Genomic DNA, 66,858 nt, shown 5'->3' with positions numbered 1-66,858 from the left:
CTGTTTCCCAGTTTTCATTTAAAATTGATACTGTTTTCTTTCCCAGCATGTTTTGAAATGGATACATCAGTTATTGTGCTCCTCGCAGAATGTGTGCGAGGAGGCAATCATTATTTCAAAGAGCCTGGAAGTTGTAAAAGGATTACAATGGAAGGGTATCATTTAAGAACAGTTTTCCAAAGGCAAAGAATAGTTCTCAAAGAATATTTTTTTGAAAAATCAGAAAGAATTTGCTCTCGAATAATAAGAACACTTTTATACAAGACAGTAATTTTAGCTTTGTTTAGGTATAGGTTTGTGTTTAAATCAACTGTGAATCTCTGAGCTATCAGCTTTCCTCCTTCCTTTCTCCTGCCTTTACATTCTGTAGGAAAAGTATGAAAGATGTCATTAAACTGCTTCAGTCAGTTGTCATTTCTTTCTCATTCTCCGCTAATGTTTGGACAATGAAATCCAGAGCACAGAGTCGGAGTCTTTTCCCAACAAATTTTCAAGATGCAGTATAGGAAAAGGGTTGGGACATAAGGATGTGTGTGTCCTCATGCCTGAGGGGGGGTTCATTCCACTCCATCTCCCAATCCCTTTCCCTGTGCAGAGGCAGACACTGCAAGCCAGGTTTGTTCAGTTTATTCTGCACTGAGCAGCGCAGTAAGTGCTTTTACCTTCCTAAACAGGAGTCAAATAGGAGACAAATAAAAGATCTTATAAGGGGTTTTTTTGTTGGATTTTTTTTAGTGCTCCATTATTATAGCAGAATTGTATTCATTTTAATTGTAGTAATTTTCTACTTCAAGAACTTGAAAAGTGTCTCCCTTTCTGTTCCTTGGACACTCGTGCCTGACAATTTTAAAGGCAGTGAAGAACGTGCAGTGAAAGATGTTGATCCCCTCAGCAGCACCTGCATGTGGGGAGTCTCAGCACAGGTCACCCACCCCAGGGGCACGACTCCAGACCCCTGAGGAAAATGACCAGTCATAATGAATGCCAGTCCTGCAGGAGGGAAAAAGGAAAATCCAAAACCTGCTCTACAGTGGTCCAGTGTAGGAAAGGGAAATGGAGAGAAAATTCTGCCTTCTTACATATCCCGGTCTCCAGGGAAACAGAGAACCACTTTGTGTTTGAAATGAGGGAGTTTAAATAAAAGCTGACTTTCACAGTAATTTATTCCTCAAACATCTTTGTCTGTAGCTCTGACTGCACCTCTAAGGGGCAAACGTGCAATCTGGGTGGCCAAAGGGGTCACGGGGAACAGGCTGTCCTTGAAAACAAGGAGAGTTCATTACTCCTTTTTTCAGTTTTTCAGTTTTTCCTCCTTGTTTTCCAGCCTTGTTTTAGAGGCTTGTATTTTATGAAGAGACAATCAGGCATTTTAGCAGTGGAAGTCCTGGGGATAGGCTGTGTGTGTCTGCCAGTCCTGCCAGCCACGGCAGATCGGATGGTTTGCTTAGATCACAAAAGACAAATCAGCTGCGAGAAGGTTCTGTTCCTCCTGGGGAAAGCAGGAGAAAGCCTTGGGGACACCAGGGCTGCTGTGGTGGGCAGCGTGCAGTGCCCAGCCCCGCTGCCTGGGGGCACTGCCCGTGCCAGGAGTGCCCCGTGCCCGGGAGGGGCCGGATCCTCCCGCCGAGGCTCACGGTGCTGCGGATCGCTGGCCAGGAGCCCTGGGCAGCCCCGGGCAGTGCTGGGCTGCAGCCCCGGGACAGGAGCTGGGCTGCAGCCCCGGGCAGTGCTGGGCTGCAGCCCCGGGCAGTGCTGGGCTGCAGCCCCGGGCAGGAGCTGAGCTGCAGCCCCGGGCAGGGGAGCTGGGCTGCAGCCCCGGGCAGGAGCTGAGCTGCAGCCCCGGGCAATGCTGGGCTGCAGCCCCGGGCAGTGCTGAGCTGCAGCCCCGGGCAGTGCTGGGCTGCAGCCCCGGGCAGTGCTGGGCTGCAGCCCCGGGCAGTGCTGGGCTGCAGCCCCGGGCAGGAGCTGAGCTGCAGCCCCGGGCAGGGTCTGGGCTGCGGCCCCGGGCAGGAGCTGAGCTGCAGCCCCGGGCAGTGCTGGGCTGCGGCCCCGGGCAGGGGAGCTGAGCTGCAGCCCCGGGACAGGAGCTGGGCTGCGGCCCCGGGACAGGAGCTGGGCTGCAGCCCCGGGCAGGGTCTGGGCTGCAGCCCCGGGCAGTGCTGGGCTGTGGCCCCGGGCAGGGGAGCTGAGCTGCAGCCCCGGGACAGGAGCTGGGCTGCGGCCCCGGGCAGGGGAGCTGGGCTGCAGCCCCGGGCAGGAGCTGAGCTGCAGCCCCGGGCAATGCTGGGCTGCAGCCCCGGGCAGGAGCTGAGCTGCAGCCCCGGGCAGTGCTGGGCTGCGGCCCCGGGCAGGAGCTGAGCTGCAGCCCCGGGCAGTGCTGGGCTGCAGCCCCGGGCAGGAGCTGAGCTGCAGCCCCGGGCAGTGCTGGGCTGCAGCCCCGGGACAGGAGCTGGGCTGCGGCCCCGGGCAGTGCTGGGCTGCAGCCCCGGGCAGTGCTGGGCTGCAGCCCCGGGGCAATGCTGGGCTGCAGCCCCGGGCAGTGCTGGGCTGCACCGCAGGGCTTCACCCGGCCCGGAGCAGAGCCTGCCAAAGGGCACAACCACCACCCAGACTTTTGAGAGAGTCTATCCTTTCCCATCCACGTTTACTTTTGTGTATTCACTCTTCCCAGAGACTGGAAGAGATGAGAGTTTTCTTTCACTTCACCAGCCATGAAATCATCTCCAGCCTTAGAGAACTGCATATGCTGAGCCAAACTCGCTCTCTGTCCACACAGAACCACCATCAAAATCCACTGACATTCAGTGAGAAAAGTCAATGTGCATTCATTTAACTGGAAGACACAATAAAACCAAATAAATTCTTTATTAAACTCCTGGATTATTGTTTTAATCACATGTTTGTACCAGTTATTATTTCATCCCACTTTTCTCAAATGCCTCAGTTCTGCAAGTGAATGAGTCTTTGTGAGGAATGACTGATCGTTCTCATTCCCGAGCATCACGAGCTGTGGATTTTAGATTGTGTCAAAATTAGTATGAGGGAAACTGAAGATAATATTTAAACTTCTACTGTTAATCTCACATTTCAATTAAGCAGCACGGATCCTGGAGTTTACCTTGTTATGCTGAACCCTACTGGGAGCTATTACAGTTCCCATTCTGTCGTGTTTCTGGTGGCACAAAATTATTACAATTTTCACCTTTCATTGCTGTAAACCAGGATCGGGTTCCTTGGTATCAGTGAAGTTATCCTGAATAAAACCAGTGTAAATAGAAATAGAACTGCCTGAAGCAGCATTATGTTCTTCATGGTTATCTGGTCTCAGGGAGCTGATGAAGCTCTTTCTAAACAACAAATACCACCAATTATCACAAAACTGCAAAAGGGGCTAATATTGTGAGAAACTCCTAATTTGGGCATAGAAACAAGGGGGGGCAAGACACCATGATATTAAATTCCTTAAAAAGCCCCATCCTGAATATAATGGCTGTAATTGCAACATGCTTAAGAGGGTGAAAGGAATATTACTGTGATTCCCAAAATTCTGCCTTCTTCATCAAGAAGAAAGCCTACAGAGAAAAGCCTGTGTTTATTTTTAAAAGCCCCTCTAACAGAACACGTAATTCTTTCAATAAACATTACATAAGAGGGAAATTTCACATATTTTCCTATCATTAGAGTTTCTGTAAATACTGCCAATTCTATTTTTAAAGATGCTAATAGTAATGACTCTGAGCCAGCTGTTCAAAGCCTTTTAACACCATCACAGTTAACTAATAAATTGTGTTGGAAGGCAGGGATGTGCTGGACCTCCCAGTGGATATGGAATTGGCTGGAAGGGCACACACAGACGCTGTGATGAAGGCCCCTGTGCCCAAAGGAACCCAGAGAGGAGTGGGGTTCCCCTCGGGGCTGGGCTGGCACTGCTGGGTGTCTCAGACACGGGGCTGGCAGTGGGGCTGGCAGTGGCACTGAGCTCGGGGTGGGCACACTGCCGGGGAGGGCTGGGCCCTGCAGAGCCCCGGGCAGCCGGGCTGTGGGAGCCCCCTGAGCCCCACCAGACCAAGCCCAGAGCCCGGACCCGGCCCCAAGGCCAGACTCTGCTGACAGGAGCAGTCCTGAGAGGCAGGGCTGGCACAGCCCAAGCGTGCCCTGGCACACACAGCCATGCCCTGTGCCCTGTGCCCTGTCCCCTGTGCTGTGCCCTGTGCCCTGTGCCCTGTGCCCTGTGCCCTGTGCCCTGTGCCCTGTGCCCTGTGCCCTGTGCCCTGTCCTGTGTCCTGTCCCCTTTGCTGTGCCCTGTGCCCTGTGCCCTGTGCCCTGTGCCCTGTGCCCTGTGCCCTGTGCCCTGTGCTGTGCCCTGTGCCCTGTGTCCTGTCCCCTGTGCCGTGCCCTGTGCCCTGTGCCGTGTGCCCTGTGCCCTGTGGGCAGCAGGACGGGCCATCCTGCCCCTGAGAGCCCCCGCAGAGCCACCCCAGCCCTGGGCAGCTGCACAGGGACCTGGAGCTGCTCAGAGAGCCCAGAGGAGCCCCGGGGCTGCTGCAGGGCTGGAGCCCCTCTGGAGCCAGCCTGGGACACCTGGGGGGGGTCACCTGGAGAGGAGAAGGATCCAGGGAGAGCTCAGAGCCCCTGCCAGGGCCTGAAGGGGCTCCAGGAGAGCTGCAGAGGGACTGGGGACAAGGCAGGGAGGGACAGGACACAGGGAATGGCTCCCACTGCCAGAGGGCAGGGCTGGATGGGATCTCGGGAATCAGGAATTGTTCCCTGGCAGGGTGGGCAGGCCCTGGCACAGGGTGCCCAGAGCAGCTGTGGCTGCCCCTGGATCCCTGGCAGTGCCCAAGGCCAGGCTGGACACTGGGGCTGGAGCAGCCTGGGACAGTGGGAGGTGTCCCTGCCATGGCAGGGGTGAACTGGGCGGATTTGGGATCCCTTCCCACCCAAACCACTCCGTGGTTCTGTGCTCACCTGCAGCGGCCCAGAGGAGGCAGGAGCAGAGCTGATGCAGCCTTGAAGTCAAGGCTTGAACGCCCTGGCAGGGGCAGGCTGGCACCTCCAGAGCAGCTCCAGGTCCTGCAGGGCCTTTCCAGCAGGTGCTGAGGGCAAAGTGATGGAAGTGCTGCCTCCCTCCTGCCAAACCCCTCCTCCCACGCTGCTCAGCTACGTGCAGCCACTGCAGTTGCTTGTTTTGGTTTAGCCTTTTGCAGTATCAAATATGCATCCTGCTTAATTTTCTCTCTGCTGTAATGCTTTCTCTTGCCTAATCGTGTGAGAGAGTGATTTTATTTCTGGCACTATCTGAGCAATTTAGCCCTTTAGGTTTTTTTGTGACTTCTGCTCCTTTAAGTTCTTGTTTTTCTTTCCATTTACATGTCTGCTTTTCTCCTTGTGTCACTCATTTATTTAGATTAACCAAATGTTTTACTAAGAAATTAAGGACATATGCTGCTATGCTTTAATAAGATGCATTCTGAGAATTCAGTCATTTAGTTCTGGCTGCTGCTTTGGAGCTCGTGACTCTGGCTTGCTGAAAGTCAAATGAAGCTATGGAGGGACGTATTTATTGACTTTTGCTCTACTGTTTCTTTCTGCCTCATTAGGATAAAATCTTCTTAGACAGTGCCATGTTAAAGAAATGGTATTGTGTTACTGTGCTGATGCTGCAGAGAACTTGGGCTTCAGTGAGGAGCTTGAACTGGACAACCAGATTTGAAAAAGGAACACTGGAAGTCCTGCTTTAAGATGATTGACCTGTTATAGATCTTTCCCAATCCACTTTCTCTCCCTGAAAGTCAGTGAATTTATTTTTCCATTACTATTTTGTTATAAAATTCTAAACACAATGCTGAGATCAAAACTAGCTGAAATAATCCCTGCTGTAATTAATGGAATGATGTAATTGCTTTCAATCTTAATGTATTTTCTTATGTAACATTAAATAAAATTACCCTCAAATATTTTTTATTGTGAGTAAATAAATGCAAAGCAATACTTCTTCCAGTACTTCCTTGCCATTAACCCATCTGTATTTTCCATGAATGCTGCCCTCTGATTTACAAATGCTGCTTGTAATTAGGATTTAATTAGCTAAGTAGCCTCAAAGAAAATCTATTCCAGGAAAAGCATGATACAAGGACTTGTCATACCTGCTTTTTCCTAAAATCAGGTAATAGCCTGTGTGGTAGCATCTGTCCATTCAAAGCAGAGATGCATCTGTGCTGAGGAACAGGTGCTTTGCCTCATTCAGTGCAGGTAAGGGGGTTTTTCAAGAGCTTGTGCCCCACAAAAAAAAAACCAAAAAAACAAAACCCCATAAAAAACCCATGAAGATTTATGCAAAATTAGTTGTGCGTTGCAGCCAAGAGCCCCTGTGAAGCAGCAGCATGGTTTGGCACTGCAGGACAACACGGCAGGTTTTTAAGGATTCCGAGGTTTCCTATAAAATGCTTTCAAGGCCCAGCCTGCTCCAAGGCACAGCAGCTCCTGTCCGGGCAGCCCTGCAGGCCGGGAGCTCCCAAAGGAGGGGACGGATCCAGGGAGCCACGGTGGGAGCAGCAGGGAGCTCTGAGAGGGGCTCAGTTCCCAGCTGGATGTACGGCATCCAGCAGTGGTTACTGTTCACCCAAAAGTGAATGTCCTGGGCTGTCTGTGCTGCTGTGGGATGGTCCTTACACCTCCAGGTGTGCCCTGTGTGAGGGTGTGAACTGTGCACAGGGGACAGGTCTCAGGGAGCAGAGACTCGGGTGTGACCCTGCTTGACAGTGTCAGACTGAGCTGCACCCTTGTATTCAGTGTTTCATGGAGTCACAGGGTGGGCTGGGTGGACATCAAAGCTCATCCCGTCCCACCCCTGCCCCAGGCAGGGTTACCTTCCACTCTCTCAGGTTGCTCCAAGCCCCCGTCCTTGGACACTTCCAGGGATGGGGCAGCCACAGCTTCTCTGGGCAACCTACAGATTCTTACTATGGTCTTTCATTCCTGGATTTATTATTTTTTAAGAAAGAAATCCTTGAGTAAATCACTTCCATAGGCAGTTGATGTAGTTGTGCACTCTTTAATGCACATTCTTTAGGGGTTCTCCCCACAGAAACGTGGAGCCCCTTACAGCGTTCACACGTGACATATTTCACACCAAAGAATACCAGCCCCTCCCTCTGGGTTTAAAATCTGTTTATGTTTTTCTCTCTCAGAACTGGCATCTGGAAGAAAATGTCCTGTCAACAATTCCTGACAATTTGTTTCAGAAGCTGCCAGATCTGCTTTGGCTGGTTCTCCAGTCTAAAAGGATTAAAGCTTCCCCACGCAATTGGTTACCACACGTAAGATCACTGGTCACACAGGCAATGTAATAACAATTGTATTTATTTTCCACTTGCCTGACTGTAATTTCATTGCAACAGTCAGACTCGGGGATGCTTTTTTTGGTGCTGACTTTGGCGTAGGGGAATGGTAGATAAGCTTAATGTTGTTTGCTGAAGCTCAGGTGAACTGAAAGGTCCAACCGATATCACAGGGTGAATCTCTCAACTCCTTTAACTTCAGAAATGTTAGAGTTGTTGCTTTTTTCATGTGAGATTTGTACCATTTTCATTTGGTGACTATTCTGACGGTGTTGTAGGGCAAGTGGAGATGCAGACCCACAGTCACACACCCCGTGTCTCCTGGGGACAGTGAAGGACAGCCCCGGCAGAGAGTGACACATTAATCTGCTGTTGATGGATTTCTCACCTCGTGGGAGGATTGATTGTCTGGCTTTGTTCAGATGAAGTGTTCCAGGAGGGAGGTTCACCACAGTGAGAAGTGACTCTTGCTCTCACCTTGCCGTGACCACCAAAACCAACTTCTCACCAGGTCTGTCCATGTCCTTGGACAACTCCTTGCTTCTCCCTCCAGAAGTGGAAGTCAAGAAGTCCCAATATGTGCTAATTAACTGGAACAAAGAAATTATTTTTTTTACTCGAAGAAAAGACCAGAACATACCAGTTTGTTTGCAGTAGTGGTACTAAAATAAACATTTTTGTGAGAATGTTGAGGAGAAAAAGGAGGCAGCCATCGGTCAGTAGTTGCTAAAGCATTATCCAAAGTAAAAACAAAAAACAAAAACCACACCAAAACCCAAACAACAACATGCTGGTACCTCTGGGGAAATTCAGGTATTCCTCCCTGGCAGGGTGGGCAGGCCCTGGCACAGGTGCCCAGAGCAGCTGTGGCTGCCCCTGGATCCCTGGCAGTGCCCAAGGCCAGGCTGGACACTGGGGCTGGAGCAGCCTGGGACAGTGGGAGGTGTCCCTGCCATGGCAGGGGGACACTGGGGATCTCTAATGTCCCTCCAACCCAAACCTTTCTATTCCACGATTCTATCTTGTGACTGAAACAAGGTGCTTAAAGGTATTTTAGGATCTCTTGTTGGTGAATCATTATGTACTCTGCTCGTGATTAGACAAATGCAGCAAATGAAGGTTATGTCTCCAAGAATAGCTGGAAAATATCAAGGTTTTGCCATGCAGCTCTCATGTCCAATTTGTAAATTGGACAAGACTGATATTACTTTGATGTGGTTTGTGTGTTCATCATTGTAGGAGGGGTTCCTCAAATCTAGTGTCAGTTATTAGTCCTTCATGCATTGTACTTTGTCTTGTTTGTGTTTTTCCACTGACTTCAACCAGCAGCTCAGCTTTAGGAAATGCCCATCAGAAATATCCACTGAACATTCCTTAGTTGCATCTTGTCCTTATTCCATGTTGGTCCACAAGCTGTATTCTAAGCTATTTGGAAATTCTGTGGGTATCCTTTACCTCCTTTTTCTGCTTTAAAAGCCATTGAACATTCCCCACTTCAAAATGTGAATGTGAACACAGTGCTTTCAGGCTTTGACTGAATTGAAATGTCTTAAAATATTGCCACAAATGTTAATGTGGTGTTGAACAGCTGCCAAAATGTTTGTTTCTCCTTCCTAGAGGTAATGAAATATTATGACTGAAACCACCAAGCTTCCTTAGTGTTTGTTTTGTTGAGTTTTAACAGCAAACAAGTCAATTTGCAGTGCTAGGAAATAAAACCAGCCCTTTGTCTGGAGAGTTTCATTCGAGCTGATCTGCTGCTGGATATAAAAGCTGTTTAAGGGAATGGTATTGAAATGGTAAAATGGAAGCAGTGAAAAATCAGGACCAGTTAGAGCTGGTTTGTGTTTGGGCTGTGTTTGGGGACTGTGGGCCCGGGCCAGCCGCCCTCCCTGTGTGGGATGAAATGTTCCTGCACCCCAAGCACTGGGGCCATGGGGAGATGCTCCAGAGAGAAGCACAAACAGCAACCCCGAGCATTTTACTGCTCAACAACAGCGGTTTCCTGAGCCTAGACATGCTGACATTTTTCAGAAGCCTAGAGTTTGACTAAATGTTAACAGATTTTCAGATAGATAAAAAAATATTATTTGTGACATGAATGTCTTTTGTGTCCTGTGCAAAGCTTCCAGGCTGCCTCCCAGAACAGGAGCACCCATTTTTCAAAAAGGAAAGTTGATGAAATTAAATGAAAACAGGGCATATTTCTTTCTAATCTTATTATCAAAAATGGCTGAGCAGCTTTAGCTCAGATTTAGCCGGAGGAAGGCACCCAGCAACCCAAAGAGCTGAATCTCAGCAAAGTTATAAACAACAGCAAATGATGTGTTTATAAGGAGGACAGTCAGTATCAGACTTTAAAGTGATAAGCAGGATTTGCAAAGATCAAATACTAAATATTGGAGCAGTGTATAATGAATGGGCATAAATACAAACCTGAGAGTGTCATGCTGGAAAGCTTTGGGGTGTGTTGTTTTCCAGCACTGATGTTCATGATGTGTGTCTTTCCTACCTTTCTGCTGAAGGAAGCAAAGGCAGGAAAAAATTAAGGAGGGAAAAATATTCTTGTGTTTCTATTTAATTCAGTGAACTTTGCTTGCTCTTTTCAGTTTTTTTGAAATGGCAATTGAAAACTGCTTTTGGAAAGGAATCCTATAAATGAGCTCCCACAGACCTGGGCAAGTCCTCACTTCTGGTTTGAAGATGTCAAACACTTTTTTGCCTCTCAGTGTTGAATTCTGTGGTTAGACCTTAAAATACTTGAATATTTATCTAACGAATAGGATAAATTTATTGCAAAAACATGTGTTATGAGAGGGGGGAAATTATTTATGTTATTTATAATGACAGAATCCCAGATTCATTTGGGCTGGAAAGGACCTCAAAGCCCACCCAGTGCCCCCCTGCCATGGCAGGGACACCTCCCACTGTCCCAGGCTGCTCCAGCCCCAGTGTCCAGCCTGGCCTTGGGCACTGCCAGGGATGCAGGGGCAGCCACAGCTGCTCTGGGCACCCTGTGCCAGGGCCTGCCCACCCTGCCAGGGAACAATTCCTGATTCCCAGGATCCCATCCAGCCCTGCCCTCTGGCAGTGGGAGCCATTCCCGTTCTGGTCCCCCTGAGTTGTGTGCAGAGGGTGCAGAGAGCTGTGAGGTGACCGGGGGTGTGTGGCACTTGTGGGGCACTGTGTCACCTGAGGGTCAATGTGTGGTACCTGTGGTCAGTGTGTGGTACCTGTGGTCAGTGTGTGGTACCTGTGGTCAGTGTGTGGCACTTGGTGGTGCCCATCCTGGCCAGCCCACACTGCCAGCGGGGTTTGCCCCATCCCTCCCGCACCCCCTCTGGGTTCTGGGCAGTCACAGGAGCCGGGCCAGGCTGGCAGGATGGCCAGGCCAGGCTGGCAGGATGGATGGGCCAGGCTGGCAGGATGGATGGGCCAGGCTGGCAGGATGGCTGGGGGAGGATGGCAGGATGGCCGGGCCAGGCTGGCAGGATGGCCAGGCCAGGCTGGCAGGATGGCCGGGCCAGGCTGGCAGGATGGCCAGGCCAGGCTGGCAGGATGGTTGGTCCAGGCTGGCAGGATGGTTGGGCCAGGCTGGCAGGATGGCTGGGGAAGGATGGCAGGATGGCCGGGGGAGGCTGGCAGGATGGTTGGTCCAGGCTGGCAGGATGGTTGGTCCAGGCTGGCAGGATGGCCAGGCCAGGATGGCAGGATGGCTGGGCCAGGCTGGCAGGATGGCTGGGCCAGGCTGGCAGGATGGCTGGGCCAGGCTGGCAGGATGGCTGGGCCAGGCTGGCGCTGTGCTGCCAACAGCCCTGCCCTGGCAGAGCTGCGGGTGCGGCAGGGTCGGGCAGTGACAGGGCACGGCCACCCCGCCACACGCACGGGCTGTGCCCACAGCCCTGTCCCTGTGCCCCGCAGCTGTGCCAGCCTCAGCTCCTCCCGGGCGGGCACAGTGAGCCCCGGACCAGCACAGTGCTCTGAACCCTGCCTAAAGGAGATGGAGTGCCAGGATTTCTTTAACCCTCATCACTAAAGGCATTTCCTTGAGTGCAGCTGTGCCTGTCAGGGCTCCTGAGGAGCCCACACCACGTCCTGCAGTCACAGGGACCTGGCACTGCCAGGCAGTCCAGCTGGTACCTGGGAGAACACCTGGAACTGTGTCTGGCATGCAGGGAGGCATTGGCAAAATCCAGTGTATTTTTACAAACCACTCCTGTTTTCACAAGACAGCTTTTTCTGAAAAAGATACATTTCATCAGCTGATTTCCAGCCCACTCCTCCTCTGTTCCACGGTGTCCCCAGGCTGCACACCTGCCAGCAGAACCACCTGGATGCAGGGACAGAACAGCAGATAAAGGTGCAGTGGCAGCTCTAGCTCAGAGGAACTGCCCTGCACTGCTGTCTTCTCTTCTAGTGAGCAGAACCCGTTTTATGACACTGGTACCAGCAATACCAATCCAAAACCTGTAAAGTCATCTGAGGCCAGTTTGGAGGCTGATCCATGATAATTCTGCCTCAGCTGTTAGTCTTGGGCTTGTTTTCATCTAGACCTGGAACGAATTCTCAGTGTTCAGCTTGGCTGATTGAACTTTCACTTCCTGTTGTTGTTAAAAGTCACCTGTGCAATGAATGTGACACCTTTGGAAGGGGGGCAGAAGTCTGAAAAGTGACAAAGCACTTTTGTCATTTACCTGTGGCTGTTCCTAAATCTGGTTCACCTGATTGATGCAGAACTGTCATGAAATAGCAAAGATGAAAAGTTCACTGCCCAGGCCTCAGTCTCCTCTGCTGTAAAAGGAAGTGAGAACACAGTCATCAACTCTTCAGCCCTCTAAAGAAAGCCCAGGCACTGCAGAATTGGGTGGCTGCTTCTACCCAGGAGTTCTTTAAAGTGACTGAGGAACAATTCTGGAGTGAAGTTTCTCAGGAGGGACTGTGGTCTGACACAGGAGTGACTGAGTTTATAAGGGATGCTGAAAGTGCAGTGCCAGTTTGCTCCCCAGGCGTGCCAGTGCAGCCAGAGCTGCAGCTGCTGGCCTGGGCAACCTCCCCTGCATTCAGATCAGAGTGTTCAAACCTCCATGGCTGCCTGCAAGATAAAAAGAGACCGCATTTTTCCAATAGTGAAGTCATCTGTGACTCATTTTGATGGTTTCTGTTTAAAAATAGATTCAGTTTCTTCGTAATAAACTATTTTAAATCTAATTGTATTCCCAAATAGTCCTTTACAAGGTGCATTTTCAAAACCATTTCTGCTTGTTAATAGCACAACTCTTCCATTTCTGCGTTTGTAATTTCTGATTATTTTAAGTAATTTTCTAATTTGTGACTCATGGCATTATGAAAAGGTGTTCTGGTAATTGCATCTTGCTTAGCAAACTTCTGGGTTTAGACTGTGGGAATACATTCAGTTTGCCAAACCCCCAAATCCGAGCGCTCCTGTCACCGCTGACAGCAGCCGGAGGGGTGGGTCAGGGCACGGGGGATGCTGCTGCTCTGGCAGTGACAGCCTGACACAGTCTAGGAGCTCTCTAGACATCTTCATTCACAAAACCAGCAGCAGGAGTTACACAGCAGTACATGTAGTCTGTGCAATGAACACGCATTTTCAATTTTATCCACTTTTGTTACTCTGTACCCTAATTACACATATGGCACTTCTGGGCTGGATTTTTGCTTTGTAGGCAAATTCTTCCTTTATGTGGCTTTTCTAGGCCATTCTGCCTGCCTGGAATATTTCCCCTGTTCTGTGGACCCAGGCAATTCCTCTTTCCTGACCTCTCAGAACTCCTGGACTTTTTACAAGAGCATGTAGTGACAGGAAAAGGGGCTTCAAACTGAAAGAGAGTTCAGATAAGATATTGGGCAGGAATTGTTCCCTGGCAGGGTGGGCAGGCCCTGGCACAGGGTGCCCAGAGCAGCTGTGGCTGCCCCTGGATCCCTGGCAGTGCCCAAGGCCAGGCTGGACACTGGGGCTGGAGCAGCCTGGGACAGTGGGAGGTGTCCCTGCAGTGGCAGGGGTGGGATGGGATGAGCTTTAAGGTCCCTTCCCACCCAGGCCATTCTATATTTGTGAGACATTGGAGGCTGACTCCATCCTGTTCCTCCATAAACTTTAATTAGAGTAAAGTAAAAAGCCTGTTCTGCAGCCAGGATGTGGCACATGTGCAGGGCAGTTAAACTTTGCTCTAACTTTCTGTGTAACTGGGACAAATCCTGGTTCCATGGCAGCCCCAGGACTGCACACCCTTGGTGCAGGGGGTGCAGCTCTGCAGGCAGCAGGGCACAGTGCTCCCTCTCCTTGGTGTGGAGGATCCATCTGCACTTGCACCTCAGGTCTCTCTCCCAGCAGAAGGAGCCCAGAAGGATCCAGCTGCTGTCCCCATCGCAGTGCTTGGAAAAATTCCTTCCCACTGCCCGTGTCCCAGAGCCCCCAGTGTCCCGGTCTGCTGCCCCTGGCCCCCAGCTTCTCTCACGCTGGGTTTTGTTTTCCTTTCAAGTGTACCTTGTCAGTATTGCAGGAGTTTCCAGGGAAGTGCTGTCAAATGGAGCTGCTAATCACACTGCAAGATTTGTTTTGGAACATTCCTTTCAGCTTTAATTACTGGTAATTTAGAACCAAAGAGCTGTGCCATTAGCAATGTATTTGTCATTTCTGCAAGTGAGGTTTTAGAGAAACATTCAAAGAGGGCAAATCCATTATTTCATACTGGAATGAGGGAGGCAGACAGACACAGGCAGAATTTTAAGCAGCCAACCTGTCAAAGGTGAGGCAGGCTGGACTGTACAGTTAAACTGGGAATGGAGATTTACAGTGACTCCAGCAGTACAGTGTGAAAAATATATCCTGTTTGAGACTGTCTGTGGGGCTTTTGGTGCCGTGCTTCCAAAATACATCTTTATAAACCATATGTCCATCTAAAATAAATGTCAGGACAAAGTACGATATTGCTTTTCTCTTAGAGGCTTGGTACATTTATTTTCTTAAAGATTTACCAGATTTCAGCTATTGTGCTTTTGTTTGTATCAAAAATAATGGAAAGTATTATTTACTTCTGCAAAATCTAGTTAGAAAGGGAAGTTTGCTCCTTTTGTTTCACTGCTATGAAACATAATGTATAAATGTTCATAAGTAATCAGCAGAAACCTGATTTCTGCAATGGATTGTGCCTCTTTGGCACTGTGTTCCCATCTCACAGGCAGTGAGGAAGACCTGGCAGGTGACTGCCACCCTGCCCCTGCCTGTGCTGCACACATTTCTGCTTGGGAGACAGTGGCTGTGTCCTGGGAATGGAGAGCCTTCAGGTGTGTTGGAGATGTGTTTGTGTGCCTTTGCTGGGATTTGTTTGAAGCGTGAGGCAAGGGACAGTTTCCTTGTGGCCTTTTCAGGGAGCAGTGTCACCCAGCTCTGCAGCCGAGGGGACGCTGGGGCCGGGAGAAAGGAGGGAAGGGAGATGCCCCGGTGGAGTGATGAGATGTGAGCCTGTGGATCTCGCAGCCCTGAGTGCAGAGAGGAGGCTGTGCCTGAGAGAGCAGCGCTCACCCCACGGGATGTGGCCACAGGAACACCGGGGGTTTGGCTGTTTTTGAGGGAGGAACCAGGAGCAGCAGGCTGGGCTCTTCTGTGGGGTCAGGAAGGGCTGCTGGCAGGGCAGGCACTCCATCCCAACAGCAGAGAGGAATGTGTGCAGACAGCTGGCATTTTACAGGGGATATAGGGGAAATTCGGATATTAGGGAGCAAAGGAGGACAGTTAATTAGCAGAGGACTCTGGGGAGAAGGGAAATGCACTGATACTGGCTGATACATATGGAGGAAATGCCTTCTGTGTGCTCGTGTGTCAGGGGACATAATCATCACACCCGTGTACAAGTGATGCTCAGACCTACTTAAAAATAATTTAGTACACTGTAAATACCCCATAAATAATGGTTAGAAGCTGCTCCCTATTGTTCATCCACACACCAGAAGTCTGAGTGTTGTCTGTGTTTACCTCAGGTGTTTGAGCTCATGTTCTTAGAGCAAATTGTGTTTGTCTGTTCTCACACTTTCTCTTTTTTTGCCCCAGTATTTCAGTTATAAATTTACATTAGGAGGGTAGAATTAAAAAGTTGTCAGCAGAGAGGGAAAGATGCATTATTTATGGTCTGATGGATTCCAGAAGCCATTAATAATAGAAACACTGGGCATATTCCCACAGAATGCCTCTTCTCTTACTTAAGCTTTCCTGTAATGAGGGCTAATTACTGTGAGCACCATTAGTATCAGACTGGAGTTAAGGGTGTTAAAATGTGATATCATTCAAGGAAATGCAGTAAACTTGGGGTATAAATGAGCTACTTGAAGTGCTAAACCATGTGGTGAAATATTAACATACAAAAATATCAGCTCCAAATACCAGGAAATTACTGGAAACAAAGTCAAAATACTGATGTACAGATGACTCTTATTTTAATAAATCTCAGTTCCATGTGTGGTATAATTAAAGGCAACCACATGCATTCCCAGAATTATGATTATTGTCTTTACGTTTTCAGACCTTGGGTTTAATTCTTGTTCTTTTTTAATTAAGTGGTAGTGTTGCTTAATTAGCACTATTTACCTTGTACCTGTGTCTCTTCAGTGAGACACAGTCTTGAAAGTTTTCAGGATTTAATTACTGTTCTTCAAAACAGCAAATCAAATGTTGTTCCTGCTGATTTTTGTCTGCACAAGTACATGGAGCTGTGTTCTGTTCTGTTTAACTCAGATATGTTGGAATGACAAACCAAGTATAAATGATGGTCTAGAAGAGCATTGTAATTTAGCTCTGTGATCACACTTAATGGTAGTTTAGATAGAGTGTACTTAAAGAAAAATATTCCCATGGTCTTAATATTTGGAATCTGTGGGCATGGACATGAGGTTTGGGAACCTTCTGTAACAGGCGAGGGTTTGTGCTCCCTCCCCCGTGCCCATCTGTGTGTGCTGGGTGGAGCTGCCTGAGCAGCAGCGAGGGGATGAGGGAGTGTGGCTGCAGTGACACCTCTGCTCCCAGCGTGAGCAGAGAGGGACGTGGAACCCAGTGTGTGTCTGCAATGTGTGCCTGCTCCAGGACCCAGGAACCCCCGAGCCTGTGCTTTGGATGGAGCCAGACCCTCGTTTGGATAGAGCCAGACCCTCGTTTGGATAGAGCCAGACCCTCGTTTGGATAGAGCCAGACCCCTGTTTGGATAGAGCCAGACCCCTGTTTGGATAGAGCCAGACCCTTGTTTGGATAGAGCCAGACTCTTGTTTGGAGGGAGCCAAACCCCTGTTTGGATAGAGCCAGACCCTTGTTTGGATAGAGCCAGACCCTCGTTTGGATAGAGCCAGACCCTCATTTGGATAGAGCCAGACCCTTGTTTGGATAGAGCCAGACCCTTGTTTGGATAGAGCCAAACTTTGCCATCTCTGGGCACTCTGGTGACTGTGGCAGCAGCAGCTCTGGGCACTGACCTGCCTGAAAGGGGGGCTGAGTTCTGGGCTGGTCAACCACTGATGAGCTGGGCACTGCCATGGGCACCCAGAGAATTCCTTCCACAGCCCCCAGCGAGGGAGTCAGGCTCTGGAGCACAGTGTAAATGTATCCTCGGATTAATCTGCAGCAGGAAAGGTCACTGAATGAGTTTAGTTCTGTACCTATAAAGGTGTAATCTGAAAAAACACTAAGTTTGTTTAACCTGAGATGCCAGCTGGGATGAAATGCAAGGTGTGCAAAAGCCTTCATTTCTTGGTTGTCATCATTACATTTCTTGGTTGTCGTCATTACATGGCATTATGTCACATACTTAGAATCACAGGATGACAGAAGGGTTTGGGTTGAAGGGATGTTAAAGCCATGGGCAGGGAACCCTTCCACTAGCCCAGGTTGCTCGAAGCCCCATCCAATCTGGCCTTGAAATTTAAATTGGTTATCTTAGAAGATCTCTCTTGTTTTGACTCACAGATTGCATCTGGGCCCTCGTAGTATGTTAATGATTATTGTAGCTGTTTGCTTTGCCTTTTTGCTTCCTCTGATACATGGAACATATTTTTAACTCCTATTCATCATGCAGAGAGCTCTGTCTTCAACTCAGTCATACACAGCTCATGTAATACTTATTTATACCCCAGTCAGTACTGGCAGGCTATAAATGCTGCAGGCAAATGCAGTGAGAGAAGCTGGGGTTATATATGGCTCTAACTCAGTCCTTATATGCACATTAATTACGTCAGTCTTGGCTTGCACTCTGTTTTTTCTTCAAAGCAGAGATGCCAGCACAGCGTTGGGATTTTCCGCCGGCATGGCCTGCTCTGTTTCAGAATTGCCTGTTGTTCACACAGGGAATTTGACACATTTAAACCTTGCTGGGGCTGGGGTGGACTTTGCACGGGGTGGGGTGACCCTGACAGAGCAGAGGCTCAGGCAGCAGCGTGGGGTGGTGCTCAGCCCTGCGTGTCCATGGCCAGGGAGCCTCAGCAGGACTGTGGACACAACTCTGAGAAGTTCATCTCTGCAGGGTGCTGAGGACAGGGGGATCTCAAACTTGGCACAAGTCAGAAATACTGAGCACTTAACAAAAGTGATTGTAAACTGGATTAGCTTCTACATGGTGGGATGGATAAAATCCAGGTGAAGGGTTTGCCAAATGATGAGCTCCATTAACTGTGTGAATCCATTAATGATGAGATCCATTCATTATCTGTCAGAAGGAAGCCACTGCTGTGCTCATGTACATCAGTGCTTTGCTGGTTTCTTCCAGAACACAGATTGCTCTGTGAAAAATCCGTGGGAATAAAATATGTATTAGAAGAAAAGAGGGCAATGAAGCCCATTCCCGTTGGGCTGGCTGGGTGACACTCACACCCTTTGGGGCAGCTCAGCTGCTCACAGCCCTGCAGCACCTCCCTCCCATTCCACAGAAACCTCCCTGCTGGGGAGCCGGCCTTGGCTGAGCTGCCACGGCCCCCTGCGTCTGCAGGACAGTGGCCTAGGAAAGGGAACAAGCCAAGAGTTTGGGAGCTGAAAGAAGAAACTATAAAAGATGTAAAAGAAGAATTTCTTGCTGACAAATGTGTAGGTGCAGCCCAGGATTTTACTGGAAGAGAGAAGAACAGCTCTGCACCAGGGCAGCTCCTCTGTGCAGGTGACCAAACCTCTGTGGTGTGTAACAATGATCGTGCCAGTGCTGGAAAACTCCACTTTTCTACTGAAAAATATAAAAGCAGTTTAATGTGCATCATTGTCAAATCTGTATTTGATGAACAAATGGTATTTTGACATAAGTGTATAGAATACAAACCAACTTTTCTATTTCCTATTATTGGAATTATTGTTTTCTCCAGAATTAAAAGCACTATGAGTCTTTTGTGATTTTCTCAATTGCTACTTTTTGTATTCCTATTTTGGTAATTGTACCCTCGAATATCCAGATTCTTTCTACTGAAAACCAACAGGATTTTATGATACTGAGTAACGGTGGACTGTAAAATTCTACAGGTAACTTATTTTTTCATTTCCATCATATGCAATATGATAAATTACTATCTATAAACACAAGACGTTATGTTCCTTTACATTGGCATAAAAAGCACTTAATGAATGTTTTATGTGTCACATTTAGCAATGTGCATATAATACAAACCCTTTTGGAGAGAATGTGTTGGTGAATCTTTTCTGACACAAGGAAGTACCTGTTGTGTGAAGGAGGGAATAAACCCACTCAGATGTTCCCGATTTTATTTTTTGGTCAACGGTAGCAATGGGTTTTTCTCCCCCACAATATTTGCAAACATTTTTGGGGGAATTGAGTCACGCCTGTAATTCTGCATCTTGTGGATCCTGTTCTGTACTCACTCACTCACTCAGCAGTCCGTGCTGTGGTCAGTGCCGTGGTCAGTGCCATGGTCACTCACTCAGCGGTCAGTGCCGTGGTCACTCAGCGGTCAGTGCCGTGGTCAGTGCCGTGGTCACTCAGCGGTCAGTGCCATGGTCACTCACTCAGCGGTCACTCAGCGGTCAGTGCCGTGGTCACTCAGCGGTCAGTGCCGTGGTCACTCACTCAGCGGTCAGTGCCGCGGTCACTCAGCGGTCAGTGCCGTGGTCACTCAGCGGTCAGTGCCATGGTCACTCACTCAGCGGTCAGTGCCGTGGTCAGTGCCGTGGTCACTCAGTGGTCAGTGCCGTGGTCAGTGCCGTGGTCACTCACTCAGCGGTCAGTGCCATGGTCACTCAGCAGTCAGTGCCGTGGTCAGTGCCGTGGTCAGTGCCGTGGTCAGTGCTGTGGTCAGTGCCGTGGTCACTCACTCAGCGGTCAGTGCCGTGGTCAGTGCCATGGTCACTCAGTGGTCAGTGCCGTGGTCAGTGCCGTGGTCACTCACTCAGCGGTCAGTGCCATGGTCACTCAGCGGTCAGTGCCGTGGTCACTCAGCAGTCAGTGCCGTGGTCAGTGCCATGGTCACTCACTCAGCGGTCCGTGCCGTGGTCACTCACTCAGCGGTCAGTGCCGTGGTCAGTGCTGTGGTCAGTGCCGTGGTCACTCACTCAGCGGTCAGTGCCGTGGTCAGTACTGTGGTCAATGCCGTGGTCACTCAGCGGTCAGTGCCGTGGTCAGTGCCGTGGTCACTCACTCAGCGGTCAGTGCCGTGGTCACACAGCGGTCCGGGCCGTGGTCAGTACTGTGGTCAGTGCCGTGGTCACTCAGCGGTCAGTGCCGTGTGAGCCCGGTCCCTGTACCGGCTCCGTGCCCCTCCCGAGCCTCTCCCGCGGCCCGTGCGCTCCCAGCACGGAGCGCTGCTGTCCCCTGGCGTTCCCCGGCAGGAGAGCCGCCCGCCCGCGGGGCACGGGCACTGGGGGCACTGGGAATGGGCACTGGGAGCACTGGGGGCACTGGGGGCACTGGGGGCACTGGGAGAGGCTGCTGTGCTGGGCACAGAGGCACCCCAGGCCCGCAGCCCGATGGGTGCCATCCCCTCGCACACCTGGATTAGGGTTGTTTAACCTGGGTTAGGTTGTTCAACCGGGGTTAGGGTTGTTTAATCCCTGACAGTGACATCAATAAGAACTTTGCAACGAATTCTAATACTTTATGTTTCATGTTTGCTCTCGTGCTAAGTGTATTTCTTTGTTCTCCTATCATGTGTTAGAAGCAGTTTTTGTCTTCCTCAGGCATAACTGAGGAAATATTCCTTTATTTAATCTCAAAGATTTCAGTTTTCAGATACTTGTTGGAACAGGGGGGAAAAGCCACCAGGCAGCTGCTCTTACTTAATACATCTTAGAACATGTTTCGGAAAAATTACGGGATTGTTTTGGATTTGGAATCCTGTTTCTGAGCAGTTGTGCTGGAGGCAGGACAGGTGAGTGCCCGTGGTGCCATGGCACACCTTGGCTTTGCCGTGTGTGTCAGATGGGCCTGAGCCTCAGCACTCTGCCCCATCCCCATCCTCGGGGACAGGGCCATAAGGGAGAGCTCTGAAATGGCTTTGTGCCACGGGATTCTCGCTCTGAGTGGCTGCAGCAGCGCAGGCACTGCATTAAAATAGACCTGGCTGAGGTCCCGCACGCAGCGCAGAGGGGAGCTTGGCACAGCCACAAATGAAGTGCCAATAAAATGATTCAAATCTGCCACAATCATTTCTCTTGCTGAAAAACCTTGGGATTTATTAACCCAAGCACAGGTAAGGTGGTTTATCTAGGAAATAATTTGCTTCACAAAATATTTTTGAGGTTTAAAGGCTTTCAGGCAGGCAGAACAAAGACAATTTTTTGTTGTTGCTTAATTTGGAAACTGCTGAGGGAAGGGCCTAGCCCGGCAGCAGAGTGCCAAAGAGCAGAAGTCTGGGAACGTGAGGAGTGTGGAGGTTGGGCTTTGCCTTGGCTCTGCCACCCGTGACCCCACGAGGCTCCTGAGTCAGCGCCCATCGGTGTTTCCCAGCAGAGCTGTGTTCCAGAAATAACTGCCTGTCCTCTGATCCGGCAGCCAGAGGTCAGAACATCTGGCAGGAGGCCCTGGGGGCAGGCAGGGCCCTGCTGCCTTCCCCGGGGCAGAGGAGCACACAGCACCTGCCCTTCTGCAGCCTGGATGTGCATGAGGAAAGCTGGAGATGTTCTGCTGGGTCTCCTCCTGACAAGATGCATTGGTTTGGTCCATTTTGCACTTCTAAAAATTGATGTATCTGCATCTGAGGCTCTGTCTCACCAAACTGTACAGGTATGTTCCAGCTGATCCTTTCAGGATGTGGCTACTGAACAAGTGCCTGTAAATGGAGGGGAATTTTCATCAGCTTTAAGGGAAAGTACACAACATTAAACTATCTCATAATAAGAGGTGGTTCCACATCCCATTGCTGTGGCCAGACAGGTCTGGTGTTCACAGAAAGTTAGTATATTAAGCAAAGCAACTGAAATAATAATTTTACCATGTTTACTTACATCCCTCAGAAAAAATAAAGTGGAACAGCTCATGGGAATGAAAGCAGGAGGGGGAAAATGGAAAGAGACATCCCATCAAACCCCGTTTGATTCACTCCTGAAACGTCTCCTCTGGGTGCCTGTAAGGTGTGGTTGTGTCTGTCCACTGTATATACAGAATAAATCTGGGCTGGGCACTGATTTATTCTGTTTTTCCAAGGTGGCCCAGCTGCCCCAGGTGCACCCAGAGTCACCGCATTTAGGGAGTGCAGGGACAGCACCTAAATGTCCTGAACACAATCGCCAGCATTTGGAGGGTGCTTCAAAACACCCTTTTCCATCTGAAAATAAGTTCCAATATCTCTGTCCTTGGGGATATCAGAAATTCCCTCTGTGCCTGTGTCCTACTCTCAACATATTTCCAAGGCAGCCCCAGGACTTTGGCTCATGGACCCCTCTTGATATGGTGATTGAAACACTAACAGAGTTCCATAAAAATGATACCAAACACCAACTAAGTTGAGATTTTTTTGTTCCTATTCTGCTGTTTGGATTAACAGAAGCAAGGAAGCACAGTGCTGCTCATGGGAGTAATTGTTTATTAGCCTTTCTGGCAAATCTGTACGGGACACAGTTGGGTCTCAGCCTTTGAGTACAATAAAAATTCAGCCATGGTCACATCAGAGACATTGTATTGATTCAGTTGGGTCAGGCATGCTTCGGTCTGTCAGCAACTGGGGAAGCCACAGGCTCTTTCCATTGGTAAAAATAAAAAGCATTGGTAAAAATAAACATGTTATTTGTAGATATTTGCATTGGGATGCATTTGGATTGGTATTTGCATTCCTGCCCCTTCCACTCAACCCTAGTGAGGCACACCCAGAGTGCCATGCCCAGTTCTGGGCTCCTCAGGACAAGAAAGCCAAGGAGCCACTGGAGAGGGTCCAGCAGAGGCCACAGAGCTCATTTTGGTTCTGGAGCATCCCTGAGATGAGGAGAGCCTGTGGGAGCTGGGCCTGCTCAGTCTGGAGAAGGGAAGGCTGAGAGGGGATCCCATCAATCCACACAAATCTCCCCAGGGGCTGTCAGAGGCCGCTGCCAGAGTCTGCTCAGTGGTGCCAGAGACAGGACACGGAGCAGTGCCCAGAAACTAAAGCACAGCAAGAGCCAGCCCAACGTGAGAAAGAACTTCTTTGCATGGAGCAGCTGCCCGGGGAGGGGCTGGGCTCTGCCGATGGCCCCGCCCCCGATGCCCCCGCCCCCGATTTGCCCCGCCCCTGATTTGCCCCGCCCCCGATGGCCACGCCCCCTGATGGCCCCGCCCCCGTGTTGGTTCCACCCCCGATGGCCCCGCCCATTTTCCCGCCCCGGGTTGGCCCCGCCCCGTTCCGCCCGCGGTGCCGGGGCGCTGCTCGGCCGCCAGGTGGCGCGAGGTGCCGGTCCCGCCCCCAGCCCGGCCCCGCCCCTTCCGAACAGACCCCGCCCCTCCCGGCCAGCCCCGCCCCGTCCCGCGCACGTGCCCGGTAGCGGGGCGGGGCTGTGACGTCATGGCCGGCGGCGGGGCGGGCCCGTGACGTCACGGGCGGCGGCGGCGGGCGCTCCGTGAGGTCACGGCGCGGCCCGGCCCAGCGGCCCCGCCGGCGGGGAGCGGCGGGAGCATGGCCGAGCCCGGCGCGGGGGACGCGGCGGGGGCGCCGCCGCCGCGGGTGGGCGCGTGGGTGCCGGTGCTGGTGGAGCAGATGGTGAACGACACGCTGGTGGTGACGCTGAGCTGCGGGGAGCGGCGCTTCACCGGCGTGCTGCTGGACTGCTCCAAGAGGTGCGGACGGGGATGGGGGCACCGGGACCGCGGGGGGAGCGGGGCCGGCGGCGGCGGGGCCGCGCTGCCCCCGCGCCCTTTGTTCGGGCGGGCGGGACAAAGCGGCGGGGCCGGGAGCGGCGCGGGGCACGCGGCGGGCGGAGCGGGGCCGGGGCCGGGGCGGTGGGGCCGGCCCGGCCCCGCACGTGGCCCGGTGAGCGTGTCCCGGGCCGGGGCCGCAGCCCCCGCGCCGGTCGCTGCCCTCCCCTGCCCTCCTCTCGCTGCCCGGGCTCCCCCGCCGAGCCCCCCCGCGGCCCCGGCAGGGCCCCGCAGCCGGGCGGCGGTTCCCGGGCAGGCCCCGCGGTGTCCCTGCGTTCCCGCGGGCTGCGGCCGCGGCGCCCCGGCCCTGCCCGAGGTCTGCGGAGCCGCGAGGGGCGAGCCCCCTCCGCGGGTCCGCGGCCGTGCGCGGCCGGACCCCGTGCTCACCGGGCCCGAGGGTGCCTTTGCTGCGGCGGTGCCGGGCCGTGCTCCGCGGGGAGCAGCGCCGCTCCTGTGTGCCGGGTGGGGGGCACAGCAGCCTCGCCTCTCATCCATCCCGCACGATGTGCGGAGCAGCAGTTCCGAGCTTCACTTTGGTCATTTGTTTAGTTTCACATGGCTATCCCGGAAAACTGGAGCCAGATTTTCAAAAGCCTTCAGGCACCTAACACGGCAGAGTCCCTAAACCCACCCCGGAGTCTGGTCCCAGCCCGAGCAGTTGGTGTTCCTCCAGCCCCCTAAACCAGCTGTTTCTGCCGTCTCACATTTCAGTTGTCTTCCTCTGCAGTGACACTTCTTTTACCTGTTTTTTTTCACCCTAACCTTTGTCTATTATTTTTCTTCATCTTTTTTCCTCCTGCCCCCAGTGGGTCCAAGAAACAGCCAGATGGGTTTTTCCCAGGCCTTAAGGCTGCTCTGCAGCCCGGTGCTGCCCAGCCCTGGCCGTGGTGACCCTGGTCTGTGCTGGGTGGGAGGGCAGTGGTGCCCTCCGAGCACTGGGGCTGTCCCCAAGGGTCGGTGCTCGTTCTGTGGCCGTCCCCTGGCGCCGCACCGTGCCCGTGGCGGTGCCCAGCACTGCCTGGCCTGTGCTGAGCGTGGCGGGGCAGGGAGGTGGGGTGGCCAGCACCAGGAGGGGACTCTGTGGGCAGGTGCCTGGCTCCTGGCAGACCCTGGGGCCTTGGAGCGAGCACTGCAGTCATCCCAGGTCTGCGGTGTGGAGGGGAGGAGAGTTCTTGTTCATCCTGCAGCAGAACACAGGAGTCGGCCTGGCAGCGACTGGAAGGTGAAGGTCAGGATATGTCCCAAAGGCAGCAGGAATTTATCCACTTGGTGCTGAACTTGGAGTGCCTGAAATGAATATGTGGCAGAGCTGTTTCTCCTGCTGCTGCTGCCTGGCTGATGGAGCTGTGTCCCACCAGCTTGTCCCTGTGCAGGGGTCACCCATGCTCTGCCTGCACCCCCGGGGCAGTGAGATGGGGCTGGCAGGAGAGGAGCCACTACAGCAGGTTGTTAGAAACCTGCATAGAAAGAGGAGATTGCCCCAAAAGGGAAGGGAGGCCTGTGTGGTAGCTCTTCAGCTTTGTTTTGTGGTTTAAAGTGATTTCAGCATCACACAGTAGATGAATCTGATTTACTAATTGTGGCTGCCCCATCCCTGGAAGTGTTCAAGGTCAGCTTGGACAGGGCTTGGAGCAACTTGTCTAATGAATGACATCCCAGCCCAGAGCAGGAGAGTTGGAACTGGAGGATTTCTAAGGTCTTTTCCAGCACAGACAATCTGTAATGCCAGGATTATTTCTGCTAAGTGTAGCGAGTGGGGAGCTGGGCAGGAGGAAGGCCTGAGCACCCAGGGCACCCCTGGCCATCCAGGTCCCGGCTGCACGCCTCAGAGGCAGGTGTGGGTTTGAACCCTGAACCACCTGCCCAGGTTTGCAGGGGATAAGCCCATGGGCAGCAGGACTGCCCACCTGCCCCTGCCCGTGCCCTGCCCATGCCCTGCCTGCCCTGCCCCCTGCCTTCCCCCTGCCCGCCCCCTGTGCCTTTAGGAGCAGGGGGATGTAGGGAACAGTCATGCCTGACCTTCCAACCGCTGGGGAATTATTTGCAGTAGAAAGTGCTCGTGTCCCTCCTGTGCGTGTCCCTTCCTGCCCCAGCCTGGATGATGCAGCACCAGGGCCTGCCCAGGGACTGGCAGTTACTGGTGTCTGATAAATTGGCTCTGCTCAAAGTGAGCACCACAGTGAACATGCTCAAGTAGAGATTTCAGTGCAGTTACAGTGTTTCTGGTAACGAGATTTTGAAGATTTGCTGCAATTGAACTTTAAAAGTTGGGTTTAAATTATGCAGGGGTATAAATAAGAGAGGGTGGCATCTCCTGTACCAAGCAGAGACTGGATTGAGGTAACCAAGTCCAGTTGGCTGCAGCTGCCCCAGAAAGGGGGATTACAAGCAGGGTGAAATCCCATCAGCAGTATTTCCTGCTGCTTTAATCACAGAATCCCAGAATGGCTTGGATTGCAAGAGACCTTAAAGCTCATCCTGTTTCACCCCCTGCCATGGCAGGGACACCTCCCACTGTCCCAGGCTGCTCCAGCCCCAGCCTTGGGCACTGCCAGGGATCCAGGGGCAGCCACAGCTGCTCTGGGCACCCTGTGCCAGGGCCTGCCCACCCTCCCAGGGAAGAATTTCTTCCCAGGATCCCATCTAACCCTCCCCTCTTGCTGTGGTAAGCCATCACCCCTTGCCCTTTCCCCGCAGGCCCTATTGAGAAGTTTGTCCCCATCTTTCTGACAGGCCTCTCTGCTGAGCTGGTGCCTGGCACAGGGTGGCAGCTGGGGAGGGCAGTGCCCTGGGGTCTGTTCCATGGCACAGAGGCTGTTTCCAGCCCAGTGGGGTTACAGTGCTGCTGCATTAATGCCACAGGCACAAACCGTCCTGTGAGTGAACCTTTGGGTGCTCCACTTCTGCCAGGTGAGGAGCTCTGTGCCACTTGGGAGGGTTCAGTGACCTGAACAGGGGGAGTGGGCTTGTGTCTACATCAGGAGCAGTTTTCTGTTGTGACGAAGTCGTGCAATCTCATTGCATAAAATAACCACAATTTATAGCCATCATTTCATTCAGAAATGGTCTCACTTTGGATTATGAATGTGCTGACATCTCTGTCTGGCTGTACAAACTGTACTGTTTTCTGGGTTGTCTTTTGAAGACACCTACATTCTTGATTGTCTCTTTAAAAAAAGGCACTTGGAACAAAAATATTTTGTTCCAGATTACATGATTTCAACAGCTTAATCCTTTCCCAGTTAAACTGTAATTTAACAGCAGATTGTTGCACTTTTTCAGTAGTGGGGAAGGACTTTGAAGGCTCCTCTCTGTCAGGAAACCCATGGCAGTGGCTTTGTGCTGCTCTTGGTGAGAGGTGTGGCACTGATGCCTTCAGCTCTTCTTCAGTGCCCTTCTGCTAACGCTTCTCAAAGTGTCCTTCTCTGTGACACCAGCAAGACACTCCTCCCTCGCCTCAGGAAGGGTCCTTCCGTCCTGGTGATTGGAAAGAAAGCAATGGCTGGCAAGGAGGGGAATGGGAATGTAGCATCCAAAACACGCTGGTATTTGGTCAGTGCCTGTTCTCCATTCCTTTCTCTCCTTCGTAACTCCTGTACAGCATTTTGTTCATATTAAAAAGGCCCCCACACTTCCCTGACAGTGTGTTCTCAGCAGCGTCTCAGAAATGTCTCTGGAAAGCCAAGGCAGCGAGCACTGCCCAATCAGAGTCAGTGTTCAGGGCAGAATCTGTTCCAGTGCTGTGTTAGCATAATATTGCCAATGCCAGGCCAAGGGCATAAATTCATAAATTTTGGAGACATGAATTGCAGTTGTGAGTTTCAGCATTTCAGAGGATTTGCTTTTGCCAGTATCCAGGCAAGATACCATGTCCGTACTTTGGTGGCCTGTAATGAGACTCGATATTGAAGGACAGAATATCATCATTGTTAACCCTGCCTTTCTGAAGTAGTGGGTGCCTTATGTTACCAAATGCAGCTGAATTTGGAGAGACCAGGGAAGAGGAGCAGAGCTCCTTGGTCTACTTGGTGAACTTGTGCAAGTTACCCACCCAAGTCAAGGTGTTCAGGCTCAGAATGAAAAACTGGAAAATCAGTCTTGCATTTACAGTGAGAAGAGGGGCAGTTTCACAGCTCCCCAGGCTAGGCCATATCACATCCCTCCTCCAGCCTTGCCAGCCTGCTGATGCAGTCAGCTGCTTTGTGGGATAAAACTTACAACTTCTTCGAGCAAAACTTTGTGCCAAGAGTTCATAAAAATAGAGGTTTTGATCCCTGTGCTTTTTCTGGGAGAAGAGTAGAACATGTCACCAAATTTCTGCACTGCTGTTATTTTTCTCAGTGGCAGAATTGGCTGCTTGGTCTTAGAAGTCAAGGGAAGGTGTTGAGTTCTCAGTGCTGAAGCTGTTGGATGTTGGGATCTTTCGGCTTCCCAGAGAAGCGCCTTTCAAAGCTCCTGACTCTGTTTCTTTCCCTCCCTTTTCTTCTCGCCCCGATGCAGGTCTGGACTGTTCTGTCTGCCGTCCTCCTTCCCCAAGCACGAGGACCCCCCCTGCGCTAACGGCGCGGCCGCCGCCGGGGCCGCCGCGCAGGGCGAGCCGCAGCCGCAGCCCGCGGGGCACCAGCCGGCCCACGGCCCCGCGGAGGAGCCGCTGCCGCCGCTGCTGCCCGCGCCGGGCGGGCCCCCGCCCTACCCGCCCTACTTCGAGGGAGCGCCCTTCCCGCGGCCCCTGTGGCTGCGGCACACCTACAACCAGTGGGTCCCGCAGCCGCCGCCGCGGACCATAAAGAGGACGAGGAGGCGCCTGTCGCGCAACAGGGACCCGGGCAGGCTCATCATGAGCACCATCCGGCTGCGGCCCAGGCAGGTGCTGTGCGAGAAGTGCAAGAACACGCTGAACCCCGAGGACGCCGGCGCGCCGCGGCAGAGCGCCAAGACCAGGAGGAAGCTGAGCGTTCAGGACAAGGAGCAGAAGAAGCACGGCGACCCCGACTACGTGGAGAAAAGGAACAAAAGAGAGAAGAGGGAGGATGACAAGTTTTCTGGGGAACTGGTGCATCGAACGCCGGTTATAAAAATATCCTACAGTACTCCACAAGGGAAGGGTGAGGTGGTAAAAATCCCTTCCCGAGTTCATGGCTCGGTCAAACCGTTCTGTCCGGAGCAAGCGTTGCAGAACGGGGCCGGGGACCAAGAGGAGACCAGGGACTCTGAACGGTGTCGACAAACCAAATGTTTAATGGACAAGTCAGCAGGCAGCCAGCTTGCTTCCATTCCAAAACTGAAGCTCACACGGCCAGTGCATTCCAGCGTGGATGTCCCACCCCCAAAGATTCGGCTGAAGCCCCATCGCATCGACGACGGTCAGAGCGTTTCAATTTATAAGGCAGAACTGATTGACGAAATCAGCGTCCTCCAGAACAGCAGGGAGTCCAATCCCAGGGCGTTTTACAATGATGAGTCCACCGACAGAAGTTTGGCTGAGATATCTTCAGGCAGTTCAGGTGAAGATGATGACTTTAAAAGGTTTCCCCAGGGTAAAGATGGACACGATAACTTGGCTTTCCTCATGAATTACCGTAAAAGAAAAGCAGATTCTTCTAGTTTATCGGTGTGTAGCAATGACAGTCTAGATGAATCCAAGTCTTCTAGTTCAGAAGTGACATCACCAGAACTATTTGACTTTCTGCCTGGTGATGATGCCTCCGTCTCTTCATCTTCAAAAGATGAGCGTAAAATTGTGCCACCACTGACAGTCAGACTGCACACGCAGAGTGTGTCTAAATGTGTTACAGAAGATGGAAGGACTGTTTCAGTGGGGGATATTGTCTGGGGTAAAATTCACGGGTTTCCGTGGTGGCCGGCACGTGTTCTTGACATAAACCTCAGCCAGAAGGAGAACGGGGAACCTTCGTGGCGAGAAGCTAAAGTGTCATGGTTTGGTTCTCCGACGACTTCGTTCTTATCTGTTTCAAAACTCTCTCCTTTCTCGGAGTTTTTCAAACTGAGATTTAATCGCAAGAAGAAAGGGATGTACCGGAAGGCGATCACGGAAGCTGCGAAGGCAGTGGAGCACCTGACTCCAGAAATACGAGACCTCTTAACACAGTTTGAGACATAACTCTGCCTCCAGTATCAGGTGAGGGATTGCTAGACTAATGCTTGCCATGAAAAGCCGCCTGGTGCTTTTTTAATCCTATTCCACTATTTGTTTGCATTTGTTTTTCCATTAAATCTGAGATTGACAGTTGTGAAACTAAAATGCTTGGCTGATAGTTGGTGGGGTCATTTCAGAGGTGGTGAGAAGTTTTAATTCCAAACTCTTGGGGGACTGTGGGAATCGGAGCCTCTGTTTCCAGAGGGAAGTGCAGGCCAGGCAGGATGCTGTGAGGAGGCCACACTGCCTGTTCAGAGAGCTGATAAACTTGTAGCTGTGTGCCTGAAAGACTAACAGCTCCCAGGCTTTCAGTTTCCTTGGGTCAAAGTACTACAACTCACTGGAATTAAGATGACATTTATCATATGAGTGTGCTGGTGCCCAGCAATTATCTGTTACAGTCCAGGGCCCCTGGGGCCCTTTGCTCCCCTCCCTCTGATCCCTCTGGTTTGGATTTCTTAGGAAGGTCCTTTATGGCTCCTCAAAATGATTAACCAAAAACTGTCTTTGGGGAATAGTATTTTAATATCTCTCACAATACTTGAGATTTGATTTGTACCTAAATTTTCAGTGTTTCTCTGGGTCTAATGGTCTGGATCAAATTAAATTCCTTTGGGCTTCACCTCTGTGTGAGGACATTAGGTGGAATGGAAGTGTGAGAGCTGATTATTTGTAATGGATGGGGATGGGTTTCCCTTTCTATCAAACAATCTGCCTGGGATGAAAATTTGCTACCTAAAAATACAGGATGTGGCATGACTGGGAATAGAAGTCCATGGGGAAAATGCAGTGACTTGGATAAAACCTGAAATCATTTCACGACTTTCCAGTCATCACTGTCCAGAGAAGGCCTCAGCTGTGATAGTGTTATACAAGGGGAGGGATTAACTTTTTGTCAAAAACCAGAGGTATCACTAGGAAGAGCCTTGTGTCAAAGGCCATGCTTTATGCAGTGTGGTTCCTTATTTTGTCCCCTGAATGCTCTGCCCTGTTTCATGCTTGAAGGACTCTGTGTGAGCAAGGCAGTGCTGCTTCTCTGGACTCTTCTTTATCTGAACTGTCATAATGCAGTGGCACTGGCACGGTCAGTGCTCATGTAATCCTGATGGGGAAAGGGGATTTTTTTAATACCCTCTGTCATGGGACTTCACCCCTTGCTTGGGTGTGATGAAGGACTTGCATTGCTTGGGTTATGACTCCATCCCAGCAGTCCTGGCTGGAGTAAATAACCAGAGCATGACATATTCACACTGTGTACTCAGGGTGTCTGGACAACTGCAGCAGCAACATTTCAGCTTCCTCCTTGATCTTGCCCATAGAACTGCTGCTTGACTCTGGCTAAAGACTTTATTATAATCAAGAGTGTTTGGATTGGACCCAAATTCCTATTAGCTAGATCAGGAGTATAAATAAACCTGCTGCCCCCAGAGTGTGCTGTCCTTGCCAGTGGAAGAGTCCTGGCCAATCCATGGCTCCTGTCTGGACGGTGCTCTGGTTAAAAGAGCAGCAAACTCCATCCTCTTGAGTAATGAGTGTCATCACCGTTCCTGACATGTGTCCTTGCCTGGTGGCCCTGGGTGGGCTGGCATGGCCCAGCTGCAGGAGAAGGGACAGCTCACAGGAGCCCCTGGTGCCTCAGACCAGCCAGGCTGGCTGTGCCTGTCAGTGCCTGGGAGCAGGAAGGCCAAGAGGAGCCCCCGGCCCGGAGCTGCAGGTCAGGATGGGAGGATGCTTTGCTGCAGGTCAGGATGGGAGGATGCTTTGCTGCAGGTCAGGATGGGAGGATGCTTGCTGCAGGTCAGGATGGGAGGATGTTTGCCCCCTGCACGTCAGCCCGCAGGGAGTGCTGGCTCTGCTGCCACGAGGGCCTGGCCAGGATGGGGACAGGCTGCAGGGCAGGGCAGGAGAAGCAGCCCTTGCTCCAGAGACACCATGGGATCTGAGCTACAGGTACAGAGCAGGTCTGTAAACGGGGGGAAAGAAGAACATCTGGAGAACATGTGGATAAGAAAATGATGGGATGGCCTGCATTAGACCAAAGCATTTCTTCCCTCTGTGCTCTTGAGCCAAACCTCTGCATGGGTATATAAATTTATCAGATATCACTGTTTTGTTGGCATCCTTCAGCTGGATTTCCACAGGGGATTTCCTGCCTTACATGTCTGAACTGAGCTGCCAACACAGTCTGCCAGGCTGAAAACAACATGACTCTTGGATAAAGAACTGCAGAACCAGAAAAACAGAACTACACAACTTCCTGTGTTCCACATCACATTTACCTAGATTCCCACTTAGACCAACATGTCTGCAGTTTTGTTACATCACTTATAAAACTGCTCATTATTTCAGAGAATTGTCTGTATCTAATTCTCTCCTTGCAGGAGGATTGAATTTTGTTGCTCTCCTTGATTTTCCATAAGGTAGAACTGAACTGTTTCCTTCAGCTGCCCATTGACTGTCCTTCCCTGAAGGATGGCATGAAAGGGTTTGGGCTGGAAGAGACTCTGAAGTCCATCCCATTCCACCTCCTGCCATGGGCAGGGACACCTTCCTCTGTCCCAGGCTGCTCCAAGCCCGTCCAGCCTGGCCTTGGGCACTTCCAGGGATGGGGCAGCCACAGCTGCTCTGGGTAACCTGATAATACTCATGGGAACCCTGTAAAACCCATCATGCTGGGGCTTCACCAGCAGTGGCACAAAGGTTTTTGTCATCAGGAGTCCATGAGGTGGCTTCAACACTGACACTGCTCATGCTAATCCTGGGCACAGCAGAAGTTTGTGACTGCCACTTCCTATTGTGAAACTTTCTGTCTTCTGGCATGTGATGTGTTCTGCAGAGGGTAGTTACTGGAAAAATGTACAAACACTGCAGGTCATTTGTGGATGCACAAAACTGGAAAAAATGGATTTTTTTTTTTTAACTTGGTTTGAGTTGGAAAAGCTGGTAGGATCACTTCTTGTTGTTACTGCTTTGTCCTTGGGGTTTCTTTGCAAGGAAAGTACTAGTCAGGTAATGACAGGGTTTTAATTAAGTAAAACAAGTTTCTGGAAAAACAACAGGCAGAATAGCAGCCTGTAGAACTCAAACTTGTAAGACACGGTTTAGAGTAGTGCCAGGAGAGACGTGTCTGCTCAGCATCTTCTGGTGCTGCTCTGTAGCTTCCCTGTGAGCGACAGCAAGGAGCAGCGCAAGGCACAAGGAAAGCTGCCCCTGGCTTGGAGTGACACGTTTGCCTTTCCCTTGGGGAAAGCCCAGCTGAGGGCTGGGAAGGGGGAGCGAGGACCCTTGGCCTGGGTCACACACGTTTTACTGGGAAGGAGCTGTGCCTCTGGCTGGTGTCACACACGTTTTACTGGGAAGGAGCTGTGCCTCGGGCTGGGTCACACACGTTTTACTGGGAAGGAGCTGTGCCTCGGGCTGGGTCACACACGTTTTACTGGGAAGGAGCTGTGCCTCTGGCTGGGGCACACACGTTTTACTGGGAAGGAGCTGTGCCTGGGGCTGGGGCACAGGAGGGAGGGACACCTGTGTTTCCAGAGGCCCCCCTTCCTGCGCCAGGCATGCATGGCGTGGTGGGGTCAGGGGCTTTACAAGGAGCACGTGTTGCTGCAGCCCTGCAGCGTGGGCAGCGTGTCCCTGCAGGGACAGGCCACTGCAGGGCTGGGGATGCTGCTCTGGGATCCTCCTGGGTGGCTCCTTATGGCTGATGCCCTCTCCCTGCACACAGACATGCGGTAAACCTCTAGTAAAAACTGCTGTTGGTTTTCATCCACATCTCTACATGAAACAAGTTTACAACATGTATATTTCTTTGCTTTTTCAGTCTGGAAAATCCTTTATTCTTCCTCTCTCTCCCCTGTCCCCAGGCTGTGACTGTGGAACCATTAAACTTGCAGATGCTGAAGGCTTTCATTTTAATTGCTATGAGCTTAATAGACCCTCAGTGTCAGTACATCAAGCCATCCATCACACTGCTACTGTGTGCAGCAGACTCAGAGCTGCATGCTCACTGTAGAAACCACTAATGTAAAACCTGGAATGTCACGTTGTGACTTCACCTTCAAAGGTGTTCAGGGCTCTGTGTGTCCATGCAGTTTGTGAAGCAGCATCAATCACTCCTCTTTTCCTCTTACCTCCTCTCTTCTGCTCTACCAGTGCCACAAAAATATTGTATCTTGTTATAAAGTGTTGGGGATGATTGGTGTGATAGCTGTATTTTTAACACACCTGCCCGGTCACATGCAGCATTTCAGCAGAGAAGATGAATGCTTGAGATGTTTCTTGGCCTGCTTTCTAGATGCTTTAGTCCACTAAGACCAGGCCTCCAACATAATTACTGTTTCTCAGTCTTCCTGCGCACAGCTTGGAGTCAGCGTCTCTGCATGCTAATTCAGGGTGGGAGAACGAGTCCAGAATAGACTGTGCTGCATTTTTGTGTGCCCAGCACTGATGGTTGGGGCTGCACCTTGGGTGACATCCTGCAGATCTCCCTGTGCATAGAATAGAGGTGATTTTGTTATTGCTGAACAGGGCTTGCACAGAGGCAAGGCCATTCCTGCCCCTTGTAGAGCCATGCTGGGGAGGGGGCTGCGGGTGTGTGGGAGGCTGGGAGGGGACACAGCCAGGACAGGTCACCCCCACTGGCCCAGGGGTATTCCACTCCATATGACATCATACTTCGTGTATAAAGTGGGGGGAAGAGGGGACATTTGGGGTGCTGGTGTCTGCCCCAGTCACGGTTAGATGTGATAGGGCCCTGTTCTCCTGGAGATGGCTGAACACTGCTGCCTGCCCATGGGAGCAGGGTTTTAATTTCTTGTTTTGTTTTGTTTGTGTGTGCATCTTTTGCTTTCCCTATTATGTTATCTATCTCAACTCATGAGTTCTCCAGCTTTTCCCTTCCAGTTCTCTCCCCAGTCCTGCTGGTGGGGGAGAGAGCAAGCAGCTGCAAGGGTCTTGGCTGCTGGATGGGGTTATACTACCACATGGGGCCTGGTTTATTTTATTTAAATCTGCTTGCTGCAGCTGTTCAGTGGGCTGTCTCTACCTGTAGAGACCACATGGGCTCTGCATTAGCCAGATAATGAACTCTGCACATCCTGAGATTACGTGCAGCTGAAATAGGATTCTGGTGTCCGGCAGCAAGGGCACAGATGGGGCTTAATACCTCAGCTTAATAGCTGGAGGGCTCATGCTCTGCACATCTACAGCCCTGTGCCCCACGTCTGCAGCTCTTCAGTCAGCTGCCAGTGCTCTCCTGCTTCTCCAGGGGCTTTCTGTGACAGAGCAGGAGCAGCAGGACCCTGCCATGTGCACAGGTGACGATGTCCCTCTGGTGTGTGAGGGCTGTGGCTGTGTCTTCTGCCCCTCAGGGTGCCCATGGGCAGCAGAAATGTTCCCCTGCCTGTGGATGCCCGTGCAGGTGAACGTGACCTCACCTGAGTGGGAGGGTCACTGGTGCCAGGGCTGTTCCCACATGACCCTGTTGGTGCCCCACATCGTGGTGTCCTCCTGCCCTGCTCACTGCAGCCCTGCTCACTGGCTGCTCTGCTCACTGCCTGCTCTGCTCACTGCCTGCCCTGCCCTGCTCACTGCCTGCCCTGCTCACTGCCTGCCCTGCTCACTGCCTGCTCTGCTCACTGCAGCCCTGTTCACTGCCTGCTCTGCTCACTGCCCTGCTCACTGCCTGCCCTGCCCTGCTCACTGCCTGCCCTGCTCACTGCCCTGCTCACTGCCTGCCCTGCCCTGCTCACTGCCTGCCCTGCTCACTGCCTGCCCTGCTCACTGCCTGCCCTGCTCACTGCCCTGCTCACTGCCTGCCCTGCTCACTGCCTGCCCTGCTCACTGCCTGCCCTGCTCACTGCCCTGCTCACTGCCTGCCCTGCTCACTGCAGCCCTGCTCACTGCAGCCCTGCTCACTGCCTGCTCTGCTCACTGCCTGCCCTGCTCACTGCCCTGCTCACTGCCTGCCCTGCCCTGCTCACTGCAGCCCTGCTCACTGCCTGCCCTGCTCACTGCCTGCCCTGCTCACTGCCTGCCCTGCCCTGCTCACTGCCTGCTCTGCTCACTGCCTGCCCTGCTCACTGCAGCCCTGCTCACTGCAGCCCTGCTCACTGCCCTGCCCTGCTCACTGCCTGCCCTGCTCACTGCCCTGCTCTGCTCACTGCCCTGCTCACTGCCTGCCCTGCCCTGCTCACTGCAGCCCTGCTCACTGCCTGCCCTGCTCACTGCCTGCCCTGCTCACTGCCTGCCCTGCCCTGCTCACTGCCTGCTCTGCTCACTGCCTGCCCTGCTCACTGCCCTGCTCACTGCCTGCCCTGCCCTGCTCACTGCAGCCCTGCTCACTGCCTGCCCTGCTCACTGCCTGCGTGTCTCTGGCAGGGAGGAGCTGGGCAGGTGTTAATGAAGGCTCTTGTCATTAAGCTGATGAATTTCTACAGAGCAAATGCCTTCACTGCTGTACCAGTTCCTGTTTCATCTGCAATAGGCCGTGCTAGTGCAGGATCAGCCAGCCTGGGTTTCTTTATAAAGTATATTTCCTGTGTGCTCTCTGCAGCTGAATGAATTGTAGCAAATTACTAGTTTGACTTCCCTTGCAAGTGATGACTTGCTCTGTTTCGATGCAAGCCAATAACCTGAGCCATCTATTCATGTGGAAAACAGTCCTTTCCAAAGGCAGAAACCCTCAGTGCAGGATTTGTCACAGGGGTGCTTGGATGATGGAGTTTGAGAACTGCAGTGTTGGAGAACGTGGCTGCCAGCCTGTTCAAGTCAGCTGGGTTGTGGTGCCCTGAGAGCTGGAGACAGATCCAAAACCTCATCCAGTGGGCCAGAGATGGGGACCTGGCTGCCACCCTTCCCTTCCTCCTGCGAGGGACGGGACGGGAAGGGAAGGGAAGGCAGGACTTCACCAGTCAGCTGCTAGCAGCAGCCTCTCTGCACTTCCCCCAAGGAGAGATGGCTGGAGGAAGGCTGATCTGGTGATGCTCAATTACAGCCTGCTGTTAATTGCTTTATGATTAGCAAATAATCCTCAAAATAAGTTGCTTGGGCACATTTGGGGTGCCGCAACCTCCAAAGATAAATTGTCTTCTGCACTTCGCTGCTGCCGCTCAATCTGAATTTATGAATGGCTTTATTTGATCCAAAACTTCATTTTTTAAATTACGAACAAGCTTCAGGGGAGCTGCCTTGGCTCTCCTTAGGACACCCAGCTTGGCACCCAGGCTGTCCTGGGTCAGCCCCCTTGTGTTGTGTGAGTTACTCACATGTGGGCCGAGGCAGCAGCGGTGCCTGGAGCGTGGGGCGTCAGCTGCTGCTCCATGCTGGAAGTGGTTTTTAAACATAAATTTCCGAGGCTTTCCAGGGATGAAGTGAGAGTTTAGGATGGGCTGTCAGTTGCAGCTCCTCTTGGACACCTGAAAACTCCTGTGCAGACACCAGGGCTGTCCCACGGGTGGCTGTGCCCCTCGCGCCCGGCTGCAGAGCTCTGCGTGCCCACCCAGGCACAGGGACCAGCTGCATGCTGAGGCTCCAGTGTTCCAGGAGCATCCAGCTGTTCTAAAGCAGCTTGCTCTGCTGCTGGCAGCCCCAGCCTTCTCCCACAGGACAGAATCCCTGATATTACCCTCAGGTAGTTCCCAGAGCAGGTGAGGTTTGGGCCCAATCCTGTCCCCATCTGCCCTGGCAGTGGCAGGACCCTTCCCTGGGACCTGTTTGGCATCACTTCTGGTGTGATTCTTCCTTCCTCCCAGTGAGAAATCCCAAAGAATCCAAGCACCCGAGGGCTTGTTGTTACCTCCTCAGCCAGGAAATGCATTTTTTCCTGTTTAGACAAGATCTTCTCACTCTGTAATCCGTCTCTAAAGGGTCAGTGCTTTGAAAGCCTCTTGAGGAATGTTGTTCCAGGTCCCTGGGCCTCAGAAAGGCTTTCCTAGGTGTAAGGTGATAAACCTGCAGGTGAGATTGTTGTGTGTTCTTGAAAGTCTCTCTGTTCATCAGAAGACAAAGAGATTCTCTTGCAAGATTAGGTATGAATTTATACTCTGTTGGCTGCAGGTAATAGAGCCCCGGGGTGAGACCTCCCAGTTTCTGCCAAATACTGAAGGAGTGTATGAAACCTGACTGCAGCCCTTCTCTGGAATACAGCTTTTGGGACAGATGTTCCTGGGTATTGAATCAGCTCGTTGCATTCTGCATTGTGTGGGCAATGCAGATCGTTCTGGATGCTGAGTCTGAGCGAATCAGTGTCACTTTGGGTCCCCTGCTGCAGAAGCAGTGCTGCTGCCATGTCAGCAGCTTTGGAGATGTGATCCTCTTCCTGTGTTTGGTGTTCTTGGTTCATTGTGCTCTGTAAGTCACAAACCTCAGCTGGGGGTGGTTTGAAGGTTTTTGATGTGCTCTCTATGGTGTTGATGCCGTGTGTCAGGAACACACATCCGAGCTGGTGTCTCCTGCACTTCCAGCTCAGCTGCAGTTGCTGTGGTTGGTGTGCACAGACTTGGGGCTGGTCATGTTCCTGGGCTGCTGAGCTGCATTGCCCTGGGAGCAGTGATGCTTCTGCAGCTGGGCAGTGTGAAGTGTGGGTGCAGGTCTCTGTGCCCTCCTCTCCCTTGGCTCTGTATCACCCAGTGGTCCCACGTGTCTTCTGGTTTCTGCACTTGAAGGCAAGCGGATGCTCCCCTTGAACTCCTCCAGGGCTCCCACTCTGTAACCTGGCCTGCAGGGCCAGTGTAAGTCTCTCCTGCATGCAGGGGTGCAGGTGAGGACTCCCCTAGATTTTGCCTGGCTTCTTGTTCTCCAGGAGCTGCACCTTTCTCAGGTATCAGCCCTGAGCCCAGGGGACTGGCACAGGGCTGGGGAGGGACACTGGCTGTGCCACGGCCCCGCAGTGCTGCTCCCTTTGTGGGGCAGGGCAGGGGAGCCTGCGGGGCCCAGCAGCCCCAGGGCACGGCTGCTCTGCCTCGGGCACTGTGGCCGGGGCACTGCGGTCAGCGCTTCAGCCCCTGCAGGTTCCCAGGAAAGCTTCTGTACAACTGCTCTCACGGGGAGAGTAATCCTATTTGGTAGCTTGTGTTCGGAAAGTGGAGGCAGATGTTCTTCACGTGGCGCGCTCCGTGGGGACTTGTGGTGGATTAACCTGCAGTAACCCACCTGAAGAGGGACTGCAGAATCTGTAAGCCAGACTGCAGATTAATATCATCACTGAAATTCATACCGTGTTGGTCTTGGGGAAAATTCCCACTCTTACTTTGGGTTTGTTAACCTTTCTCCCGTGCTGCAGCCGCTGCTGGCTGTGCCTGCTGGGCCCGCTGGGACAGGAGAATTCCTGGCTATATTTAGAGGGAGGCTGCAGCGTGTGCCCTGCCGCTCCGTCACAGTAACCTCTCCCTGTCTGCCTTTCCTCAAGGTAACAGAAGACGAGCACAGCTGTTCTCCTAGAGGGTCCGAGTCTGCAGCGCCCGGCCGCGCTCCCCGGAGAAGGGCGGGCGCCGTGGCACGAGGGGGAGGCTCCTGGGCACGCCACCACGGGCACAGAGCTGGGAGGCTCTCCTGGCGCCAGGCAGGGAAGGCTCGAGGATATCTGACCCTAGGAGGAGAATCTGACCAGTCGGACGGCAGTGAACTAGGAGAACAGCAAAAACCACATCTCGGAATGTATTTATTACCTAAAAGTTAGCTATTCTTGATAAAATTCCCCAGATTATTGCTGCTGCTTATTTTACTTACAGATTTCACACACTTGTTAATTTTAAAGCTACCGAACTTTCATTCAATACTGTACTCTGAGAAATGTAATTGGGTCAGGACATGCAGTAGAATGAAATTGTAGTGACTTCAGTACAATGGACTCACTTTGTGTCTATTAAACCTTGGAAGATGTGCAACACGCACCAGTGTGGCTCTCGTTGCATGTTCCAGCTTTCCCGTGTCCTTTGCTGCACAGCAGGAGAATCAGTGGTTCCGGGGGCAAGCAGTGCTGGTGACGTGGCTGCTTTTGGGTGCCCTGTGCTTCCCCAGTCACCAGGAGAGCAGCACAGCCCGGGCCTGCCCTTGCTGCCTGCAGAGGGGTCCTGCTGAGCTGCTGCCTCCACACAGGGAGGGAATCCACGTTCTGCACTGAACAGGAACATGAATATGAGCATGAACTTGTATGCTCACACTCCATGAGTGTGATTTAAGGCCCTTTAAGCATGTTGGAGAAGGATCCTCTCCTTACTCACCACCAAGAGGTGATGCACAATTCTAAACCAGCAAACCAACAGCTTTTTTTGCCAAATTCAAATGGTTCACAAATTAAAGTGACCTGTGGATAGGATTTTGGAACTGTATCAGTTCATTTTTTGGGTTTGCATTAGTCTAGCCTTTCCTTGGATTCCCGTAGTCCAGAGACATTAATCTGAGGTGATCTGTTGCTTCTGGTGCTGGAGAAAACAGCTCAGTGTCCCTGCCCAGTGAAATGCTGTCTGGCTGTGGGACAGATCTCTGCACTGATCCTGCTTCCTGTCAGCTGGACGTGCTGCAGCAAACACAGGGATGAAGCCTCGCTGAGTTAGAGCGAGCAGGTCGGAAATCACACGGGCTCGTGTCTTCCTGCTTTGTGCTGGTTCACACTGTGGGCTTTGAATGTCAGCAAGAGAGGTCAGAGCTTCCCGTTTCAGTGTCACAAAGTGTCACAAGGAGAGCTCAGCACCAAAGCCCTTGTGCTGAGTCTCAGCCCAGCACCCACCGAGTGAAATGTGCATCCCTTAGAGCAGCAGGAAGGCTGTGGTGTGGAACAGGAGATGTTGAACCAGGACAGCTGCTTGCCAAGGCCCATTTTGGTCACCTCTGCAAACAAATCAATGAGCTTCCTGTTTTCCAAAAATAAGTGCAAGAAGGACAGCAGTATATAGCAGGAGATGTGTTCCTGCACCTTGTGTGAAGCCTTTGTGCAGTGGGTGTTTACCCGGGCTGGCAGAGGTGCTGCTGTGCTGGGAGTGCTCCTGCTCCAAGGAACAGCCCTGCCTTTCTTAGCTCCTGCCTGTCTGGCCTCAGGAACTCTTTGTGAGGTTTTTTCTAGCATCTTCTCGAGCTAGGCCTGGGCTGACCTGATGGCTGTGAGGTGCTTTTGTGTTTTCTGCTCACACAGTTGTGCATTGTACAAAATTCCTGCCCAAAAGTGCTGCCAGGCGTTTGGCTGTAGCATTGCAGCAGTGAGCTCTGGGGAGGTACAAACAGCCTTCTGTTCACTTAAAAAATAATTTTAAAAGGCAAACAAAATGAACCAGGACCCTACTCCTCACTGCTCCCAGGAAAAGCACTTGTCTGCTCCCATCTCCAGGGAAGGGCTGCTCCACCCCACATGTGGAAAGGCTGCTCCAAGGCTGCAGGAGATGTCTCCAAGGACAGTAGGTGAGTGCTGGCCGTGTTCCTGAGCAGGCAGCCCACGGCACTGGGGTCCCATGAGCAGGCAGGAGCATTCTTCAGACCAGCTGTTCAGTCTCTGCTGGGTGTGAGGCAATTGTGTGATACCTCACATGTGGGACCACTGATTTTCTCTAGGCTTGGGTCATGAGATGGCTTGGGGGGATTTGCTCAGGCCTGGTGTCATCCTGTAACCCTGGAGTGGTCCCCGGGGTGGGGTTGTTTAAGGGGATGTCCAGCTTTCCCCCACTCTGTCTGCAGTAAAGCCCCTGGAGCACATCAGCCCTGGCAGCTGTGTCACAGCACAGTGAGACCTGCTGGCCTGCCCTGTGCCCATGGATGGGCACAAATGGGCCCTGGCAGCTCGTGCTGGCAGCACTCTGCTCCTTTGGCTGAGGGGTGAGTACCTGTGTCCATGCCAGAAAGCTCCCCTGTGCTCCCTGCAGGCTCTGTGTCCAGGCAGGGGTCCTGTGTCCTTACACCTGGGTGTGTGACATTCCTGACATTGCTGTGCCCTGTGGAGAGCAAACAATGGGCTGTTCCTGCCCCAGGCTCTGCTGCTGAGACAGGGGAAATGCCGGTGCCAGCAGGATTCCAAGGCTGGTTTGCTGCCCTTTGTGCCCGGGGCTGGGCAGGGACTCTCCTCCAGAGAGCACTGAAAAGCTCGTGTGACAGGTGTCCTTGTTTTTGCTGTGTCCCTTGTGATGCCCATTGGTCTTACAGGTGTCTGTCTGTCTGTCCTAACAGCAGCTTAAAGCATGAAACAGAGGAGTGACATTTCAGTGCTGCAGGTGAGTCACTGGATTTTTGCCCCTTGACTAAGATCTGCCACAGAGAGTTGCAGTACAAACATGTTAACAGAGAAATGGTGCTTGGGAGGCAGGTGAGAGCAGGGGACACAGGTCCTGCTTGGACTCACAGCTCAGTGCCAGAGGTGGATTAAACCCCAGCCTTACACAGCACCAAAGCCCAGCCCAGCTGTGGGGCAGTGGAGGCTGCCAGAGCTGCCCCACTGCTCCTCACTGGAAAGATAACAGCTTTTGGCAAGGCTGAAAGGATAAATCTCATAGCAAATTGCTTCTTTGCCTTGGCCATTATGCACATAACTGAAAATAATTTCTCTGCAAGTGCAAATGCAAAAGCCAAGAGTACAGTGATGGTTCATTTCTTAACTGGTTTGGAAAAGCTGATGTGGAAGATTCTAAATATCACTTTTAATAACATGGGATTGGAATGGCTTAATTCAGTCTGTTACTCTGTCAGAGTAAAAGCTGCATTGGGTTACAAACCTGAATGTAACATTCAGGAACAGTGAGTGGTCTACAGCATTCTCTGTGCTTCCCATCCTGTCCCAGCCCCTGCCAGGGCAGGCACACCTTCCTCTAGACCAGGTTGCTGCAAGTCTCATCCAGCTTGGCCTGGAGCTCTTCCAGGGATGGGGCAGGCACCGTTTCCCTGCGCAGCCTTTGCCAGGGCCTCACCTCCCTCACAGGGCAGAATTTCCAGTATCCCATCTGACCCTGCCCTCTGTCAGGATGAAGCCATTCCCCCTTGTCCTGTCCCTCCAGGCCCTTGTCCAAGGTCCCTCACCATTATTCCAACCAATACCAAACCTATCGGCATTTTTTGTAATAAGGCTCTTCGCTAATATTCTAAATCTATAGATTAAATTTTGGAGTGGTGGTGGGCAAACCATCGTAGCACCTGCTTCTGTCTAAACCTGTGATGTTTCCCTAAAGCTTCTTCTCTTGTCTCTCTTCCAGCTTCAAGATTTCTGTTCTCTGTTCCCTCTTTGGGCACTTCCCAGGGATCCTGGGAAGCAGCTTTGCACTGATCCGTCCTCCTCGCCTGGCTGTAGCCTCACTGCAGTAACCCTTCCTGAGGCTGAAGTGTTCCTTCATGAGAAAATGGAGCTTTAAGTGTGAAAATAGCTTTATCCTGGCAAAAGAGATACCTGCTCTTCTGGAATGTGGGAATTTTTCTTATTTTACTAGATCTGTCCATTTTTTATTCCTGCCTATGGCAGAGGACTTACAAGCAGCCTCAGTGTGTTTTTTTCTGTGTCTCAGGATTTATGGCTCTGCTGTTAGACCAGGGAGCCAGGGGGGACCTGGAGCCCCCTGCCCCACCTTTCTCACCCTCGCAGGGCCCCGAGGCCAGGCTGCCCGGGAGCTCCCCAGCTCCTGTGTCCACCCCTGCCACCCCAGGCTGCCCGGGAGCTCCCCAGCTCCTGTGTCCACCCCTGCCAGCCCAGGCTGCCCGGGAGCTGCCCAGCTCCTGTGTCCACCCCAGGCTGCCCGGGAGCTCCCCAGCTCCTGTGTCCACCCCTGCCAGCCCAGGCTGTCCAGGAGCTGCCCAGCTCCTGTGTCCACCCCAGGCTGCCCGGGAGCTCCCCAGCTCCTGTGTCCACCCCTGCCAGCCCAGGCTGCCCGGGAGCTGCCCAGCTCCTGTGTCCACCCCTGCCAGCCCAGGCTGCCCCTGGCACGGGGATGGTGACACCAGGTCACCACTCGGGCCACGTGTGGTGGATGCTGAAGGTGAAGGTGGCTCTCCCGGTGGAGAGCCTTGGGCCAGGCAGCAGGGCTGGTGGGAAGGAGGGGACAGGCAGGGGAACCAGTGGGACCTGGAGTGAGGGGTGCCAGCCCCACAGGCACAGGGCACCAGGTCAGGGGCACTGCTGGCTCCAGAGTGGGAGCTCGCTCTGCTTTTGCGGCTCCCGGCTGGCTGGGGTGGGGATCCTGCCTGCTTCCACTCTGCTCATGCCTCTTCCCCCAGCCCATCATTTTGCTGCCCATTGGCAGAGCTGTAGGGGTTCTGCGTGGTTTTAATTTGCTGCTGGGTGTGAGCTCAGGAGGGCTGGGGATCAGGCTCTGCTGGTCGGAGCCCGGAGCTCCCGCCCAGCGCCGGCTCTGCCACGGCACCGGCACAGGCCTGGTGTGACACCAAGGCACCACGGGCACCAATATCTGCATCACTGAGGTTTAAATAGGAATCCTCATGTTACTGCAGCCTCTCCAAACCCTAATTACTTATAATTTCCACAGTTGGACCTCTGTTGCTAAAGAAAACTTGAATTTCCCAGCGGCGCGGAGGCTTGGCTGATGAGTCACAGCTTCGTTAGCTAAACTTAGAGCCACTGTGAATTACTCACTGGCTGCTGATACACAGTAGGCTGAGAAAATGCTTGTTTGGAGTGGATAATTTTGGAATTTGGGTCTGTTCCCTGGCAGGAGAGGGTGTGAGTGTGCAGGCGTTCAAAGCCACTATGTGGGTGCATGCTGGTCTCCCAAGGGGTTCTAACACATAAAAACCCAGAGCCCGTGCTGCTTTCTCCAGTCAGATCCCGGGGTGAATTTCAGTGTGTGAGGATGTTTTAAATTTGGAAATATCTCGGTGTGAGTGCGTGCTGAATTAGGTGGGTCAGGTAGTTGGGGTAATGGCGCGAGTGAGAGGGGTTTGGGGAGGACAGGGTTTATTTTGGGAACATTAAATGTTGAAGTTGGTAATGGAGGAGCACAAAAGTGAGTTTGGGGTGGGATTTTTGAGAATGTTCCATGCAGGGCCTGGAGATGGACTCGACGATCCTTGTGGCTCCCATCCAATGCAGGAGATTCTATGATTCTATGAATTCTGGAGTGTTTAGCTTTTCTCTGGAGTTGATGTTTTCTTCTGAAGTCCCCCAAAAAGGTGTCTGAGCAAGGAAGATCACACATGTTCTCTGTGGAATGTCCATGTTCCCCCTGGAAAACATGGTGGGATCATGAACCCAAAATCCCTGAGTGCTCCCTGGCCAGGCACATGTCCCTGTGGGCAGCACCTGCCAGGCTCTGGCAGCCACAGGGTGATGCCCACAGGCAGCTGTCAAACTGCAGGACCTTGCAGGACCTTTTGGGCTGGTGAGAGGCATTTCCTGGGGGAGCAGCAGGGAATTATTCCTGCTTCTATAACGATTTTTATCTTTCTTTTTATTATGGCTTGTGTGTGTGTGCACCAGAAATTCCATCAACATTTTCCCAAGTGGTTGCTCCCACCATGGCTCGAACTAACAAAGTTTATTACAATATACAGGTAATTTTCCTCCCTGGTGCCAGACGCTGATTTGTGCTGCCAGCTCAGCCTCAGGGGATGGTCCCTGACACATGAAACAGCTCTTGGTATGATAATTGCAGCAATTTCAAGAAACAGGAGTAGGGGTCTGGGCAAGAATTGCCTTTGGGAACATCTGTTTCACCTTTCTGTCTATGACCTCTTTCTGAAAGCATCTTTTCAACTGAAAGGACAAGGCTTGTTCAGTATAACCCAGTCTTGGGGCAACTCACAGATGGCTGGGAGAGCTACACAAGTGCAACTTCTCCTGTACAAATGGTGGGAAAAGGGTTGCCAGGCTTTGGCAGGGGCTGTCCACGGAGGAGATGGAGTCACCCCCCCTGCAGGTGTCCAGGGAATAGCTGGACACAGCACTCAGTGCTCTGGTCTGGGTGCCAAGGAGGGGATCGCTCACAGGTTGGCCTCGATGGTGTTGGAGCTCTTCTCCCACCTCAGTGATTCTGGGGTTCTAGGAGAACTCCCCAGCCTGTGTCTGCCACCCTCTGCTCACAGGCTGGTAACACCAATGTCTGAGTCTCATGGAGCTGTAGCTGCCCCAGGTTTGTTGTGTTCAGAGACCTGAAATCCATGACATTCCCACGGCAAGGCCATGTTGCATGGGAAGGGCCCAACTCCATCTCTCTGCAGACCCTGGCTGGCTCTGATCACAGCCAGGCACAGCCAGCACAGAGGAGCCAAAGGAGCCAAATTTGGCTGCAGGTGCAGTGGGGAGGGTGGTGAGACACGGGGACCCCCTGTGCCCCATCCCCCGTGTGTGTGCAGGGGCTGCTCCTGCCCAGCAGCCCTGTGTGGGGAGAAAAGCAGCAGCTCCTGGACACAAACTGGTGTCCCCTCCTTCGAGCAGGCTGCAGAAGGCCTGGAGGAAAGCTGGTGCTTGGCTGAATTAAACCTGTTCCATGACACTGTTCTCTGCTGTGCCTGGTCCCAGCCTCATTGCCGGTGCCAGGGTCCTGCTGCTGCTCTCACCAGGGCAGCTTTGCACCCCAATTTAATTCCTCCTTGTTCCAAGGTTAAATTGCACTCTCTCTGACAGATGTTAATTATCAGCTGTAATTAATGGGTTCCCAACCCCCCTCTTCTACAGATACTGGGGCTGAATTATGAGCAGCAGTTCAGAGCAGTTCCTTGCACGGTGGTGATGGATGCTCCTTCCTGGGTGGTGCCACCAGCGTTCCTTTGTTAGGAACCACCAGAGTCTCTGGGAAGCGTGGAGCAGCATTCTGTTTAGAAAAGCACTTTTTGTGCAGGGCTTTGGGCTTTTCCCTTTGCTACAAGTCAGCAAACAAAAGTGCTGTTTACCAGTGCTGTCCTTGCAAAGCAGGTCCTGCAGCGGCAGTGGGCAGGAGGCAGCGCCTGCCTGCCGTGCATCTGCTGCAGAGGAAATCCCAGACACGCTGCATCCCAAAACGGGGCACCCAGACTGCTGCTGCTGGCTTGGGATGAAGCTGAATGCAGAACGTGCAGTGCCCTGGGCAGGGGACACACGGGCACAGCTCTGTGTCAGCCCAGGGGACACAATGGGACACACGGGCACAGCCCAGGGGACACAATGGGACACACGGGCACAGCCCAGGGACACACGGGGACAGCCCAGGGGACACAAGGGGACACACGGGCACAGCCCAGGGACACAAGGGGACAGATCAGGGGACACAATGGGACACACGGGCACAGCCCAGGGACACACGGGGACAGCCCAGGGGACACAAGGGGACACACGGGCACAGCCCAGGGACACACAGGCACAGCTCAGGGGACACAATGGGACACACGGGCACAGCCCAGGGACACATGGGCACAGCTCAGGGGACACATGGGCACAGCCCAGGGGACACAGTGGGACACACGGGCACAGCCCAGGGGACACAATGGGACACACGAGGACAGCCCTGTGTCAGCCCAGGTACACATGGGGACAGCCCAGGGGACACACGGGCACAGTCCAGGGACACACAGGCACAGCTCAGGGACACAATGGAACACACAGACACAGCTCAGGGACACACAGGCACAGCCCAGGGGACACAATGGGACACATGGGCACAGCCCAGGGACACAAGGGGACAGCCCAGGGGACACAAGGGGACACATGGGCACAGCCCGGCCCCGCCCTGCCCTCTGTGGGTGCCCCGGGTCCCTCGGGGCCGGGATGGAGCCCGCCCGGGCAGGGCACACGCTCGGCCGGAGCTGCGGCAGTGGCAGCACAGGAGGGGAAGGGCTGGCACTGACGGGAACCGAAGGTGCAGCCCGGGCTGCAGAAACCGAGCAGAACGAGAAGTGAGGTCATGCCGAGACACATCCCTGCCCAATTGTGCCGTTTTCCTGTCTAGAAAACACTCTCAGTGCTCTCAGTGCTCCCATCCGCCGCGGGGCTGGCAGCAGCCGTGTCCCCGCTGCCAGCACAGGGCACAGCCAGCTCGGTGCCAGCGCTGGCACAGCTCTCAGAAGCACGGAGAGCTCAGCTCAGGCCTCAGCTCTCACCAGAGAGCCCTCAGCGGGGCCGGGCTGTGTCACTTCACACAGGGACGTGTCACATCTTCAGCAACAACGCGCTGCCAGGAGGGATCAGACGGGATCTCCCACAAACTTCCTTGTCCCCAAGAGACTGAAAGCAGCTCTGCAGTATTGCAAATATTAATGTCTGCAGTGGCAATCTCCTCTCACTGAATTGCTTTAAAATCCAGCAGTCAGCCATTGCACTCCTGATGTCTTGGGGAGGAAGTGCTACTTAGGTCAATAAACTTTTGTTTGCAGCAGAACTGAAAAGCCAGACAAACACAGGGAGCCTGTTATTCCAGTGCATCAGATCTCTGACTGAAAGGCAATAAATGGACTAGAAATCTAGTTTATGCACTGGAAATTGAGCATTTCGAACGTTTTGGCCTTTCAATTGCAGTTATTAGGCCTTGCTAACTAAATCCCTATACTGGCAATGATTTGCTGCAATGTTTGCAGCTGTCTCTCTGTGAGTGTTCCACCAGGCCCAGCTGCAGAGGCAGCACAGCCCCTGTCCTGGGGAAGGCCAGCACTACTGGCTTGGATGGCACCCCAGAGGAGATCCTGGCAGGGCAGGGAGAGAAAAAGGAGCTGGAGAGGCTGGAGGGCAGCAGGGGAAAGCCCTTGGGGTGAGCTCCCCTCGATCCTCAGCTGTTTTTGTGAGACCTGAAGGATGTCCCAGCAAGGCCCTTCCTGGGAGCTGCCCGTGGGACCCCCGAGCACGGGGAGCTGGTGCGGGCTGCCAGGCACTGCGGTCAGGCTCCCAGCAGCTGCCAGCCACTGCCAACCTGTGCCCGGTGGAAACCTGACGCTTCCTCCGGAGAGGGAATTAGGTGGAGAGCCAAATTTAGATGCTGTTGCTTGGGGAGCATGGTACATGATAGCTGTGAGCTGCTGCTCCCCGTGCAGCCCGTGCCGGGCTCCTCGCTGGGGCGGCTCTCGGGCGGCAGCCAGCAGGAAACCCCTCTGGAGCCATCCGTGGTGACACCAGCAGCAGCACAGGTGGAGCTCCCATAAATCACAGGCTTGCAGTCACGGTGCCTGAGGAGAAGAGTCCCCTCGGATAAATGATGAGCAGGAAGGAGCTGCAGGCTGGCACTGCTGACCCAGGGCTCTGCAGGCAGTGCCCGGCCGGGCAGGGCCAGCACCGGGGCTGGGCTCGGGGGCTTCTCCCATGCCTGGGAACACCGACAGCAACTCCTGTGGCATTTCAGGAATCAACCAGTGAGGCTGCCAGCTGGCTGTGCTCCAGGCCAGCTGGCAGCTTGACCTTGGTCCCAAAACTTTCTGAGATCCTAACCAGAAAACCTTCTCACCTTGAGCAGATTATTCCCTGCCTTTCTTGTGCTTCTCGCCGTTTGCCACCTGCTGGACAGGCTGACTGCAGCCAGGGTTTGGGGGCTGTGAATCAACCCGTGTCTCAGCTGAAGCACACACAGCATCTGTTTCGTGAGCAGGTCATGTTTTCTAGCTAGCTTTCTGGTCAGGAGGGTTGTGCCACACCCAGCAGTGCAGGGCTGCACTGCAGCTCCAACCTGGGCAGCTGCAGTGGGAATGCCTCGCCCTGGGAACACAGGCCATGATGGAGTCAGTGATGGCAGGCGCTGCAGGCTGAAGCACAGGAGTCTTTTGAAAGGGAAAAGAAAATCTCCTCCCTCAGTCCTGCCCACCTCAGCACAGCTCTGGCAGTAATGAGGTGGGATGTGCTCACAAGCCAGGCTATCAGAGGTACGTAAGCTGCTGGCAGGACATCCTTCGTGCTGTGCCATGACTGGAAGTCCACTTGCTCCAGTGTAACCTGGCTTTGCAAGCAGGGATGGCTTTCCTGATGCTGGCCCTGGTTTTCAGCCTGAAGACAGTGGAATGAGCAGGGTTTTGTGAGCAGCTGTGGCTGTCCATCCAAGGCGTGCCCACATGACACCTCGGTCACTGCCAGGTGCCCTGGCTTGCTCGCTGCCAGCTAGCTCCCAGGGCACTCTTCTCGTCTGCTCTCATCCTGAGCCCCTCGGGAGCAGTGGTTGGTACCCCAGGACACCTCCATGCCCTGAAGCCTGCTAGGGACACGTGGGGCTGCCAGGGGGATGGGATGGCTGTGTCACACCCAGACTGCACAGCCAGGGAGTCTCCGCTGAGTCACTCCCGGTGCAGCGCTGGGATCTGCACCTCACCCGCCCACAGCAATCAAACCTCACCCAGAGGCAACACAGCTCCTCTCCCAGCAGTCTTAGGCTCTCCAGCTGTTGCAGAAGCACAGACAAGTCTCGTTGCCCTGACTGGCAAACGAGAAGGGCAGAGGAAGGGCTGGGTGGCCAGAGGCGCTGCGTGGTGCCCGTGGGAGCAGGGATGGGGCACTCGCCTCAGGCTGGGGGGAAGCAGAGACCCCGGCTGGGGGCAGGGGAGGTGGCCTGGGGATGCCATGGGGCTGTGGGAGGAACAGGGAGGAACCCTGGGAGTTTGTGTCCAAACAGTCAAGGGCGCCACAGAGCAGCTCAGCAGAGACACAGCTAATCTGGAAAGGGAAGCTGTGTTTACAAACAGGGTATTCATAGCAAACAGAAAAGCATCAGCTGTGTGTGACAGGAAGGTCAGGGATGAGCCACCTGGGTTAAATGTTCCATAAATCCCTAGCCAGGAACACAGTATCTACCAAGGTCCGTGCTTCTGCTTGGGACTTGGCCCTAGGAAACTTGGCTGGAAGTTTCCAAGGGGGAAAGTGTTACTGTCTTTAGTTTTTTGAGGGTAGAGAAGTTTCATGGAGTTCAGGAGCACGTTTGAGAGTTGATCTCTGCTGGATCTGAATCTGATGGGCAATATGGGCCTGGCTGCTAAAGCATTGCAGGCTGTGTTATGTTCCCTGTCATCTGTGGGAAGCACAGGCCTTAGGCTTAAGAAAAGGAACTGGAGAAGAAAAAAAAGACATTTCTATGCATCAACAATTCAAAGTTTTCCTTTGAAAGAACCCAACCAGTGGCCTGTCATCTGCTTTGAAAGGCAAGAGTTTTCCTTCCCCAAGCAGGCAGAGGCCCCCGGGCTCCCAGGGCCACCCTGTGGGCAGGGCGCTGTGTCTGGGCTGGCTGGGGCTCTCTCCCCTCAGTGGCCACTCTGCTGCTTCCAGCTGGGGTCCCCAGGACTGACCCTCACACATGGCCGTGCTCCTGTGGGCTGCTGGAATAGGGAGCCCATTATCTGTGTGGTGGTGTTCTCATCTGGGCTGTCTCAGCACCCTGTGTGCTTTGGGTGACTCATGGCTGCACTTCCACAGACAAAGGAATTAAAAGGACAAACAGGAGGTAACCCATCTGTGAATGGGGAGAGGGAAGGAGAGCTCTGCTTGAGCTTGAGCAGTTTGCTGACCAGGCAGGGTGAGTGCCAGGGGGATAGGAATGAGCTTGTTCTGCATCTGGATGAGGCAGCTTGAGAATTCAAGGATTTTTAAAATATTCTGTTCCTTTTATTTTGCCCCTGCTTGGTTTTTTCCATGAGATGTTGAGGTTTCATCTGTGCAGGAGCGCAGTATGGACGCTATAAATAGCTGTGACAGGGTCTGAAAGCTGAGCGACTGAAAGCAGAGGAGATTTATGGCCAGGCTGGTTAAACCCTTGGCTGCTGTGAGCACTGCCTGTGTTGCAGTGCTGTAAAGCCATGCAGGAGGAGCTGCATTCTCTGCAGCTCCAGAGGTGCAGTCCTGGGAGAAACCACCCACTGACACTCGAGCTTGCTCCTTCTACACTTGTGAAAAGTGGGGGCCAAGCTGCCATTCCCAGTACTCCTATTCCAGCATCCAGAGGCCAGGAGGAGGCTTTGTCATCTCTTGTTTGGCGTGGTGGGGATAACTGTGGTGTTTATCACACGTGTGCACAGCCACTGCACAGATTGTGCTTCGTCTCCCATAGAGGGGAGGCTGATGGAGGGAGCCCTGGGTGCCACAGCGACCCCGGGATCCTCCTCGTGCCTGGGCACAGGGCTGGGCTTTGGGGTTGGGCTTTGGGATTTGGGCTTTGGGCCTCGCCACTGCCCCACGCTCTGCCCTTCTCCTGTCCCTGTCCCTGTCCCATTCCTGTCCCTGTCCCTGTCCCTGTCCCTGTCCCTGTCCCTGTCCCTGTCCCTGTCCCTGTCCCATCCCTGTCCCTGTCCTTGTCCCTGTCCCCATCTCTGTCCCTGTCCCTGTCCCTGTCCCTGTCCCATCCCTGTCCCTGTCCTTGTCCCTGTCCCATCTCTGTCCCTGTCCTTGTCCCCGCAGTGACAGGGCAGGCAGGATGGGAAGCACGGCCGGGCTGCTCGGACACGCTCACCCCTCCACTGCACAACAGGGCCCCAAAGTCTGGTTTGTTTTCTCTGCAAATCCATCCCTCACACACAGAAATCTATTTCCAAATAGGCTCTGGGCACTTGGAAAGGGGCTGTCTTTTATGTACTTGTTTATTTATTCATGGGTGAGGCTTATTTGTCTCCTGGGTTTATCCTGGGCCATAACCACCCTGTCTGTTGCCATTTGCCATCAGGTGTTATATTTAGGCACTCGTATGTGATGGCGAATACACCGTGGCTTCTGCTTTCAGCAGTGGCAAATACTGTTTCTAAAGACTGCAGATCCTGGAGACGTTCAAGGGTATTGGAAACACTGGTTTGGGGGAAAGCTGCAGCTCTGCATTTCACTGGAGAGTTTCCACATGTCTCTTGCTCAAAGCTCAGTGATCTACAATAGCAATTCCTGAGCAGCCTGAAACTGGGCCTGACATCACCTGGCTGTGGGCAGTGGGAGCCAACAGCAAAATGCTGAGGTTCAAAGCACATAAAAAAAAAGATTTTTCTTGCAATAAAAACCAGAGTAACCATCCCTCACCACAGTACCAGGAAGATGAGACAGGAGTGTTTGCTTTCCTTAGGATTAATTTTCCATACTGGTAGGGTGTGTAAACAGACACAGCAAGCACCTGGGCCAAACTGCACGAGTGTGAGCATCCCACTGCTGAGCACACGTGTGCTCTGCACACTCAGCTGGGCTCTGCTCCGTGCCAAGCCACCAGTGTGCACAAAGCTGCAGAGTAACCCCGCAGTGAGGGGAAGCTGGTGTTCACGAGCCCTGAGGCTGCTCACCCTCGTGTGACTCTGGCCGTGCTCAGAGTTTGTGGGTGGTGCTCAGGGTCAGACCCTCCTGCCCGGGCACACTCAGCTCTGGAGACCCAGAGCTGGGGCAGGGGCAGCCTGTGCCAGCACAGCCTCCCCACACTGCGCCTCCGTGCTGCTGGTGGTAATAACAATAACAATAATAATAATAATAACCCAGCAGTTTTTATTGAGAGGCCACATACAAATGGAAGGGTCAGTGTGTGTAGAACTCAGAAGAAATGCTCTTCTCACAGAGTGCTGTATCCCTTTGGAATTCATGTACAGAGAAGATTTAAGCACATAGCTTGGCTAGAATAAAAAGAAAAGCTTTGGCAGGATCACTGCGTGTCCATTTATAGCATCTGGGGCCGTGCAGGCTGTGGGCAGTTGTATCTGTATAACCAGAGCCCACTCCAGGACGAGGAGGCTGCGACGAGCAGGATGGGCAGGGATGGGAGCAGGATGGGCAGGAGCCAAATCTGCCGGGTGCCTGCCCTGGCTGGGTCACAGCCTCACCTGTGGAAACACAGCCTGTGTGCACAGCTTTTCTTGTGAGCCACTAAACAGGGTGTGATCGATACAGCTACTTTGGGTTTGCAGTAAGCACCCAGCTGAAGGCCTGCACCCGGATTTCTGTGGAATCAGGGAGGCCAAAAACTGCTCACAGACCACGTGGAAAGGGCAGGAAGGACTCAGAGCCCAGGTTAGACTGAAGGGTTGGCTTTGCACTCCTCAGGAGCACTTTATTTCCTCCTGGTCTCCTTCCTCCTCTTCCAATCCACAACAATAAAATGTTTTGAAGAAGGAAAAGATGATCCAGTTCACCTCATCTCAGTGAAGTTGTTGTTGAAGATGACAAAAGACAAGATGGCTGCATAGAAGGGTCCTAAAACTTCAGTTCTTTGCAATAAAAATAGAATTTAGGGGACTCACTGTGTAAAGTTGTTTTTCATTGCTATAAAAAGAAAATGGAAATGTTTCCCGTTGGTACATCTACATCCTTCCCACTAAATAAGTGATTTCCTTTTCTCCTTGCTGATTAGGAAGCTCTCCTCTGGAGGTTGGCTTTGATGTCTCAGGAAAAGAAAAATCAAATTAGCAAATCTACAGGAAAGAATTAGCACGGCCCCATTCCCTGGGCCTGGAATGAGGGATTAACCCTCTGACTGATTCCTGCTGGCTTCAAGCAGCCCAAGGGAATGGGACTGCAGCCGGCTTAGAGTTCCCCAAGGTGAGAACAAGGGGGCACCAGGAATGCTGCCAGCAGCACTCGGGGCTGTGGTGTGCAGACAGTGTCACACTCTGCTGTCACTGCTGTGGGACGGGCACTGGGCACCCCTCCCTCCCCTCTCCCACCACCTGAGCCCCAGTGCAGGGCCCTCACCCCAGCTGGGCCACTTCAGTGTAAAACAGGGGTCCAGTGACCAACCCAAACTGCTGCGACAGAGCTGAGGGAGCAGGAGCTGAGGAAAAGCTGTGCTTAGGATGTGTCTGCTGTGGATCCTTCTTCCCTGGAAGCCTCAGCTGCCTTAGTTCTACCTGATGTGTTTGGGCTGTTAGAGTCACTGACACGGACAGGTGGAGCCTCTGTTTCCCCTGCTAAATGAGCACCTCTGCTCCAAGCCGTGCCCCGAGCGTCCCCCTGCAGCCCTGGGCAGGGCAGCTGGGCACACCCTCGGTGTGTGGGACAGGGCACTGCTCTCCCCTCCCTGCCCTGCTTGGGGGCAGGAACAGAATTCCCACTCAGATCTGTGTGAAACCAGAGTTGCCCTTGGCAGCCAAGCCCTCATCGAGTGCCCAGGGTGGCTGCACCACATCCCCACTTCCAGCCACTGCTAGGATCTGATCCCTGTCCCCCTCCCCGTGGGCTGGCAGGGCCAGCAGGAGCCCACCAGCCCTCCCGAGGGCAGCACATCCAAGGTCTGTGTGTGAGCACCGTCCTTCCATTCCCTCTCATTAAGCAAAGCCTCTGCCTTGTTTATCTGAGCTATAAATAGTCTCTCCGTGTCTGCATTTGCTCTTGCTGTGATCACTGACAGGCAGACTTGGGGTTTGGGGATGGGGTTTTAACCCTGATGGGGTTTTTGCATATTGCTGGTGTCAGAAGGGAGTGCAAAACCAGATTAAACACACAGAGATTAAACAGAGAGATGTAGAAATGTGTCTAAAAATAACCCAGTGCTGCGTGGGGCAGTGACAGGGACGGTCCCGTGATCCCACGGCCACAGAAGGGACGGGCAGAGATCCCTGCCCCTGGCAGGCCCCTCCAGGACCCTGCTGGCCCCTCCAGCAGGACCCGCCGTGGCCCGGGCACTCGGACCGTGCTGCTCAGGGGCCGCCCCGCAGTGCAAAACCGAACCCGCTCTGACCGTGCGGGGGACACCGGGGTGCTGCAAACCCACCCTGAGCTCGGGTGAAACCCAGGGCTCGGGGCCTTGGTGGGTGCTGATCTGAGCGTTCTGCCCGGCCGGGAGCCAGGGCTGTGACTGTGCCAGCCCCAGGAGGGGACAGCAGCAGCTCCCGGCACAGTGCGAGGATGCTCCGCTCCACGGGCTGCGGGCCCCGCCCGGGCACCGGCAAGGGCAGTCCTGGCACACAGAGGGAGCCGCTGCGGGGTCACGGGCAGCGGGGGCCACGAGGAAATGGAAAATCCCGGAGCGCAGGAGGCTGAGGTCCATTCCTGCACACACGGCCATGCCTCAGTAGTGCGGAGGAATTTGGGCTGCTCGGTGCTGCTGGGCGGGGGAGCCGCTCGGACAGGCCCGGTACGGAATTAGCGTGTGGGTAATTCCCTATCAGGTATTTAACACGTCAGGGTGGAGTCATGGAAAATGTGAAGAGCTGGCACACTGGCTCCAAAACCTGCTTGACAAGAAATAACCTTGGGCTGCTGGAGGTGGATCACTGGGAAGTGTCCTTTATGGGCGGGGAGGGGGTCACAGGCGGATCAGGGCTCTGTGAACAGGCTCCTTTGTCTGGAGAAATGACTGTTGATAATGGAGATATTCCCCTCCCTCCTGGGGGTGTGTGCAAGCACCACTGATGAGTTTGCACTGCCTGCTCCCTCCTGGAAACAGACCCACATTCAGCATGTGTGTCCTGGCTCTGCCAGCCCTGCAACTGCTTCACCACGGGCACCTCCCTGCCTGCCCTGCCACCTCCTGCCACCTCTGTGCCACCTCCCTGCCACCCCCTGCCACCTCCTGCCACCTCCCTGCCACCTCCGTGCCACCTCCCTGCCACCTCCTGCCACCTCCCTGCCACCCCCGTGCCACCTCCCTGCCACCTCCGTGCCACCTCCTGCCACCTCCTTGCCTCTGTGACTCATGAGCCCTTTTTGCAAACCCCAGCAGCAGAGGGAGGAGAAAACCCCAGGGCCCACCTATTGTTGGAGCTCTCACTGAGCAGCAGTGTCAGACACACCTGCCGTGAGTCACCCTGAAAAGATTTCAATTCACACATTCCCAGGAAGGAAGGTGATCAGTTTGGCTACAGCTTGGCACAAATGTTTCACAAATAAAGGCTTTGGCATTTACCAACATCCAGCAGTTTGTTGAGGGACTCTATATGACACATGAGAAAATGGAAATTTAATGTGATGAGTCTTAGGAAGACTAAGGAAGTGTTTCCTGGGGGAATTTTTAAGTTGCTCTCCTGGTCTCTCGGAGCCCTTTTAAGCACTAGAAGGAGCTCTAAGGTGTCCCTGGAGCCTTCTCCTCTCCAGGCTGAATAGCCACAGCTCTCTCAGGCTGCCTAGTGTCTGCATTGTCTGGTGACATCTTGAGTTTTTCTTTAATAATTTAATTTATCCCTTCAGATTTGCCCAGTTTTTGTTCACCACCAAACCAGGTTTCTCAGGTACCCTGGCCTTGGGAGTGTGAGTTGTCCATACATTGCTCCTAGCAGCCACAGAAGAGATGGACTCACAGTGAACACCCTGCCTTCTGCAGCAGCACTGACTCCTCAGGCAGCGTCACATTTCCACACAGCTCCGTGGCAGAATCCACATTGTCATGCCACGGTTGTTTTTAGTGACCTGTCATGACCTGAAATTTACCCTCCAGGCACAGCAGGCCTGGTGGGCAGGGGGGCAGCAGCCAATGCTCCTGAGCACTGGGGCCACCTGCTCAAATGCTGCCGGGGGCTGGCGGGCACCGGGGCTGCCCCAATCCCATCCCAATCCCATCCCAATCCCATCCCAATTCTATCCCGTTCCATCCCAATCCCATCCCAATCCCATCCCAATCCCATCCCAATCCCATCCCAATTCTATCCCATTCCATCCCCATCCCATCCCAATCCCATCCCAATCCCATCCCAGTCCCATCCCAATTCCATCCCAGTCCCATCCCTATTCCATCCCAATTCCATCCCAATTCTATCCCAATCCCATCCCATTCCATCCCCATTCCATCCTGATTCCATCTCAATTCCATCCCAATTCTATCCCATTCCATCTCAGTCCCTTCCCAATCCCATCCCAATTCCATGACAATTCCATCCCAATTCCATCCCATCCCATTCCATCCCAATCCCATCCCAATCCCATCCCATTCCATCCCAATTCCCAGTGTCCCTGTGCTGACTGAGGGAGTTGTGACCCACGTTTACAAATACTTAGTCTTTAATTTGAACCTTTTGGACGCCCATTTCTTTAAATCTTTTTGTTCCATCAAGCCCACTCTGAATGTTGTCTTTCCTTGGATTTAATTTAGCTCCAGCTTTAGCTTTGTGTTTTGTAGTTGCCTTACTTGCAGGAGGAAGGCTGCGAGAGGACAACGCCTGGAGGAAACGCAGCACCCAGCAGGAGCCACATCTCTGCCCTGACACAGCAGCCTGCAAGGCCACTGGCCATGTCCTGGGACAGAGGAGAAAGTCATGGCAAGTCTCAGGTTTTTCTGCAAGCTAAAGGCAGACAGATTACCAACATCTTCAGACAGAGGGGAAAAAAGGAGATCCATAACATATAATTCAGGGATGAAGTTTCAAAGTCTGGATGTAAAAATGAGAGCTGAAGGCTCTGAGAGGCTCATCTGTCACCAAAACCCTGCTGGTGACTAAGGACAATGTCTGACCCAAAAATGTTAAAGTCATGAATCATTCCTGAAAGTCAGAAAATGTTTCCTAACTTGTATGACTTCAGACCAGCCCTCAGCATCCTGTTTGCCACTGGCCTTTGTTGCAGGGCTGTGACTCAGGATCCGTGGGGAGAGTCACCCCAAGAGTATGGAGTCACAAGGCTTAGCTTAGAAAAACTAAGGGGAGACATGATTTTTTCCAAAGTGTTCGTGTGTGTTGCTGCTTGCCTGTCACTCCTTTGGGAGAGGGAGGAATATCCATACCCCTTATTTCCCAGGGCCCTGGCATGGGGCTGCTGAGGCTGGCATGGCACTGGTGTGGAGCAGCAGGGACTCACTGGGCACTGTCACACCTCAGCATGATCCCAGTCGTTGGGTTAGCTTACTTATATAGGTATTTTTATGTGTATATATATATAAACAGCTGTGTTTGTATATATAGCTCGCTGTGGTTTTACAGAAAAATGTGAGAGGTCCTGCCACAGTGACTTTGCAATTTCAAATATACCTATTCAGAGATGGAGCAAATAACTTATGGCTAATTTGATGGGAGCAGAATGGGACTTCAGTTTCCTGCAGGAGCTCTGGGAGTCAGGATTGGCTCAGTGGGTCTGTTCCTCCCTGCAATCCACACTGAGATGGCCCAGGCCTGGGAAGGAGAAATCACCAGTGGGAACCTGGGCACCAGCCCAGTGTCTGTGTCCCTCCCAAGGCCACAGTCTGCAGCATCAAATAACCCCTAAAGCAAAGGCACCTCTCCTATTGTTGGTTGTCAGTATTTCTTTCCTCACGCGGAGCCCCAGAAATTCTCCATTGAATTCCAGGCTGCTGAGAACACCCCTGCATTTTGTGGGCCCCTTGGACCCACAGGGTCTGGGAATCCCAAGGCAAAACCCAGTAACTGCTCATCCACTGGGGAAAAGCTCACGTATCACGAGGTCTGGGAATCCCAGGGCAAAACCCAGTAACTGCTCATCCACTGGGGAAAAGCTCACGTATCATGAGGACCCCGGCTGAGGGGAACCTCGGGCTGTGCTGGGCTCCCCATTTCCAGACACCCTGACCTTACAAATGCCAAGGAATGATATTAATTATGGAACTGTGCTTTATAAGAGACATGAGAGGAGGTGATTCCTGCCTTGTCTTTCAGGTTGGGAAAAAATTGCTTCACATAACTGATCCTCCCCTGGGATTCACTTGTTTCCATTTGCTGCAGCTGCAGGAGAGCCCAGCAGCTCCACAGCACGGGGGATTCTCACTTGCAGGGCTGGTGGCAGCCCCCGGCACAGCCCCCCTGCTAATCCACTTTCCCTGCCCCCAAAGTTTTCCTCCTGCTCCCCACCAAGACCTTGGTTTCAGCTGAGAAAGCCTTGCCTGGGTTCTTGGCTAAAATCCCTGGAGTCCGTACCCTGCTCCTGAGGGTGACTCCAGGGACCCTGGGAATTGCTCAGGTGATGGAGCCAGGTCGGGTGTGGGGGGTGATAAAGGTCCCTGTGTGCAGGGGGAGCAGCGCAGAGCCCCCGGTGCAGAGCCATGCCTGGGGCTGAGGGGTGCCCGATGCCCTCACGGCCCCGCGGGCGCACCCCGGGCCTCGTGCTGTGATAAATGAACAGATCCTGTCACCACACAGCCAGCAGCCTCGAGTGTCCTCCTGGGGAGTTCATTAGAGGGAATGTGGGGGCAGTGACCATGGTGTGCAAATCAGGACGGCTCGGTCACCAAAGAGGTGAGTTTGGTGCTGCTGCAGTGCAGGGAGTGGAGGCACAGCCTGCTGGGGCCGGGGGACTGGGCTTGGGCAGGATGAAGTGAGTCAGGGGCGCCAGAAGTGCTCTTCCATCAGCTCCGTATAGCTGAGATATCTGCTCCATCCTTTGTGTGAGGACCACGGGCATTCCTGCCTCCCCACCAGCTTTTACCTGGTGGTTTACTGTCATGCAAGGTTGCTCATTGTGGGTTTCCACACTGGGAAATGCAAATTTCATTTCTTGTGGAAGACAGTTAAAAAATGCTCCTCAACAGTTACCCTTGTTAATAGCTCTTTAATTCTCTAATGAATATTTATGAGTGGTTGCCTGAAAGCAATGAACCTTGGACTGTATAGACTGATATTGATTGTGTTTGAAATTAAAAGAATAGTGATTTCTTTCTCTTTTGGTGGAAAAGCTGAACAAGAGGAAGACAGCCTCAAATTCAGAGTGGGGTTTTTAAATTATGGCAGGTCATGAATTATTGAAACATCTCTTACCAGAGAAGTGCCTTAAGGAAGGTGACCTGGTGCCATATGAGCAGTGTCTGCCCATTCTGGGGACCCTGTCGTGTCCCTGCCCATCATGGCAGTGGCACCCCCAGGCAGCCCCACTTTCCCTGCAGAACCCCCTGTCCCTGTCAGAGCCCATCCTGCTGAACTGCCAGCGCTGCTGCCTCCAGCCCCTCCAGGGCACCCGGCACTGAAACCTGAGGGTTCGGGCACCTGGGGCCTGCCTTTGGCTCCTGGGTTGTGACTTCTTACCCAGAGCCCAAGACTCTCATAGCACCGTATTCCCAGATGGACTGTGACCTCATCTGACTGCATTTCCAATAGCCTGTGGAAATCTCCTTACTGGTACGACAGTGGCACATCCCTGTGGCTGTGACTCCTGCCTGCCTGCCGTGTTCTGGGGCTGAGGCCCCTCTGTGAGCACAGAACACAGCTCTGGTGCTCAGGAGAGACACTGAGCTCCGGAACACAGCCCTGGTGAACAGGAGAGACACTGAGCTCCAGAACACAGCTCTGGTGCTCAGGAGAGACACTGAGCTCCAGAACACAGCTCTGGTGCTCAGGAGAGACACTGAGCTCCAGAGCACAGCCCTGGTGCTCAGGGGACACTGAGCTCCAGAACACAGCCCTGATGAACAGGAGAGACACTGAGCTCCAGAACACAGCTCTGGTGCTCAGGGGACACTGAGCTCCAGAGCACAGCCCTGGTGCTCAGGAGAGACACTGAGCTCCAGAACACAGCCCTGATGAACAGGAGAGACACTGAGCTCCAGAACACAGCCCTGGTGAACAGGAGAGACACTGAGCTCCAGAGCACAGCCCTGATGAACAGGAGAGACACTGAGCTCCAGAACACAGCCCTGGTGAACAGGAGAGACACTGAGCTCCAGAGCACAGCCCTGGTGAACAGGGGACACTGAGCTCCAGAGCACAGCCCTGGTGAACAGGAGAGACACTGAGCTCCAGAACACAGCCCTGGTGAACAGGAGAGACACTGAGCTCCAGAACACAGCCCTGGTGAACAGGGGACACTGAGCTCCAGAGCACAGCCCTGGTGCTCAGGAGAGACACTGAGCTCCAGAACACAGCCCTGGTGAACAGGAGAGACACTGAGCTCCAGAGCACAGCCCTGGTGCTCAGGAGAGACACTGAGCTCCAGAACACAGCCCTGGTGAACAGGAGAGACACTGAGCTCCAGAGCACAGCCCTGGTGAACAGGAGAGACACTGAGCTCCAGAACACAGCCCTGGTGAACAGGGGACACTGAGCTCCAGAGCACAGCCCTGGTGAACAGGAGAGACACTGAGCTCCAGAACACAGCCCTGGTGAACAGGGGACACTGAGCTCCAGAACACAGCCCTGGTGAACAGGGGACACTGAGCTCCAGAGCACAGCCCTGGAGAACAGGGGACACTGAGCTCCAGAGCACAGCCCTGGTGAACAGGAGAGACACTGAGCTCCAGAGCACAGCCCTGGTGCTCAGGAGAGACACTGAACTCCAGAGCACAGCCCTGGTGAACAGGGGACACTGAGCTCCAGAGCACAGCCCTGGTGAACAGGGGACACTGAGCTCCAGAGCACAGCCCTGGTGAACAGGGGACACTCATCTCCAGCCAGCACCCGCAGGTGGCTTGGGTGGGACACATCCCTGCAGAGACAGAGCCGAGGGGACAGCCCTGGGCACGGCTGCCACTGCAGTGCTGATTGTGGGGATTGCTTTGTCTGGGCACCCTTTTGCTTCTATTCTCTTGTTTCTTCTGGTTTTGAGCATAAAGAAAGCGAATGGCCGTGGATTTGAGGAGGGAAACATCAAACACTGGCAGTGCTTTTCTCCAAGGGATGCCAGATGAGCTCATTTGCAGGAAGGCTTCCAGCTCCTCGCCCTGCTGGTTGCAAACCAGTTGGGTGGGAGAGCCATGCCCCAGCTTGCCCGAGGGCACTGCCAGGGGCACGGCAGCGGGAACAGCATGCCCTGGGGCAGGGGTCAGTCCCCATGGCCTGGGGCAGGGGTCAGTCCCCATGGCCTGGGGCAGGGGTCAGTCCCCATGGCCTGGGTCAGGGGTCAGTCCCCATGTCCTGGGGCAGGGGTCAGTCCCCATGGCCTGGGGCAGGGGTCAGTCCCCATGCCCTGGGGCAGGGGTCAGTCCCCATGGCCTGGGGCAGGGGTCAGTCCCCATGTCCTGGGGCAGGGGTCAGTCCCCATGGCCTGGGGCAGGGGTCAGTCCCCATGGCCTGGGGGTGGGGTCAGACCCACAGCCCCTCAGCCCCATGCCCGTGCAGTGCCCCAGTGTGTGCACATCCACTGCTCACCCCAGCGTGCTCCGGACATTTCCAACACTTTCCTCTCCTCTCTAGGGCTTCTGTTACCTGCTGGGCACCCTCTGCCTGACATGGAGAAGATCCTAAGGCAGTTTTGTCACCAGAGCTTTTACAAAAGGGTAGAGAAGCTGATGTGGAGAATTATTGGCTTCCATGCTGGATCAGCTTTAAAAGAATAGTCATTTAAATCACTAGTAAATGCTGGGTTTGGTGCTCACTAAGAAAGCAAGCCAAGAGGGATGCAGGGAGCCTATTTGCTCCAGTATTCTATTCCAGAATAGAGCATCCATATATCAGAACACTTTATTCCCAGATTTTTTTTTACCCTTGAGGACATGAAAATCCAGCAGTTTGTAAGTGCGAAGTGGCTGTTTGCAAACAGGAGCAGCACAGTTGGTCTGAAACCCATCTCCACATTCATGATCAATGCAAATTAGGTTGGAATGGGAGTTGATTAAAGAGACAGTGTCCATCTGAGTTTCACACTGGGTTTCTCTCATGACATGTATCCATATTTCCATGAAATTTACTTTATTCTACATAGGACACCATGGAAAAGAGATAAGAAATAGCTGCTCTTCCAGTGCAGAACAGCACACACCAGCACAGTCACATTGGTTGTTACACATTAAACTCCTGTATGCTCAGTATTAAAGTCAGTGGAACACTTCTCCCTGGAATAGTTTCAGTGGGAGGGTGAATCTTTTGCTAAATTGTGCTTCTAAAACAGTAATTTGAAATGAAAGATTTTAAATCAGTTTCATGCTGAGATTTCTGACTGCCGGGACAGCTCATTTGGCTGTTGTTGAGCTGAAGTCTTGTGAAACTGTTCCATGTCTCCACTTTCCGCCCTCATTTTGGATAAAATTGAACGTCAGAATGACAGCATTTCCCATGGGAGATTCCCTCTGGCTGGGTTAATTCCTTGCTGTGCTGCTGAAGGCCATCACCACCTGCCAGCACAGAAAATGACAGGAATCCTTCCATGTCAGCGGAGCTGCAGAGGGAAACCGAGGCAGGCACAGGGCCTCAGCACCTCGTGCAGGGCACAGCACCCAGCTGCCCTCCATCCTGCAGTGCTTCCAACACCTCCAGCTGCTCCAGCCCTTCCAGCACATCCAAGCAGAGACTTGTGTCCCCTGGGTCCTGGAGCAGGTGACACCTCCTGCCCTCACAGGACCCCCATCCTCCCCTCCAGAGAGCACCAGAGAGTGGTGCTGGGCTCTGGCTGTGTCTGACACCCCTGGGAGAGACCTGGCCCAGCTCAGGCACTGACAAGTTTCTGCAGGCAGCTGGGTGCTGCTTGCTGCACCCAGGTTAAGCTGAGCACAGCACTGCTGAACTCCAGAGTTTGTACCTGTACCCCACTGTCCCCAGCTGGGGATCCAGGTGTTTGCAGGCTGGTTTGTCCCAAGGTGTGCCAGTTCTTGCTGTCAGCCCTGTTGCTGGAGAATGGCTCCTGGCTTTAAAATGTGGCTCTGTAAATCCAGAGGGCTGTGCTTCTGGAAACCTGGGCTGCAGAAGGCAGAGCTGCTGGTAGGTTCTTCTTTATCTACTATCAGATTAACTAAACAATAATGAAAATAACAAATCAGGAAATACAAGTGCAAGAGTTGCAAATTCTCTGGAACCTTACAAGAAAAATCTCCTTTTGCTTTCAGGCTGCAGTGGAGTCCAGTACCTCCTTGGAAGGGCTCAGGGTTATGAGGAAGCCCTTGAGCAGCAAGTTTCTATTCAGAAATCATGAAGGCTTCCAGGGAGGCATCTCAGAGGGGTCCCAGGAACTGAGGCCACCTCTGAAAACAGACTCCAGTTACAGAATGCATGCCTGGGGTTGGGGTGGACTGTAACCAGCGCAGCAGGTGAATTTATGAAACTGAGAAGGCTCATTAGTGGGTTTCCTTTGTCTGGTTTATTTATTAACACACTGAACCTTCATATGAACAGCTGTATTGATTTCTGAAAATCACCAAATAAAATTTAAACTATTTCCTAAGAATCGAAGAGCAAACACAAAGAATGCTGGGCTGTGCACAGGCAGGCTGTGATACCAGTGCTGAGCTGCTTTTGCACATGTGTTCATTTCATTTTCCTTTGTTTCTATCCTTGTTGCTTTCCCACTGGAGGACTGAATTACCTAATAAATATTTTTCTTTTCTTAAGCTTCATCAAAGCTGTCTCAGTGGTTCTTGGCATCACTGGGACGGGACGGGATGGGACGGGATTGGGACGGGATTGGGACGGGATGGGACAGGATGGGACGGGATTGGGATGGGACGGGATGGGATGGGATGGGATGGGATGGGATGGGATGGGATGGGATGGGATGGGATGGGATGGGATGGGATGGGATGGGATGGGATGGGATGGGGGCAGGGACAGTCCCTCCATGTCCCCCCCATCCCGGTGCTCCCTGCCCGGTGCACAGCTCATGTTGCAGCAGCGCTGTGCCTGGAGTGCTGCTGTCTGCATATCCCTGCTGTTGGAGAATAACCCGAATGTGCTGATGAACTGGAAAGCACTGGATCAGGAGCCCTGGCCGGTGTCCCAGCTGGAGGCTGTGCGTGACCCGAGGCACCCGGTGTCCCCTGCTCAGCTCCTCCTCCTAGGGAGAGAGCACCAAGCCCTCTCTCCCCTCAGCGAGGGGGTGACTGCTGCTCTGCAGAACACTGGCAGTGACCACTGATGAATAAAATATTCCCTGGAATTCAGGGGGATCTTTCTGGAGCAGGGATTAGTGTTTTAAGCACCTGACAATGTTCTGACTCTGAATGGGGGCTCCTGCTGTTTTAGCTCTCAGGACAGGATGGAGACATTGCAGGGAGGAAAGCAAACAAAAAAACTGAAACACCCCAAAATTTCAGAGCAGCTGTTGGTAGCTTAGTGCTGGTGTTTTACCTGTTGGATTCTGTAAATTCTGATTTTTATGGCATCGTGAGGAACCTGCCTCCTCCTTGTGTTTTCTGGGGGTATTCAGCTTTTTCACATGCCTGAAATTAAGGGACTGTGGCAAAGGCACACAGCTGGTTATTACAGCTTTTTATCACTACCAAAAAGATCTGTAGAGGGAGAACTTGTCTCACTAAATTCGTGGTGCTCTTTGTCTGGGAAAGAAGGCCAGCCCTTGAGATTAAAGCCTGGATCAAATTGTGCTCCCTTTCCAATTTGGTGAATTAAATGCTAAATATACGAAAAGGCTCTTTATCACGGAATACATGGCAAAACCCTTCAATCCTGTCATCCGCTCTGTCGCTGTCACCATTTCCCAGAGCTCATTTGGGTCAGTCAGAGGTTTCTGGTGCAGGAAAACATCCTGTTTTTCCTTTCAGCTGGATCTCTGGAGGGTTTCCAGCCTGTCTGGGGGCTGGAGGGGATGTGGAATGATGATCCACACCTCTGCAGCCTGCACTGGTCCACCCCAGAGCCTGCAGCCCCCTGGGCTGGGAACAGAGCAGGGCAGGGAAAGCTCCATGAGGTCACCCCTGGCATCTCCCAGCATGGGAAGAGTTTCCCAGGATTTCCCTCACAGCTCTAGGGCTTGGTTTTGCTGCTGCCCAAGTGCGCAGTGATGAATCCAGCCCTGCAGACATGGTCTGCATTAATTTTGCTGCAGTCTGGTGCATTAATACAGTAATTATTAACTATTATAAATCATTTTTATGAGATTTTGATCAATAACATCTTGTATTCTAAAAATAGACCAGGAAGATAAGAAGGCACAAAAACATGAGTGCCAAAGAAGCTACTTTATTTTCCTAATGTATTTCATGCTTTTAATTTACAAGAAAACGGTTGCTGTGGGGATTGAAGAATTAAATTGCAGCTGCAGGATGAAAATTTCAAATGAGGTAACGTTTTCCTCCACATTGTTTGGAGCAGAACCTGTGCTGGCTCTTCTGAAGGTTGCATTTCCCTTGTAAAATTCAAACATGCATGCAAAGGGCAGCACTTCAGTCCTGGCTGTGTCACAGCCCTCGTTCAGCCACAGAGAATATGGTTTGTTTTCATGGCTGAACTGAACGTGCAAGGGGCAGTGGGGAGCAGGGCTGGGTCGGGGGGCCCTGCCAGGGGGATGGAGCAGGGATCCCATGCAGGGAGCAGTGTCAGGGGGCTGCAGCTCCTGGGAAGCCACAATGTGTGTGTCACCAGCACTGCCAAGCACTAACCCGTGTCCCCAAGTGCCACATCCACATGGCTTTTTAATCCTCTCAGGGCTGAGGATTCCACCACTGCCCTGGGCAGCTGTGCCAGAGCTGGACAGCCTTTTCCAAGAAGA

The 66,858-nt window shown here is 53.0% G+C and overlaps 1 protein-coding gene across 2 annotated transcripts; it reads left to right on the top strand.

Annotated features, from left to right (window-relative positions):
* Positions 1-23,319: 23,319 nt before the first annotated feature.
* Positions 23,320-64,732, top strand: PWWP2B (PWWP domain containing 2B). Of its 2 annotated transcripts, none has more exons than XM_063405037.1 (3): positions 23,320-23,575; positions 28,154-29,792; positions 64,244-64,732. In XM_063405037.1, exons 1-2 carry the CDS (start codon positions 23,415-23,417, stop codon positions 29,772-29,774), a joined length of 1,782 nt encoding a protein of 593 aa, XP_063261107.1. In that variant the 5' UTR covers positions 23,320-23,414; the 3' UTR covers positions 29,775-29,792; positions 64,244-64,732. The 2 variants fall into 2 exon arrangements, with proteins under 2 accessions (XP_063261107.1, XP_063261106.1); XM_063405036.1 differs by lacking the exon at positions 64,244-64,732 and adding an exon at positions 39,220-39,699.
* The last annotated feature ends 2,126 nt before the right edge of the window (positions 64,733-66,858 follow it).

This window comes from Prinia subflava, chromosome 9, assembly GCF_021018805.1.
Source record: "Prinia subflava isolate CZ2003 ecotype Zambia chromosome 9, Cam_Psub_1.2, whole genome shotgun sequence".
NCBI lineage: Eukaryota > Metazoa > Chordata > Aves > Passeriformes > Cisticolidae > Prinia > Prinia subflava.
The sequence above is the reverse complement of the archived record's forward strand: the minus strand, read 5'-3'. Positions and strand labels throughout refer to the sequence as shown.

What these genes read in the sequence shown, in the direction of transcription:
- PWWP2B (XM_063405037.1), top strand. Translation starts at nt 23,415, where the DNA reads ATGGCCGAGCCCGGCGCGGGGGACGCGGCGGGGGCGCCGCCGCCGCGG. An exon ending in CTGCTGGACTGCTCCAAGAG is followed by an intron (nt 23,576 to 28,153) that starts GTGCGGACGGGG and finishes GCCCCGATGCAG; the next exon opens with GTCTGGACTGTTCTGTCTGC.